Here is a 72,089-nt window from a genome sequence, read left to right as displayed (position 1 = left end):
ATTTAATTTATGTAATATACAGCGTCAGTTTATATAAATATTTTTATTTCATTTTTATTTCATTGGATAGTGGGAACGCAGGGGGAGATTAATTATGGTTGTGAAATAAAAGAGTGAAGATTGGGTGCAGCAACGGGATGAATTTAAAAACAAAACAAAAAACAAACTACCACTGAAAATGGGGCGGGAAGTCAGTAGAACAAAAGAAAGAATTATGTATTGGAAATTTATGTGAAATTTTTTGAAATTTAATAAAATATATATTTTTTAAAAAGAAAGCGTTGGTGTTCGGAAGGCATGGGGCGAACTGTAGAGCAGCATTCAGAAAATGCTTATCAATTTCTGTAACTAATAGATAAGAGAATTCAGGAGAGGTATGTCTCTACATGCAAACAGTTTCTGTTTGCTTAAAGTCTCTGTACAGTCTCTTTTTGCATGCCCCCCCCCCCATAAAAAAACATCAACTGACTGACTTCTCCCCTGAGCAAACAAAAATGTGACTTGACCTGAATCCAGACTCTGGAAGAGTAATGTTCCCAAGAAAAAAAGAGGATTCTCCTTTAACTTTTGCAACCACAACACTAGTGCTCCCTGTGTCTGGCAACACTATAGTGAGGGTAGCCATCTGATGGGTCCCAAACCCTCGGTGAGTTAGGGACGTCGCCTGCATGCGAAGACATGCGCTGGTGGATTGAGCAGATGAGACCAATAGTGGGTCCAATGGTCAAGAAGGCAGTTTCCACATGTGCTGTGTAGAGGGGAAAATGGAACTTGTCTACCTGGGAAGGAGCCCATCTAGGAGAAGGAAAACTCTGATCCTAAATCTCCACTGTCTTGGTGGAGTATCTTCAGGAGAAGAAAAGGCTAGGGAGTGTCTTCTTCTTTGGCGATCACCCAGAGCCGAGTAAGATTGTCTTCCATAAACATGGTTTTAACAATGAGTCTGTAAGTGACTGTGGAGGCCAATTCTGGATCCACATGTCCTTCCACAGTGGGGACATTGGTTTCCGGGTGGGAGTTGATCACGGTGTGGATTTGCCAAGCATGCCTTCCTCTTAGTATGTTTCTTCCTTGCGTCCTGAGTTTGAGTGTCTTTAAAGGCCATATATCTTTGGTAAAGGCTGGTCTCCAGTCAGAGCGCTTGCAGGCAAGTGTTTCCCAATTGTTGGTGTTCATACTACATTTTTTTAGACTTGCCTTGAGACAGGCTTTAAACCTCTTTTGTTGACCAGCAGCATTACGCTTTCCATTACACTAGGGAGTGTAAACCCTACACAGATCCAGAGTGGGGTCTCTAAGATGGTTGGAATGCACCTTGTGTGCCTCCTCTTGGCAACTCCGGCAGCCATTCTGGTGCCAAACGTCTTACTCTGCTTCCCTTTGGACTACATCAGCGAGGCTCAGAGGGGTGGGTGGGTGTGGGTCTTCTCATCTGGGCAGCCCAGGACCTCCATACATAACTGCCCAGGTTTGCACCCCGGAGAGGTCACTTTGGTGCTGCTAACACAGTGGTTTGACTTCACCCCCAGAGACACACTCCATTGTCTCTCAAGGCAGACGGTTGTCGACAACTATGGCCTCACCTCTTACATTTCCAAAATGTTTTTAAAGCAACTTAACGTGCTCCTTTTCTGCTTCTTCCCCCACCAGGATATGTTGTGCCTTCGGGTCCACCGGCGCATAACTACCCCAACACCACGTACACGATAATCCAGCAACCTCCCACCACGTCCGTCGTTGTCGTTGGCGGCTGCCCAGCTTGCAGGTATAATGACTGTTCTCATTTCTGTTACACCTCTTCTCTCTTTTTAAGTCTGGCCTCTTAAAAATCCATGTGAAGCTGGAGTGGGGGGTGGGGAGGCTTGCAGCAAGAGAGATTAGAGTCTCTTCCCCCTTCATTTTTTTAAAAATGAAAAAGTGGCATTCTTCTTGTCAGGAAATGGCTGCTGTGCGGGTGGGGCAGAACACAAAATGGCTGCTCCCAGGGTTCCTTGGACAGATCCTTCTATTGGACAACAGATTTGTGTATGCTGTGTGGCTTGTCCTGTTTTCCAGTAACTAGCATCCTGCCCTCAGGTGGCAGTGGAAGATTTTTGCCTTTCACCAGTGTTGATATAAGATGCAACAGCCCACACAATCTGCTTCTATACATGTTGTAGGCCCCAGGTTTCTGAAAGACCTCCTCCTGCAGAGGCCCTTTTGGGAGTTAAGATCAGCAAAGCAGACCCTCTTGGTAGTTCTTACCTCCCTCAGAAGTTTGGAAGGTGGTGATCTGAGAGAAGGCATTCTCTGTGGCAGCCCATAGTCCTTGAATTTCTCTTTCTCACCCCGAGGTGTGCCTGGCACTCTCACTATACAGCTGAAGATGTGCCTCTTTATGCTGGCCTTTGGCACCTGAGCTGTATATTTTTTTGGACCCACTCCAGTTGTGATCGTAACGAACTGTTTTAATAAATACAGGTGGTAAATGCAATAGTGATGTTGTATTATTGTAACAGTAGTTCGTTTTGCTCCAGACAGCAAATAATCCTTTCTCTCAGGGGAGCGAAATGTCTCAGACCAGGCAAGTACGTAACTGGACTTTGATGGTTCCCCAGCCATTGGTCAAATTGACTGGGGCTGGTGGGAGTTTTATCCCAGCACTCACAAGTGCCTGGGCCAAGATGTCGAAGCTGCTGAGCAAGGCGCAGCTTGCACCCATCAAGTCCTTAGCCAGCGGATTCCACGTTGCAAAGATCATGACTTTAATTGGCTTATTCGTTAGCAGCGTTGAAAAGCAAGGTCAGGGTGTTTTTCGAGACCAGAGGCAAAAGGCCAAGCACGCCTGGAGTATCCAGCCTAGTGATAAACTGACCACTTTGTTTATTGTATTATTACTTTTTTTCAAACCTACCTTCTGACTTATGTTGTCCACTGAAGGATGTGTTATTAGTTTCCAGGGGGGGGGGAATCTTTTGCATCCCCCTTAACCCAGAAAATGGCAGGAGTGATATGACGAAATTCAAGGCAGCATCCTGGACTGAAGTTCTTCCGTGCCATTTTTGTGGGGGAGCAGAAGCAGGCATGTGTGGAAATGGATGCTCAACGTTGCCCAATGAAGTTTGTTGTTCTGTTACACCATGACCAGTGGCGTGAATGAAATGCCAGTGTCTTGGCCAGAAAGCCCCAGTCCCATAACACAACAGGTAGTGCGGTGTGAAAAGAACATTAGAAACAGGACAGAGGTGCTAGCATTATAATCAGGAAAACAAACACAGTATATCCCTATGTCTGAATGTGCCATAGGTGCAAAATGCCTGACCGGCCGTGAAATATTCTGGGGGGGACAGACTCGCAGCTGACATTGTTTTATAATTATTCAGATCAAAGTAAAAGGGAATTCGGAGAGGAACATGAAATGTTGAATGATCTGTGTCGGGAAGTATCAAGGGGGTGTTTTTTGTTTGCAAAGGATAGGAGGGAATCACAAGTGTCATGAGATGATCTTTGTGGAGCCAGAGGGTGGGGAACTTGTTTACCCCTCAGATATTGCTGGACTCAGACTCCCATCAGCTGGGGCTTTTGGACATGCTGGCTGGGCCCCATGATGGGAGTTGGCTTCCAACAGCACAGGCTGGGAAACAGATTTCTCACCCCTGTTGTAGAGAGAAGGCATCTCTTTTTCCCTTGTGGCTGTATGGAGTAAAGAGGCGAAGAGGAGAGGGCTGTTGGTGACCACTAGCCATGACGGCTATGCTCTGCCTCCGCAGTTGAGTCAGAAATGCTTATGAATACCAGTTTCTGGAAGCCGCAGGAGGCGAGAGGGCTCTTGTCCTCAAATCCTGCTTGCAGGTTTCCCACAGGCATCTTGATGTCCACTGTGAGAACAGGGTGCTAGACTGACCAGATAGGCCATTGGAAGTTGCTTTATACAGAGTCAGACCATTGGTCCATCTAGTTCAGTACAGTCAACATGAACAGGTGGTGCGGATCTGCAGGATTTCAGACAAGGTTCTCTCCCAGGTGCTCTCTGGAGATGCTCGGAACTGAACCTAGGACTTTCTAAATGCAAAGCCGATGTTCTGCCTCAGAGCCACAGCTGCTCCCCAGCCCACAGGGACAGCAGGAGGAGGGAAACCTGAAACAGATGGAGTGATTGAAGAAAGAGGGGAAAGGGAGTAGCCCCCGCCCCACTGCCAGCCAGAGGAAGCTGGCCCATTGGGGCAAGTGGGGTGCTGCCAACCCCCACCCTCACCTGTCTGCTGCCTTATCTACTTCCTGTCGAAGAAGTGGCATTCCTCCTTAGTGTTGCTTTTGTGGAATTCAGCAAGGGAGGGGGACAGAACTAGAATTAGTTGCCTCTGCCTCCTATTGGCTTTGCTTGGGCTCCTTGCCTTCTGTCCTGCCAGCCTCTATGGGCATCATCCTCCCTGGCCGCCAGCATGTGGCCCCTGACGGATCTCCCCCCCCCCCCCATCCTCCCTGGAATGCAGTCCTTGATAGAAAAGATTCCCCTCTTTTCGGTGTGGGAGATGCTAACTCTGAGAACTTTGTCACTGGCTTGGCAAAGGGGCAATGACATTTGACCAAAGGTGTTGCGGACAACTATTTAATAAATCCTAATAGTTCACCAAGCAGCAGCAGCAGCCAGGCAGCTTAAGTGAGGGCCCCTGCTTGTGGTATAAATAAACACTGCCTATTTTTAGAGCCTCTGGGAGTGGCGTGGCTTTAAGCCACAGGAAAGCTGCTTAAGTTCTCCAGGCAAACTCTTACTTTATAGCTAAGATTAGCCTGTCTTTAAATGAAGCCTGTTACTGTCCCCTTCCTGGCTTCCCCTTCCTTCATGATCTGATCTTAAGAGGCAACTCCCATGTAGGAAACAGTGTCTTATTTGTGTTTCCAAAACTATATGGGTAGCAGTGAGCTAAGGCAGTATCCTGACTCCTGCCCTGCCCATGGAGACAGGCACTAACTTGGAGGATAAGGCTATCAAGGGCTACTAGCCAGGTTGGCTATAGGCTCTGCCTCCACAGTCAGAGGAGGGAGGGTTCTTGTGCTCAGATCCTGCTTGAGGGATGTCTTGTTGGCCAATGAGAACAGGATGCTGGACTAGATCCAGCAGGGCTCTTCTTGTGCAAGACAGAAATCTCCATTGAGGCAGTGAAAAGATGCACGCTCAGCAAGAGGTAATGAGTCACGGCAGCTGCTGTGTTCAGGCTAGATGGCAGGAAACGTGAGGCTAGCTGGACTGGAAGCAGTGGTCTTGAGTTGAAAGAGTCCAAGATCAGGGCAAGGAGGTCAGAACTGCATGGAAGGAGCAGAGCAGTCCCAATGGGTTGGCACACCCACACACCCAGCTTTTGTAGATGAGAAAAGTGTGCTTGCTCCTGCAGTGTGCAGATGCTCATTGCATTGGGGAGAATGCAGCTGTTCCCAGCAGCAGAAGCTTCTCCAGGTCCTGGGTGAGTTGGCAGTGTCCTCCTCTTCGGACTGTGGTCCCTCCACCTCAAATGATGGGCCGATGCCTTTCCTGGATCCTGTTGCTGTGCAACAGGGAGATGGGAGTTCTGTTTCCCCAGCTGGCAGAGCCACATCCTGGAAGGGGGAGGTACCCACCTCCTCCAGCCTCTGTTCTTGGGACTTAGCCCCTTCCTTTATGCTTCCTCCTGTATCCTCTCCTTGCCCGTCTCAGTCCGCTTCTCTACTGGTGGCACCTTGAGACTCAAGACAGGCAGGACAAGGAGTGGGGAGGAAATGTTCAGCCTACAATTAAGCAGTAGGAAAGCTGCAAACAACTGCCAAACACCATGTTCATTGGGCAGCACCCTTAGGCTTCATGTCTAGCCCTTGGCAGCCTGATGAGTTCCAGGTATTTGGTCTGCAAATCCAGTGAGCCCTGGGCTAGCCTGGTTGTGGGATGCTGGAGCTGTTGGGTTGGGGCTGGTGGGAATTGCAAGAATAATTCAATTGGTTTCACAAAGTATAAAATACCCATACTTGAAACTCTGAAAAACCACAAAATGACTGGGTTACACCGCTATAAAAGCTTTCCAAAACAATTATGTATCCAGTAGGCACCGAAACATAATCACACTAGGCTTCTGTCTGATTTTGGCTTGCAGTTGATTCCAGAGAGCTGGAGCTCCAACACTAAATGCCTGGTTTCCAGTACATACTTTAAGTCAGTGAGGGGAAGGGGACCTCATGGGCACCAGGGAAGGCCTCTCTGGGCACATCTGCACCCATGGGCAGATTTTATATGAATCTGGGTCCCCCTTTTTTGGTGTGATGCATAAATGGCTGCCCTACTTTAGCAGCAAAGGAGCAATGCAGCCTGTTAGGGTCTAGGACAAGGGCAGGGATCCCTTTTCAGCCCGAGGGCCGCATTCCCTTCTAGGTAGTCTTCTGGGGGGCCACATCCCTATGGTAGGCAGAGCTTGAGACAAAAGTGGGTAGAGCAGATAAACTTTCCCTTTACCGAAACCTAACCTGGGATTAAAATCCTTAAAAAGGCTCACAACTTTAATCCTAAAAAAAGATAACAACTTTGGTCAGCCCTTCACTTCATCAAATCTGGCCCTCTTTGAAAAAGGTTTGGACACCATAGACCTTCCACCTGCCGCTCGTTCTCCCAGCTCTCTCTCTCCCCCCCCCCCCGTCTCTTTTGTCAACTGTGTGCCATTGTTCTGTGTAGCTTTCTCTTTTCATCACTGGAGAGATGGCAAGAGTCCATTGCTGGCAACTGGCCCCTGCTGAAACACATTTGCATCTGCATTTCAAGGTCACTCCAGTTCCCTTTCTTTTTCTTTTTGGCTTTTCTTGCACATGTGATTGCCAAAGGACGCCCACTGTTTTCATGAAATCAACACTGCTCCACTTCTGCTCTTGAGAAAACTTGGCAGAAAACTTGTGACTTTTACCCAGAGTAAAAATGCTGAGGCTATCTCTTTCCCCATCTGAGCGGATTCTGAGTGCCTAGAACTCTCCCTTGCCCCCCACTATGAAAATCCAGCAACACCCCCACCCCCCCAGGGATCTGTTTCTCCTGAGACATCAGTGAAGGGTGAGCTTTCTGTGTGACTGAAGGAATCTCACACGCCTCTTAAGAACGGCTTTGGAAAAACTCTCTCTAGGAGAGGTGACCTCCGTTGGACTGGGAAGCAAACGAAGAAGTTGCCAAAGGAAATAAGCTCATTTGTTGGTGCAGATGAGAAGCCTCGCTCCACGTTTGTCGCACATATTACGTAATGGGCTATTTGGGGACAATTGCCACATCTCTTTTCTTCTCCGTCTCCCATCCTAACTTTAAACATGCAGAGTAAGCCTTGGTAATGTCTGACTGTCCATGAATTGCTTCTAGTCATGTCTGGAAGGACGTTTCTTCAAAACATCTGGTCTGGCAGCAGAAGCGCCCGCCTCTGGACCAAAACAAGGGAGACCTTTTATCTCAGTTTCGAAAGCTATTGAATGCTAAGTCATCACAGGGCCTCTTGGCTAAAATACAGCGTTGTTTCGTAAGGGGAGGGAGAATGGGAATTCAAAAGCAATTTTTAAAAAGTGCTGCATTACTGTAGTCCATTAACGTTTCTGACTTCAAGAAATAAAATTTTAAACCAAAGGGTTTAAACACATATTTTTAAAAACTTGATTCTTTAGGTTTTATTTTGATTTGTATTGAAGGTTTTATCTGTTTTAAAATGTGCTGTAAGTCAGTGCTTTTCAAAGCTAGCCAATGTGGTGGACTGGCAAATTCCCCACCCTGCAGTGTCCCATGGACTGGTACCATATTTGGTCTCTGAAGCATCCCAGCCAACCTGGGCTGCGGTGGAGTGGTCAGGGACTAGCATAGCTAGTGGTTGTTTGGGGACCACCACTTTGAGTAGCTCTGTTTTAAGTTAGAATTGTACCTTGGTTCTCGAATGCCTTGGTACTTGTATCTTTTGGCTCCCGGACAGCGCAAAACCGGAAGTGTTCCGGTTTGCGAACACTTTTTGGAAGTCAAATGTTCGAAGCTGCTTCCGATTGAGTGCAGGAAGCTCCTGCAGCCAATTGGAAGCCGCGCTTTGGTTTTTGAAAGTCGAATGGACCTCCAGAACGGATTACATTCGAGAACCAAGTTACGATAGTACAGTGGTACCTCGCAAGACGAATGCTTCGCAAGACGGAAAGCTCGCTAGATGAAAGGGTTTTTGGTTTTTTGAGTTGCTTCGCAAGACGATTTTCCCTATGGGCTTGCTTCGCAAGATGGAAACGTCTTGCAAGTTTGTTTCCTTTTTCTTAAAACTGTTAATACAGTTGCGACTTGACTTCGAGGAGCAACTCATAGCACGCGGTGTGGTAGCCTTTTTTGAGGTTTTTGAAGACTTTGGTGATTTTTGAAGATTTTCCAAAACTTTTCCGACACCGTGCTTCGCAAGACGAAAAAAATCGCAAGACGACAAAACTCATGGAACGAATTAATTTCGTCTTGCGAGGCACCACTGTATTTGTTAAGCAAAGGTCTTCGTGTAGCTAAAAATTCAAAAATACGTTGTGAGCTAGCTTTGAAGATGCGTGTGTGGAAAGCAACTTGTTAGGGGTAGTTTATTCGAAAACATATTTCTATCATCTAAGAGACATTAAAAAAGTGCATAGAAGCTTTATAGACTGTATTGCTGCAAGAGACCAATCTTCAGAAAGTTTGTCATTCTGTCAAGCTTGGTGCTCATTTTATATATTTTCTTTTTAAAGAGCAATTATAGTAACTTACTTTTTCTCTCTCTTGCAGAGTTGGTGTATTGGAAGACACATTCACCTGTCTCGGTGTCTTTTGTGCCATCGTATTCTTTCCTATTGGAATTCTCTTCTGTCTTGCATTGAGGCAACGAAGATGTCCTAACTGCGGTGCAACGTTTGGTTAAGGGATCAACACAAATAGGCTTTTTGGAAGCTGTAACTATTGTAGTACCTTTTTTCTAATGTAAATGTCATGTACAATCAAGTTTACGCTTCAGAGATGATTTTGTAAAAGTGTGATGAAATTAGTCTGTCTCTTTCTCTTCTCTTGCATGCGAAACTGATCTATGAGCATGTGTGTGTGTGTGTAAGAAAGACACAAATCCACCCCCACCCCCCGCTTTCTGTTTAAAATGCACCTTTTGGAAATTTAAATAAAAGTGGGTTTTTGCAACTTCACTGGGGCCCAGCTCTTTCTTCTAAAGAGAATTAAAATTTAGTAATGCCAGTGCAAATGTTAACCACCACAAGCTAAGGTAGGCTTGTTCCATTAGGCATCTTTGCCTAATAAATGCAGTCTGAACTCACCACCAAGCCACCAATTTCATCTCCACCTTTATTTAATTTGAAATTTATAGTTGGCTCTTCAGTTGTTCCCAAAGCAGGTTACAATTAAAACACAAATTTGTTTCCTGCAACTTGTTTTTTTTATGAAAAATATAGCATGAATACAACACAGTTTATGCATTACACACATACATTTGTGTCTCAGCATCATCATACCTAAAAAGCTACTTCTGGGAATACAGGGGTGCAAGTACCCTGTCTGCACCTTGATTAGGCTCTGCCCCTCTATGAACCAACAGCCTCCAAATCCCACAAACTGGTTTAACATGTGAAGTGTGTCAGGAATGCTGTGAGCTAGGAGTCAGCTGGTTTGCCCTTAATTCACATGTGAAATGCACACATCTCATGGGTAGTACTACAAGTTCTAACACAATGCTTGACATGTGCCACATCTTTCGATATACTTGACAGAACTTGTCACAAGGTACCACTAGACACATTTATTTGACCAGCGCATTATCTTCAGCAACTGCCTTGCTCCAAACACTGCTTCTTAGATGTCCAGCCTTATATGTATCCCATGTTTGTGATGTTATCAGTGCTACATATATTCCAGAGGACACACATCCCCTTTCTAAATCTAGCTTAAGATCTTCCGGCTCAGAGCTTGGCTTCTGGAAAGGGGACCGGGTGTGCTTTGCACTCTTAATATTTAATAAAAACCCTAATGTCTATGCCAATGAAGGTTGTAGACTTAAGCATGGAAGCTCAGGGCAGTGAAAAATACATGCACGCACATTAATGCTTGTGGACTGCTGGTTCTGATCTAAAACTGAGAGATTTAGTTAGTCCTTGCAGATATAAAAGCTGCTTGCCCTCAATCAAGCAGCCAATGTGATGCTTTCCAGAGCCTATCGGCCTCAGCCAGCATAAACTACAACTCTTACAAACCCTGATGGTTGGCTAACAACTTCTGGAAAGCACCTTGTTGGCTAGCCCTGCTCTGAATGGCTACCCCCGTACCAGGAGCAAAACTGGACATGAACTACAGCTGGAAGTTATGCCACAACTATGAACAGAAGGCTTCCAGTACCTGCTGGGATGCTTCTGCTAGTATTTAAGATCAAATACATGATTGCTCCCAAGCAACCTTAATCATCTGCATTTGGTTTAGCAAAAAAGACCATTCGCTTAGGTAACTACTTGTGCACCAAAGTAATTTTTAAATGTTTTCACAAGACACGAGTACAAACAACTACTTGCTTACACACAAAGGGACTGCACATACCTAGTCTTATTGAACACTGAAATCAGAGTTCACCTGCCCCATCTAAAATTCCTTCTGAAAGATACAAAAGCTATTTGTGTGTTGCTGCTGTTTTAAGAAATAGTTATTAACCCCCCCCCCCCCTTCGGGTAACCAAAAACCAAACTCACTATATTTTATGGATAAAAATCTGGAGGCCACAAGTTCCCCAATCTTTGGTGTGACAGGGTATATTTTCATAGTACTTTTTCTCTATGTAGTTGTCATTGGTAGTTACATTTACATCCTGTCTTCCAAAGTTCACAGCAGCATATGATTCTACCCCACTCCCATTTCTCTTTACAACAGTTCTGTGAGGTAGGTTACACCAAGAGATAGTTACTGTTTCAGAGTCACACGGTGAGCTTTATGGCTATAGGGAGAGTTGATTCTACATCAGGGTCCTATTTTAACTGTTTTCCCAACCTAGTGCCGCTCAGATGTTTTTACATCACTCACCCACCCCCACTTAGCCTCCAGCTGGTCTGATTTAAATTGTCAGCCACACTTTTTAGAGCCCTGCCCTGTCCAAAATAGTTAAAGCTGAAACCCTGAGAACAGCTGACTACCAAAGTTGCCTATAAAACTCTGTGTATGTGATACAAATGACAACGCCAAAAATTGATTGATCACATAACTTCTGACTTTAGGAAGCAAAATAGCTGGCATGTAACATTTATGTTGAGATAAGATTGTTTTCCACCCTCCTTTTACCAGTCACCCCAATACAGTCATAAACTGAATCTTGCAGAGCTGAAGAGTGGAATAGACCAGTTTGAAATCTCAAGTCATGTTTTGTTATAGCCATTAACTCTCTTTCCCTTTACTGTTCAGGTCAGTTGTTTTGGCACATTCCCTGTCTGTTGTGGTTGCTAAAAGCTTGTAGAAGAGGCCAGTAAGTAACCAAATACCTCCACAAATAGAGAAGCAAAGAAATGGTATCTTAGAGTAGCAGACTTTGCAGATTGATGGAAAGTTAAGCATGTTGCATCTAAAGTCCCACACGTTATGTGCATACACTTAGAGGTGCTCAGCACCGCATTCCACTTCTTATAGGTGTGCTAATTTCAAAGATGAAACTTAATAAAAAACAATGACTTCTAGTGTGTGTCCCCTCCCAGCTTGTAAACAAATGGTCAGAGATTTTGATTTAAGTTTTGATTAAAAATTAAACATAGGTTTGAGCTAAAAAAAAGAGCCCCCTTCTTAAAAACTGCATTTGTTCCATAGTTTGTATATGTAACAGGCAAGGTATTTAACTGAGCAACTTTTATAGGCAAAACAACATGCAATCTTCAGAACTGTTCATCAGAATCATGGCATGAAGAGTTCTGTGTAAAGCTCAGAAGCACCTATAATGCTGAATGTGCAAGAACGGATCCAATTATATACAAATGCATTTTCTACCTTGCACTTTTGAAAATAGTGGTTTGCCCTGCATTATCAACAATCTGGGATGAAATGTAAATACAAGATGACCTAGAAGCAGAGAGAGGGTAGACGTATCTGCTAAGTACTTAAGATCACCTTGTGGCTTGATAACACTTATTTTTTTACCATGCCAAACACTTGCCAAAATTGTTGACTGAATCTCTTGGGCCCTGTGTGTTCAACTCCCTGACCCACAACAGCCTCTCAGGCCATGCTCCCAACCTCACTTAAATACTTGTATGTACACACAAGAATGTCTCTATGTTCATCTGAAAATGGTGGAGGAATGTCAATCTACATTCGTTTTCTGTAAAATTCCCTTAGCCACTTTTTAAGACATTGGCTTGAAGCTACCTGGTTATTCTGTAATAATCAAAAAGGTAAAATGTAAATATATCCATGGTGCTTTTTATATGTAGTGTTGGAAGTATTATTCTTTATACAGCTCCTGAAAAAGGGACAACACAGCAAAGGAATAGCCAGGATTTCTAATTGTAGTTATTTATCACTGAAAGAATTTGTATCAATCAGTCCTATTCAATAGAATCTTGCTAAAAGAAGACAGTATAATATTGTGCTTTGGCATATTGCAAACCATGTTAAGGATATTACACTTCTCTGAACATTCAGAAGATCAATATTTATTCTTACTTTAATCTAAGACATTTATCTTACCCAGCAGAAACAAAGACTATTGCTTTACATAGTATTCTATCGTATGTTAAGGCAATCCTTAAAATGGCTTGTCTATTTAAAAATCGGCTAAGCATATTCATGTATCTAAGTAAACAGTACAAGCAAACTTAAATAATAATTGGAACTTACCCATAGGACTATCAATACAACTTGCACAGAGCAATAAATGATCAATTATGCTGGTAATTACATTTTACTCAAACCTCTTCCCTATTTTGACAATTCTGTCTTCCTAAACAAGGCACACTGTAATATGGAGAGATTTTTCAAGCATCTTAACCCATCAATAATTAGCTGATACAGGAAGCAAAAATATTTTTTAAAAGTCAGCATTCCAGTGCTACTGTACACATTAATTACATTTAAATAATGTTTAAAAACAACAACTTCAGATAGCATTTGAAAATCATATTGCTGAAGACAGTGTTTAACAAGGAAGGGTAAAAAAGGGTTACTGTTCATCGAAGTATTGGCGCGGATCGGTCATTTGTTACTGTTGGTCGGAGTTTCACGGTAGCAAACGGATTTTCTCCACTGTAATAAAAAAAAACCCAAAAGAATTTTAACTACAATATTTGGAACCATACAAAATATGTAGTTAGGAAGCTTATAATTTTGACAAAATTAGGGGGTGAGGGGGCAGGCATTTAGAAAAGACCTGTTGCAGCTTTTAAAAACTTAACAGCAGAAGTCAAAACTCCTGGGTTTGACTGAGGATTATTGCCGTCTAATGCCCAATCCCCCTGCCCTTTCCACTTGGACCTGCTGCTGGGAAGAAGAGATGGCAGCTGGGGACCACACATTCAGTTGTGACCCAGCAAAGGAGAAGCCCTGTCTCTCTCCACTTTTCATCAGGGAGAAAGGAGAGCTCAGCCAGTGTAGCATGAGACACTTAATCTCGGGATTGTGGGTTCCAGCTCCACGCTGGACAAAAGGTTCCTGCTTTGCAGGCGTTTGGACTAAATGACCCTTGTGGCCCCTTCCAGCTCTGCAATGATATGATTCTAAGGTTCTCCAGGTGACCATTGCAAGGTGGTGGTGGTTATTGAGGGTAGTGGAGTAGAATGCCAGAGGCGACGTGATCATTTTATTTAGAGAAGCCTGGGAAGGAAGCGAACAACACAGTTCACTGATGCCTTAATAATTTTATGTAAACCACTTTATGAGGCTTGCCTGAAAGGCAGTATAAACATGCTGAAAGTATATTGTAACACTTTATTGTGGAACTCAACAAGGTACTTATCGAGGAGGAATGATCTAAGGGCCAACTTTCATTCTCCTCCCATAAATGTATACTCCAGTCTAGCCTCACAGGAGGTGATAAAACCACTTGAGTATTTGTGTTTATTATACTAAATGCCCCCTCCTCCAAGGAGCTAGGGGAGCATAAGGCAATGGGCTTGGTTCTTTCCTTCTCTCCCGCTTACTACAAGTAAGCTCTGTGGGGTAGGTTAGGTTGAGAAGAAGAAGAAGAAGAAGAAGAAGAGGAGGAGGAGGAGGAGGAGGAGGAGGAGGAGGAGGAGGAGGAGGAGGAGGAGGAGTTTGAATTTGATATCCCGCTTTATCATTACCCTAAGGAGTCTCAAAGCGTCTAACAATCTCCTTTCCCTTCCTCCCCCACAACAAACACTCTGTGAGGTGAGTGGGGCTTAGAGACTTCAAAGAAGTGTGACTGGCCCAAGGTCACCCAGCAGCTGCATGTGGAGGAGTGGAGACGCGAACCCAGTTCACCAGATTACGAGTCTACCGCTCTTAACCACTACACTACACTGGCTCTCCAGTGCGTTGAGAGGGAATGACTCCCAAGATAATGCAGGAAGCTTCATGAGCCAACAGGGATTAGAACATGGGGCTCCTTGACCACAGTTTAACATGCTAACTACACTACCACACTGGCTCCATGGTACCAGCATCATTGCATGTATGGTTGGGGAATCTGGTTAGCCACACTGGCACTGCTGACCTTGAGCCACAGCCTGGTGCTTTGTTCTCAAAGCAACTTTCTAGCTGGCTTTACAGAGTTTCTTAAATACATAAAGTAAAAATAAAATAGGATGACCCAGTTAAACTTTTAAAAATCATTACTGGCCACGCACTTCTCTTTCATAACTGCTTGTCTGAAGTATAAATTGAGATTGTAGAATCTCAATTATAATTTGTTTTAGCTTAAAATGGAACTGATAACAGGTCAACAGGGAGGGCTCATTTACATAGAACAAGAAAGCAAGTTCCCCATACTGTTCTGCATAACAGCTCTCACTGCTGCTTATTTAATCTTACCCTGTTTTCAGCCCCCACTCTACTTTCAGCATAAAATACTACGCAGGAAAAATCTGAGCAGACAACATGAGAGTCAGATCTAGCACTGCATTTGCCTGCACTATAGGACTGAGGTTTGCTGCTGAATCAATTCACCAGTCATTGTTTGCTCTTCCAGAAGCAATACGGCAACTTAGATAATTTCAACTCATTTCCTGAAAAGCCAATAGGGTAATCTGAATCATTTGCAAGAGTCTATGGCGGGGGTGGGGGTGAGCCATCCCCAAGCCATCCAATTCCCCCCTTTCAAGACTTATACATTGGTTCATGCTCTTAATTATGTTAAAAAAATAAATAAAACTCCTACCTTAGGAAAGGTGGTTTTATAATGCCATTCATGTCAGGTTTCTGAAAATGGAAAGAAAGTCATAATATGAAGCACTTAATACCAGGAATTATATGCTATTCAGGTAAGAAGATAGGTTTGTGGGTATTATTTACTACTTCCTCCTGTTGCCGCCATTTCAATGTGACTCTTAGCAGTAGATCAAGGCTTTCAAGAAAGCTGCATTGACATTGGTGCCAAAGCGGATGGCAGAAACACATTCACAGTAAAAATTTCACCAGGCTTTCATCTGGATCTTTCAACCATAGCCATTGTGGTTAAAACCACAGTTTCACTGGGGAAGATTTGCTTATTAAGGTAAAGGTACCCCTGCCCGTACGGGCCAGTCTTGACAGACTCTAGGGTTGTGCGCCCATCTCACTTAAGAGGCCAGGGGCCAGCGCTGTCCGGAGACACTTCTGGGTCACGTGGCCAGCGTGACAAAGCTGCATCTGGCAAGCCAGCGCAGCACACAGAAACGCCGTTTACCTTCCCGCCAGTAAGCAGTCCCTATTTATCTACTTGCACCCGGGGGTGCTTTCGAACTGCTAGGTTGGCAGGCGCTGGGACCGAGCAATGGGAGCGCACCCTGCTGCGGGGATTCGAACCGCCGACCTTTCGATCGGCAAGCCCTAGGCGCTGAGGCTTTTACCCACAGCGCCACCCGCTGCTGTGTTTAGCTGCTGCCAAACAACATAAAATAGGACCAGCACCTTAACAAGCAACACAGTTGTCAGAAGCCAAGTGTTCTGTGGATTCCCTGGGGCAGAGCTGTATGACCTGCAACTTCCCCAGTTGAAAGCAGCCCACAAGCAGGGCCATCTTTACCCGAGGGTGCAGGGCACCCAGACGCCAAATTCTGGGGGCGTGCCAAATGTATACCTACTGTATACCGGTCCCTCTCAATCGGCGGCAGTGAAAAGCAATGGAGCGAAAGTCCCCACCCCCACCCTTGTTGCTTTGTTACTCCCTAGCGTCAAATATTCCCGACAAGTCAGGAAAGAAAAGCATTTTTTTTCGCTGGGTTGTCGTTATAGGTGAGCGATTCCCCTATAAATAAAAGGTCAACAACTTTGGCCTCCCCCCTCCCAAATAAAAGTTAATTTGGGGTTGACTAAACTTAATTTGGGGGTGCTGGGCGGATCTTTGCACCCCGGCGGCGCATATGCTCAAAACGGCCCTGCCCACAAGACATGCATTGTGTCCTGCCAACTGCTTGACAACCGCCATCCTAGTTTCTAAAAACTCAGGCAAGCAGCAAAAGAATTTATCAAATTTACCAAGTCCTCTGGGAGGATGTGTGGCCACACACTGTTGTGCAGGCCTGCCTTAGGGTGCCTGGAATGACATATTGGACGAGGTGTGTTTGTTTTCCTCTTTGTTACCTTTCAGGAAGAGTTTTAAAACACTCCTGTTTACCGAGGCGTTAGGCGGCTGACAGCTGTTGTTCCTGGCAACCTTGGCATTATTGCTGTGAAAGCAGGTGATAGTTTTCAGGTGTTTAAAATACGTTGTTAATTTGTTTTTAATGGTATTGTTTTTAACACTGATATGTTTGCGGCCCCGGGCTCCCTTGGGAGGAAGGGCAGGGTATAAATTTAATAAATAAATATTTGCACAAAAGCTCCTTAACAGTTGGTGGAGCATGAGCCTCTTAATCTTAGGATCGTGGGTTTGAGCCCCACATTGGGCGAAAGATTCCTGCATTGCAAGGGGTTGGACTAGATGACCCATGTGGCCCCTTCCAACTGTACGATTCCTTGAAATACAGTGGTACCTTGTCGAGTGTCCGGGATCCATTCCGGAGCCCTGGATGCTCAACGAAAGAGATGCTGAACAGAGCATCGTTCTGTGCGTGCGCGTGGAGCGGTTTTGTGCTTCTGCGCATAGCGGCAAACCCAGAAGTAACCTGTTCCGGTACTGCTGGGTTTGTTGCGGATGTCCGCCAAAGTGGACGATCGAAGGGGTGGACGTTCACGGAGGTATGACTATACATGAAACGTGTTGAGGGGGAGCTTGTGTGTCAATATTTTTGACATTGTTTTAGGTGCCAAATTGCATCAGCCCTTCTTTTCCCACGATGGCATGTGTAAGGCCTATGGTGCTTTGATCTGCCCAGGGCATTGCATAAGCAACCACTTAAGCAAGCAAGATTTCAGACTCGTGTATTTGTTAATATCTTTTTATGCTTTATTTCTCTTCAGAGTTAAGGCTGGATGCCTTTTGCCACTTTTTCTCCAGGACAAAAGATGCAGCATAACAGTACTGCACACAGAGAGGGAAGGGATCATTGTGAGCTTATACTCTGAGTAATCACAAGTGACAACCATTCCCTTGTACAAGCAGAAAGTGCGTTCCTTTTTGCCCCTGGGAAGAAGATTCCTCCCAAAAGTAGCCCCTTCTATGTTATGGAGTGCTGCTCTGGAGAGGCTCCCAAACTTAGGGCACACACCTTAAAAGGGTGGGTTAGAAGAAATCCATTAAATAAATTGTTTAAATTGGAGAGGGGAGTTTAAAGGCCTTTATTTATAAACAGGCTAGTTATAATTTATATAAAGACCAGGGTTCGAATCCCTGCGACGGAGTGAGCTCCCGTTGATACCCAGTCCCTGCTCCTGCCAACCGAGCTGTTCGAAAGCACGTCAAAGTGGAAGTAGATAAATAGGTTCCGCTCCGGCAGGAAGGTAAAAGGCGTTTCCGTGCGCTGCTCTGGTTTGCCAGAAGCAGCTTAGTCATGCTGTCTGCGGACAAACGCCGGCTCCCTCGGCCAGTAAAGCGAGATGAGCGCTGCAACCCCAGAGTCATCCACAACTGGACTTAATGGTCAGGGGTTCCTTTACCTTTTAAGGTGCAACAACCCTCTGTACCCAGAAGGTGGCACTGCAGTTCTCTCACAAGGCTACAAATGTAGTCACAGCAAGGACAATGGAAGAGTAATCCTGCCATTTCAACAGAATGTATCATCCTCTCACACAAACATATGCTAATATAGGTTTCATTTTATTATAACCTATGGTACACAAAGAGAGAGAATAAATTAACTCTATAAATCAATGCAAAAAAAGAGAAGATGTTGATATGTTTCTCTGCAAGCAATCCCATTATTTCTGAGTGTTAAAATACCTGAGAGAAATGAGCAGTCTAAAAACGACATATTTCATGAAACATGAATTACTGCCAGCACTCACTTGACTATGTTGATATACATCACATAGCTTATCTGTAACTCACCTTGAGTCCCCAGAGGGGGGAGAGGTGGGGAAGCAGCTGAACAGAGTGGCAAGGCATGATCCCATCTGCAGCCCTTTCATAAAAGGCAGCTTACAAACTGAAGGTGTGGCATGCGGATCAGGCCCAAACTAGGCCCACTGATGTCACATGACAGTAGTAGGGCCAGCTCCTACAGGCTCATTTTAATTGAACTCTTGTGTTGCTTGACTGTAGTTTTAATGAATGCTGTTCTATTGTTTTACTTCAGTGTTCCTTTAATTTAATGGATGTTGTTTTATTAATCAGTGGATATAATTTTAAAAATGAAAGGGACCGCCTGACCACCTCTCCCCCCACCAGTACTCTAATTTGCACAATAGCATTTGGTTCCATATTCAAGTTACACAGCTTAGAATGGCCTGTTAATTTTTCTATGTCCTCATAAAATGCCTTTCCAAAGATGAGTCCCTCCAGAATATACTGGGGTAAATTAATGGCAAGAAATACAGTCCAATGATGCTCAATTCATACAGTAATTTAGCTGGGCTCTAGTCACCTCTTTGCTTGTCAAACAAATCACAAAGAACTCCCTGTACTGCTTGCTTAGCAACTTTCTGCAGTCTAATAAATCTGTAAAACTCTTGCTCTCATAATTGCTGTTAAAGGACTATTTGTTGATCAAATTAGTCTCACTAGCTGACCGCAGACCTAAGTGAGTCAGTATAGAATTCTGACACTGCACGATGGTTAAGACTTTTTCTTTTATCCAAAAGAAGCTAAGACTGCAAAGCATGACAAAATATGGGCCAGCTTAGATTTAACAGTATCCCATAGTTTAGTGTTAGGAGAATGAGCTGCAGTGAGCCTCAGACAGTCCCCACCCCTTCCAACATGGCCACAAGGAGGAGTTTGGAAGTGTTTGCTTCTGTTTTACATTAACTGAATCTTGCTGTATCATCCAAGTCTGGAAAAAAGTGTGATTAATCTTAATGGTGGCTAATTGAAATAAACAAGCTTCATGAACTTTGGTTCAAAAATGTATTGTTTCAACTAAGCAGAATTAAGAATGGTGATGGTTTAGGGTTCATGCCAAACTGTGGTTTAACTAAGACAGAAGCTTTGATTTTGCTGCTGCGCCAGAGAGGAAAGACTGTGTATGAAACATACATGCCATAGATGCAGTGAAGCTTATTCTTGTAATACTAAAGCATAGTATAAGTGGACATTTAACTGTTCTTCTGCCATGTGAAAACTCTTGCTGACTGGGTAAGAGTACGAATCACGTCATTGTCTCACTGCTGCCAAAGGTTTTTTTGTGACCCTTCAAACACCTTATAATTCAAATTTATCTTTTTAAAATTAAAAAAAAAAAGTTTATTGATACTCCTATAGGCACCCCAGTTAGATACCGTGTTGCCAAAAGGTCTTTTTGTGGCCACCCAAGCCCCTCACTCACCCATATGTCATTAAAAAATATATTCTTATTACTGACCATTCCTGTGGGTTCCCTGCTGTAATTCTGTAATGTGAAAGGGTTAATATGACCCTTCCAAGAACCCCCCAAATAAAATAAAACAATCTTTTTTTTAAATTAGTAACACCCACATTTACAGTTTGCCCCCTGGAGGGTTGACCACGGGAGAATGTGATCCAAAAAAAGGTGAACAACCACCATTTTATACTGTATCAGAGACTAAGCCAATGTTAAATACTTTAGCCGCACTGATTAGGATGAAAAAAGTCAGCCTCTTTTTCCTCCCTGGGTTAAACAAAACAGTAGGCACAATCCACAAGGATGTTCTCTTGAACAAGCTTTCTGGAGTAAATGGGGTATCAGTAAGAGCACTGCTCCGGATCTGCACGGCTCTCATTGCTCCCAATGGGATGTGCTCTGGAGAATGTGCTTTCACATAACGCCCAACAACTGGAATGAAACAACTCAAGCTGTTTGTATTTCTCCCCGCAAGTGTGACTCTCTGTATACAAAAAGTGATCACCCAGTTTTGAGAACTATGAAAGTCTGGAATTTGATGACCCAGAATAACTTTCTTCAGCCTGCAAGGTCTCCCTCTTTTAAGAAAGCCTTTAGAGATTTGCTGATGTTTTTGGGGTACTTATTTGAACTGTTTCTAGTCACAAGTCATTATGCTTGTAACTGGAATGCAGATACCAGTACATTTGATGTCTTCTGCATTTTCTGTGTATTTATGATTTGGTATTTATGATTTGGTATTTATGATTTGGTAGCAACCTAGGGACGCGGGTGGCGCTGTGGGTAAAACCTCAGCACCTAGGACTTGCCGATCGCATGGTCAGCGGTTTGAATCCCTGTGGCGGGGTGCACTCCCGTCTTTCGGTCCCAGCGCCTGCCAACCTAGCAGTTCGAAAGCACCTCCGGGTGCAAGTAGATAAATAGGGACCGCTTACCAGCGGGAAGGTAAACGGCGTTCCGTGTGCTGCGCTGGCTCGCCAGATGCAGCTTGTCACGCTGGCCACGTGACCCGGAAGTGTCTGTGGACAGCGCTGGCTCCCGGCCTATAGAGTGAGGTGAGCGCACAACCCTAGAGTCTGGCAAGACTGGCCCGTACGGGCAGGGGTACCTTTACCTAGCAACCTAGCACTTTGGGGGGGGGGTTGCAGGGAAAGCAGCATATAAGACTGAGAGAAAAGCATTATATAATTATCAGGTTTTTGGATGCTGTAAGCCAGAAGGAATGGTGAAGAAGGGCCTGCTCAGTGGCAGTACCCCATTTGTGGAACTCTCCTTGGCGGAGATTCAGTACTCCCTCACATTGCCATCTTTCAGATGACAACTGAAAACATATTGGTTCCCTCATGCCTTTGGTGCATAGCTGGAGCGCAGTTTAAAAAAAAAATGCTGCCTGCTACATTTTGCTTTAGTTGGTGATTTTGGTTTTAATCATTGTTTGTATTGATTTACTCTGTATGGTTATTCTTAGCTTTCTTGGGCTCCTTCAGGAGAAAAGGAGGGATACAAAAATGAAATTAATAATAGGTTGCATCTAACCAGTGGCGTAGCGTGGGTTGTCAGCACCCGGGGCAAGGCAAGTAATTTGCGCCCTCTAACCCGTGGATTTGCCCTAACCCCAGATGTTGTGCCCGGTGCGGCTGGCCCCCCCTGCACCCCCCACGCTACGCCACTGCATCTAACTAAGCTTTACTCAGAGTAAACCCATTTAAATTAACAGATCTAAGTCAGCCATTTACATTAATTTTAGTGGGTCTTCTCTGCATAGGACTAATATGAAATATAATCTAATAATGTTTTATAGATGATTAATCTATTTTGAAAAGTGACTTGAAAATGCCTATCTATGCATTTGCCTTTAAATACCTTCCACATTTTTGATTGCACACTTTTGTCACTAATTTTAAAGAGCTACATATTGACAAGAGTACTCAGACTATGTTGCAGATTCCAATTTTATACCAGGATTTTAGTGGCATGCGATTTGATCAACAAGAAGGTAGGATGCATTCCACTTGATCTCTTATCCAGTTCAAACACCTGACACCTGAAATGCTAATTAAAGTTACTGTAGCTATTAAATATTTAATTCTGTCCTACTGGTTCTCCATTTAATTCAGGTACAGTAACTAGCTGAGAACCCTGTCTAGCAATTAATTTGATGGAAAGATGTACATCTGGAATCAAGAGAAAATTTGCTATGGAATTACATACATTTAGGACTTGTAAGTAATCTGTCCCATTGTGTGTGCTTTAGCTCTAAACAAACCTGTTATAGGAAAGCACATGAAACCTTTCAAGGAAGATTAAAAATAAATATGCAATATGCATTTCCCTCAAATATTTTTGAAGACTATGTTCCACAGAAATGCTACTGGTTGCTATTATGAAGTCAAATATATGAAAGAGAGGTGGATATAATCTCATATTTCATGAGGATATTTCCATGTTCATTGAGATTTGCACAAAAGTAAACAATGCTTCAGAAGGCAGCATGCAAATTCACAGGTATACTCACAAGAGAGGTGCTTTCTGGTTTGGCTACTGGTGCTTTAAGAGTAGAACTTTTAGAAGATTCCAGCCTTGCTTCTGAAGTTGCTCTTGTTTGTCCAGGTACCAAGTAATCTGGTGGGGGAAGGATAACCGTACCTCTCTCTGCTAAGTTTACTGAGCTGATGCTTCGGATATGTGCAGGGCTAAAGGGAAGAAAACCAACCATTAAAATGAATAGAAACAATGAGCAGGGCAGTTCCAGCTCACTGTGAATTTCCTTTTTGCTCCTTGAGGTTAGAGCAGTTGATTTTTATAGATAGAGCCTCAGATATTATATTTTTCTGAGGGGCAGAAACCCTGTCTTGCTGTTTGGAACTAGGAATGTGAAGTATAGCTAATCTAGCAACACATATAGCCAACTCAAGAAGAATGATAGGCAGAAGAATGTGTTGAAGGGTTAAAACTACTGCGCATCTGTGCTCCTTAAAACTTTGTTTATGCTCAGAAAATTGCAATGGATAAAGATATAATAACTAATGTAGCATGGGGTAGTTCCATTAATTTCAATGGGGCTACTTATTTAGGGTTGGTTAGAGTGGTCTAAATATGACAAGATGGGACATAAATAAAGGTATAAAAGTAAGCAATAACGTTTAAGCAAGATCATAGATGGAATCTACTCACATATAAAAAACACTGTGAAAATGCGTTTTTAAAAAACGTTTTGAAAAATACATTGCATTTGGCATAGCTCACTGTCACCACCTAGTGTCACATTTGTATATTGTACCTTACAATACATTTAAAACGTTTTATTTGCAGCTGTACAGCTGAGTCTATAGCTATATTTAGGGAGACTGCTCTTATCTTTTGTTTTAAAAGCACATCCCTTGAAAGTGTTAAAATGTGTTATATAAATCCTAGGGGAAATAGTATTACCTTGGCACTGGCACACGAATCGCCTCCTCCACTGGTTCTTCCAGAGGCTTTGTGTATGATGATGGGAACCATCCTTTTCTAGAATGGAACATAATAATAAATTACCACCTTATGGAAGCTCCAATTCGTATCCTTTAAAGCAACTGCACTGTATGGAATAGCAGTAGATGCGCCAGGATTGCTCCATGCTCCCTCTAGGATCAGAGGCAGGATACAGTTGAGTTCCAGTTGCTGGAGAACAGCAGGGGAAGGGAGCTCATGTCCTGATTGTGGGCTTTCTGGGAGCATCTACTGTGCCACTGTGAGACACAGGATGCTTCCATCATATTCCCAGGATGGTTTATTTAAAAAAGGCAATGACATTAAAACGTAAATGCAAAAACTTAAATGAAAAGGGCATAAAAAGCAGCATAATGCAGTCAATGGGATTGAAGCTGTAGCTAAAAAGCTCTGGAAAATAAAAATGCACCTTGCCTGGTGCCAAAAGGGCAATACTGTAAGTGGCAGGCAAACCTGCATGGGGACAGAAATATGTAACTGGGCTCCCACCACCAATTAGGCCTCTCTCTGGTATCTCTTACTGTCTTCATTTCAGATACTCTGAAGACCTAAAGTACACCTTCTATTGAAGATATTAAAATCAGGGCAGGTATGTATAGAGACAGGTGATCCTTCAAATATGCTTGGGGTTCTTAATTCTGATTTTAAAATTACAAAACTGCTCCTGCATCAAAATTTCTCTGTAGGTCCGTCTGGCATTCCTACAGCTGACAGCATCCAGAACATTTAAGCATCATTAACAATATAACGAGGGTGGGGGATGGGGAGCTCCACTGCTTTAAAACTCTCTTCTCATCTTGGAATCAGGAGACATGTGGATTAACTTACGCTTTAGTCACATCATGTTCTCCGTACAGCCAGCCATCCCTTTCTTCAGATATAAGTAGTGTGATGATATCTCCCTGTGCAAAACTAAGTAGAGTCTTGTTACTCTCAGCGGTGTGAGGAAATATTGTTTTAACTTTTGGCCGTTTCATTATATTTAGTCCTGTGGCAACAGAGGTTGATCGTGATAAACTGGAATCATCTGCGTGATCTGATTAACAAAAAACAGCAACATAGAACTGGATCAAACAAAAACAAGTTAAAATGGAATTGAATAACAACAATGAACACTTTTCCTATCCTCACTCAAACTTCCAATTAACTATGGGGTTAAGTGCAAGAATTAAGTTAAGTTTTTGTATTTTAACCTTTGTATGTTTTTAAGTATGGTTGTATTTATTTTAATTATTTTATTGATTTACCTTTCGTAAACTGCTTTGCGGGGGTTTTTTTACAATCAAGTGGTGTATACATTTTGTGAAACAAACACATTAAAATAGTCATTTTCACAAGAATATGCCTTTTCTACACACACACACACACAAAATGCTTACCTGTTGAATTATTTAATCTCTCTGAAGGTGCCTTTGGGGCCATTGACGGGTTGTTGAACATGTCAACTAAAGGACTAGTATAGGCTCTCCCTGTGGGTGCAGGGGGTACTCTGGGGGAACTTCTATGAAGCGAATCATAATTGTTTCCAAGCTAGTGACACAAAATTAACATTAAGCATCAGTACAATGATATAATGTCATATATCAACAATTTTGTCCACACATGCAAACAGGAGTAGAAGGTTGATAAACACTGGGTATCAACTCAGTGCAGATCCACTGAAATTAATTGGCACAACTAATATAGATCTATTCTGAAAAGAACTCAGTTGGAGACAACCTGTCATTTTTCTTTGAATATTTCAGCAGCTGGGTTCAAAAACTTTATAGCATCCAGTATAAGGCATGATAAAAAGCATGTGCAGGAGATCTCTACCCTTCCATATGGCCACCAGTTGAAGACCAGAGCTCTAATACCATTTGCCCCCATCAGCAGGAACATAAAGCTCTGAGAATGTGACTTAGTTGCTGCTTTAGAAGTCATAGGTTGTATACAACACAGCTTTCAACTAACTGATTGTTTTGTTGTGCAAGGAGAAATCTCTCTTGCTTCTCCCTTTGCATCCAGTAGGGTGGAATCTACACACATATAAAAACCATTCTGAAAATGCTTTGTTTTTAAGCGTTTTTAAAAAATACATTGAATTTTCCATAAGGCTCACCGCCGCCATCTAGTGTCACACTGTATATTGCACTTAAAACACACTTAAAACATTTGCTGTATAGCTGAGTCCTAAATCTGTTCTGTGGTTCTCGCAACTATTTAGTTGAAAACTGCCCCATGTCTAGAACCTGGAATCATTTTAACACATTTCTCCTTTTCCCTACCCAGCTGTTGCTCTCAGGAAGGAGCTTGTAATCAACAGAGAATTCCTCACCATACTGCTTCTTTCTATCATTGGCGAAGGCAAAGGAGTTCCTGATATTGGAGTGGAGCCAGGGGTCTTTATCTCTTCTATCATGGTCATGATTTTCTCCGGCACTTTGGTAGCATCACTGCAAGTTTCTAACCAATTAGGCAACTTGGCGTTAAGTAACTCTGAGCACTACAAAAAATATGAGTGAGTTAAAAATAAGATTATATGCTTTTCAGATTAAAATCTTATCTGTGTTTACAGATATCTTTAGTTCAAGGTTCTTGCCAAATTCTATTGGCAATGTGAACTTTAACATACTGTAGCACCTGCATATAGCTTGTTTGGAAAAAATATACTTCCCCATCACAGAAATGCAGCGCTTTATGTATGATCTCCTATAGAAAATAAAAATAAAATTCTGTAGGAAACATGCTTACTTTATAGGGATGTAGTCACAAACAATAAACCACCACGGGCTCTGTGTTGTGGCTTGAATTTTCATTTACGGGTCTAGTTTTTCCAATAATTTAAATGTCTTGTGTCACAATCAAAGAAACGAATGCCTTTAGAGTGTACTCTGTGTTGTGGGAAACCTCAGCATCCCCACGAAACCAAGTTTTTCTGACAACTTAGCATCTCCTCTCATACTAACCTCTACATGGTAATACTGCATGTGTTGAGCAAAACTGCAGTGCTTGTCAACCAGAAAACAGAATCTTTTTTTCTCTTCAAGTAGAGCTTCTCTGCAACCTTCAGCAATAAATCTTTGAATATCACTCTGTCGAGAAGTCACTGTTTCCAAATACTAAATAAAATAATAAATAATAGATCACAACAGAGAAAACTTGACACATTCTTCTTACACAACTCGGATCCAAAAGCAACCTTAATCCAATCTCGAACAGAAATAAACAACGTGGTTGCCATTCTCTGATCTCGCAATAAATTTATCACCTATAAATGCATTTATCTAAATGCTACATCTGCGAATCAACACAACACTTCCAAGATATACATGGAACATCACACCCTTTGAACTTAATCAAGTCTAAGATACAGTTGTACCTTGGTTTTCGAACGGCTTAGTTCTCGAATGTTTTGGCTCCCGAATGCCGCAAACCCGGAAGTGAATGTTCCAAATTTGCGAACTATTTTTGGAAGCCTAACATTTGACAGGGCTTCCACAGCTTCCGATTGGCTGCAGGAGCTTCCTGCAGCCAATCCGAAGCTGCACTTTGGTTTCTGAATGTTTTGGAAGTGAAACAGACTTCTGGAACGGATTCCGTTCGACTTCTGAGGTATGACTGTTTTTGAATTGGAGATGGAATGGCTTGGATCTAGAATTTCATGAGCTGAAGCCACTCACTCGGCGGGTTTTCCCATTCTCCTCCTTCTCATCACAGTTAGATGTGGTACAAGGGGTTGAAATGGGAAGGCACCAGGGGAGTGCACTAACCTCGGTTTCTTTATGCTCATATTTTGTTGCATTCCTTCCTCCTTGACTTTTCCTTCGGATTTTCTTCAGTTCAGCCTGAGATTTTTCCAAAGAATCCAATTTGCTTCTGTGTTCATTCTGGTATCTCTTCAAAGTAGCCTGCAATCAAAGCATTCAGAAATCTTATAATAGAATATAATAATTAGCTGATGACGTTGGAAGCTCAGCTCCCTGTTACAGGAAGCAAATTCTTTAGGATATACTAATAATAATAATAATAATTTATTATTTGTACCCCGCCCATCTGGCTGGGTTTCCCCAGCCACTCTGGGCGGCTTCCATAGAAACCAAAAACCCCACTAAAATATCATACATTAAAAACTTCCCTGAACAGGGCTGCCTTAAGATGTCTTCTGAATGTCAGGTAGTTGTTTATCGTTTTGACATCTGATGGGAGGGCATTCCACAGGGCAGGCGCCACTACCGAAAAGGCCCTCTGCCTGGTTCCCTGTAGCTTTGCTTCTCGCAATGAGGGAACCGCCAGAAGGCCCTCGGCGCTGGACCTCAGCGTCCGGGCAGAACGATGGGGGTGGAGACGCTCCTTCAGGTATACTGGGCCGAGGCCATTTAGGGCTTTAAAGGTCAACACCAACACTTTGAATTGTGCTCGGAAACGTACTGGGAGCCAATGTAGGTCTTTCAAGACCGGTGTTATGTGGTCTCGGCGGCTGCCCCCAGTCACCAGTCTAGCTGCCGCATTCTGGATTAGCTGTAGTTTCCGAGTCACCTTCAAAGGTAGCCCCACGTAGAGCGCATTGCAGTAGTCCAAGCGGGAGATAACTAGAGCATGCACCACTCTGGCGAGACAGTCCGCATATGCAACCAATACATATGCAACCAATGCCAGCATAATAATATAAAACAAGTATCATTCTGCTACAGTAGCAAAAAAAATGTCAGTACAGTGGTACCTCGGGTTAAGTATTTAATTCGTTCCGGAGGTCCGTACTTAACCTGAAACTGTTCTTCACCTGAAGCACCACTTTAGCTAATGGGGCCTCCTGCTGCTGCCGTGCCGCCAGAGCACGATCTGTTCTCATCCTGAAGCAAAGTTCTTAACCCGAGGTACTATTTCTGGGTTAGCGGAGTCTGTAACCTGAAGAGTATGTAACCTGAAGTGTATGTAACCTGAGGTACCACTGTACAATGACTGTGTGCCTCCCTCACAAGAGGTCTGGAGGGTGGCAACATGAGAATGGGCCTTTTCTGCAGTTGCTCCCTGTTTGTGAAATGTTCTTCCCAGGGAAGTTCAGCTGGTGCCTTAATTATATAACTTTAGGTACCAGGCAAAAACGTTCCTCTTCAACCAGACCTTTGGCTGATTAGCATCTTTTAAGTGTGTTTGTGGGAGGGGGAAGGGAGGTTTATTGGTTCGTTTGCTTTTTGTTCTTATCATGGATTTTGTGTTTTTATATTGTATTTTATGCTGTGAACCGCCCTGAGATCTACGGATGAAGGGTGGTATGCAAATTAAATAAATAAGAATAAGAATGTGCTGCAGTTTGTTTCCTTCATCTAGTATCAGCAACTTTCACGTGGAAAACATTAGAGCAGCCAAACATAAATAAATAGTTTTTCAAAAGAAACTTGAGAATGAAAACAATTTGAGCTGTATTTGTTCAAGATTTCATATGTATTGCTGTCATCTTCTTGTAGACAACACGCGGAACAGTTGCTAAACCTGCCAGGGATCTTAGAAATAAAAAGAGGAAGATTGATGTTGCTTGATTTGGAGCAAAATGTATATAATCCTGGTCTTTTAAAAATGCCTCTTGCTTATGTATGCAAATATCTCCCTGTGCTCTTAGGAACTCTGGTGACCTTGGGTTGATGCAATGGAATATCTGACTGACTGGCATGGAACGTCTTCCTCAAAATGACATTTAAAGCAGGTATCTAATCATTTCACAAGTTACACATGATACATGCCTGTTGACATGGTTCATTAAAAAATGTTTATATTCCAAATACAAATGCATGAAATTCTTCCCAACAGGTTTTCCTAATAGAAACTTCTCTCTACCTAATTTCCTGTGTCATTCAGCTATGGCATAAAAGTTGACTATTATCCTAGAATATTCTGTTTAAGTCAGAGACTCATATCCAGCCCTGAAGCCAATTCACAAGAGTTCTGTAACAGGCCACCATTTGCCACAAAAAATACCTTATCGGCCATACTCAGTATGGGTTTCTTGGGGAAATTCATCAAGATATCACACAGTTTATACATTCAGTCCTCAGTTTGTGGCAGATTTATATTTTTCTAGCAATATGCTAAGGTAATCCAGCTATGAGAATGTTTCATACTTGTAATTCTATCTTTGTTTGATAAGTACAAGCAAAACTATTAAGAAGATGCAAATTAAGTTGATAGCCAGTGATTTAGTTTTGTTCTACCCAGTATCTGTGCCTACACCTGTTGAACTTTCAGACAAGACAAATGTAGTTAAGTTCCTGATTTATGAAACCCTTTCTAACATAGGCCGACACCACTGTTTTTATCCCAGCAGATGTCCAAATGCTACTATTTTAATTAGTTATTTTAAAAAAACCACATAGGAACTGGCTGGTGTATGTATTCAGATAATTGAGAGACTATATTCCCATACTGAGAAGCCTGGGCTTTGAGATCTGCAGGGGGAACCTTGCTTGTGGTCCTCATGCCTAATGAGATTTGCAGGGTGGAGACCCATGGGTCGGTCCCCCCCCCCCCTGCAGTGGCCCCATGCCTTTGGAACAACCTCCCCTTTGTGGTGTGTCTCACTATGACATTGCTGCCTTTTCACTGTCAGGTGAAGAAGCACTTCTTTGCCAAGATTTGGGATAGGGATATACACGCTAATTGAATTTTTGTTGCTGTTTCTGCTTTAACTTGTAACTGGATATTTGCATTTGGTTTTATGTGCTTTAATGCTTTTGTTTCATCTTTTGGTTTTAAGTGTATGTAATTCCATCCTGGGACCTTCAAGTGAAGGACAGGTTACAAATATGTTTAATAAAATAAATAAAATTGGCCGATCAAGGATTTGCTCTCATGTATTTTTGCACCTTAAATGTATCTAAGGAGACATTTGAAATGCCTTCCATCGGATATTGCAGGATATCCAAGACTATTTCTGTGAAGGTGGGCTTCATTTCACTTTGATCAAGTTGGTTTTGGTAAGACAATTACCAATGTGAAAGTATTCATAAGATGAAAGCTTAACGTCAGGATTCTGAATATTGCATCACTTTCATATAGGTACACAAATCTGCTGCTTGAGATGCATGATCAGGTCCTTGTCTGTTTGACTTTAACTCACAGTGTCTGACTGTCAGTTATTCTCCACTACAAAAATTTAATAACTGAGCCACTGCATAATATAACAATAAATATGCCATTATCAGCCTTCCTTTGACTAGTTAATATCTTAGCTTTAATACCTGCTTTAATTTTTAAGACATTTTTGCCAATGATTAATATCTCCATCAGATATAAAAATAGGTAAAATCTGAACATATAACATCTAGGAACCCAAAACACCTTAGTTATAGCTATATGTACAAATCAGGATAAATGTAATTTAGTATTTTTGGAATTCTTAACGTTTCAGCCTTGAAGACAACACATGTAGATTGGCAAAGTTGATATTAAGGACTGAACTTAGTGCCCTAAATCATAAAAATTGCTCTAAGCACAGGGGCTCTGCTCCACGTGTAAAACCTTCCCAACCTGCTTCGGGAAAGTCATTTCTTGTGCTATTTGCCAACACTAAGTAGCACGTACGATAAGATAATCATATAAATGATTAATCTTCTCTGGCACTGAAAAACAATATACTTACATTCATGTATTTTACATCTAGTTCAGTCTTCTTCTCCAGCTCAGATATAATCTCTTTATGGAATTTCTTGAACTGCAAGAGTAAATGGATAACCGTGTAGTCAAAGGGTTAATTTACACACAAAGGTCCCCCCCCATAGGTTTTTAATTTTTTTTTTAAAAAAAGTTAAAATATTGCATGGGTATTTACTTACACTTTCTTCTAAGCTGTCATTCAGTTTCTTCTGTGCAATAGAAATTTCTATAAGAACATGCCCTGTTGACAAACACAATTAATTATTTTTTATACTGTTCTTCATCATTTGTGATCCCTATGTTACCAACATGGCTACTTATAAATTAAAGCATGGCATGACAAATTAAACCAGATAAAACTGAATCAAATCACATCAAAACATACAACAGATGGTGATTCCTCAGTTACAGTTGGCCAAAACAAACCAGCCACCCCCAAAATACCAGGTGAAGAGATAGGTGTTCAGCTGAAGTGGACTCAGTGGAGTATTGGCAACCAGTGCTTGTAAATTAACTGCTCTGCTCAACATTGGTGGCTGTGTTCTGTAGTTGTTGCAGCTTCTGTTACATCTTCAAAATCAGGCCCATGTAGAATGCATTATAATAATCTAATCAGGAGGTTACTAATGCATGGATAACTTTGGCAAGGCTATCTTGATCCAGATATGGTGACAGCTGGAGCAGCAGCCATAGCTGGAAAAAGGTACCTTCTGAGCATCCACTTAGCTGGATCAAGAACTAGCCCAGACTACACACTGCTCCTTCAAGGGGAGTGCAGTTAACAATTTTTTTCTGTTCTGGTAACTTTTATGATGAAAGACAGTAAATAGAAGCATTCAACAGTACATAGTATATCTGGATATTCTTTTTCGAGCCCTTGGCACAAAAAGCAAAACAAATTTTAGAGTAAAATTATCAGGGACGCGGACTTATAAAAAATATTGGGGGGGCCCGGGAAAGCTCATGAATAATAAATAAGCTCATGAATATGCAAATAAAGTGGCGCCGCCTCCTCGTGAGCGAATAGGGGAGAGCGTGCTGCGCCTATTAATCAGCTCCAAAGGAAATTGGGTGGAGCTTTTGCTCGGGAGGGAGGGCAGGAGGCATGCAGCCCGCCCCTCCCTGTGCATTTTGGGCTGGGGGAGGGGCGGCGATGGCGCTCTGCTGGAGGGGCGCCGGAGATTATTGGGGGGGCGGAGCCCCCCCAAACGAATTTTTGAGGGGGCTCGGGCCCCCTCAAGCCCCATGGAGTCGGCGCCTATGAAAATTATACATGACCACAGTTACTCACAATTGCTACTTGACATCAATATATTTTACAATACTACCTTATAAACATTACATTGCATTTCTTTCTTTTATAGAGCTATAAGCTTGGTGGATCAGGGTAATGTTATGGATGCAGTGTATCTTGATTTTAGTAAGGCTTTTGATAAAGTCCCCTATGATATTCTTACAGAGAAGCTGGTAAAATGTGGATTGAACAAGGTAACTTAGGTGGATTTGTAGCTGGTTTTCTGGCCGAACCCAAAGAGTGCTCACTAATGGTTGCTCATCATCCTGGAAAAAAAGGACAAGTGGGGTGCTGAAGGGTTCTGTTCTGTGCTCATTGTTGTTCATCTTTATAAACAACTTGGATGAAGGAATTGAGGGGATGCTCATCAAATTTGCAGATGACATGAAACTGGGAGGGCTAGCTAATGCTGCAGAAGACAGAATCGGGATTCAATATTACCTTAATAGATTGGCGAATTGGTCCAAAACTAACAAAATAAATTTCAACAGGGACAAATGTAAGCTTCTACACTTAGGCAGGAATAACCAGCTGCACAAGTATAAAATGGGTTGCATCTGGTTTGCCAGTAGTACATGTGAAAAAGATCTAGGAGTCTTAGTAGACCACAAGCTTAAAATGAGTCAACAGTGTGACACAGCAGCAAAGAAGAAGAAGAAAATCTGTACAGAAGTATAGTGCACAGATCAAGGGATGTAATAGTACTGCACTAGTCTGCCTTGGTCAGACCACACTTGGAGTACTTTATCCAGTTCTGGGTGCCACAATTTATGAAGGATATTGACAAGATGAAATGTGTGGAGGAGGGCAACCAAGATGATCAGGGGTCTGGAAATCAAGCCTTAAGAGGAACGTTTGAGGGATGGAGCAAGCTTGTTTTCTCCTGCTCAGGAGGCTAGGACCTAAACCAATGGCTTCAAGTTACAAGAAAGGAGATTTTGACTAAACAACAGAAACAACTTTTTGACGGCAAGAGCTGTTTGAGAGTGGAACAGACTCCCTTGGAAGGTGGTGGACTCTCCTTCCTTGCAGGTTTTTAATTAGAGGCTGGATGGCTATCTTTAGTTGAGATACCTGCATTGCAGGGGGTTAGACTAGATAGCCCTTGGGATCCATTACAACTCTACAATTCTATGATTTTATATGCTCTATCTGAACACACTCAGAGGCAAGTGGGACCATGCGTGCTGTCCCTGTCCACAACTTCAGTGCACTGTTTGACTTAGAACAAACATAGTCTACACTTCTGTGGGAGTTGGTCAGGAGTGCGTCTCATGTGGCCCTCAGCCTAATTTCATGCAAGTGGCAGGAAGGGGGAAAACGGGGATAAGGGAATAACGGAAAAAGAGAAAGAAAGGAATTGCAGAGGTGGAAAGAGAAAATGTGGTGACAGAGAAAAGAGGTGGCCCGCCCACCTTTGACTCTGATCCCATCAACCACTGGTACGTGGCTCTTGATGGATTACAAGAAAGAAAATTCCACCTAAACATTAGGAAGAACTTCCTGACAGTAAGAGCTGTTCGACAGTGGAATTTGCTGCCAAGGAGTGTGGTGGAGTCTCCTTCTTTGGAGGTCTTTAAGCAGAGGCTTGACAACCATATGTCAGGAGTGCTCTGATGGTGTTTCCTGCTTGGCAGGGGGTTGGACTCGATGGCCCTTGTGGTCTATTCCAACTCTATGATTCTATGGATTACTATTAACCTGTCCCCCTGCTAGCATTCTGCTGCCCAACCTCTACTTGCGATCTTTGTCGTTTTCTTACAACGTGCCACAGAGATTCTGAATGGACCACAGCTGGTTGGCAGTGCAACTATGGCTAAAGAGCAACACAGTCTGTCAAAACCACTTCCTTCTGCTTATGACAACAGGAATAAGGGTTCAGCAGGTTATTGAACCCTCATCCTTATGTGTCCTCCTTCCACATTAACTATTACAACAGCAAAGGGTTGGGAGGTCTAATTTATACATGCCCTTCCTCTTCTGCCATATTAGTAGCACTCTGTCTCTGCCTCAGCTCCTCCACCTGAAAAAACAAGAATACTTATAACCTGTTTTGCAAATGACATTAGGGATAAGGCTGAGCATAATCCTGTCCTTAGCTATGCATGGGCAAGTCCCACCTACTTAAATGGGACTTAAGTGCTATAGGCAGGACTGCAGAGGAGGACATTAGACTACTTGGCCTTAAGAATGCATATTTGTAGACATAATGAAATAATAAAGGAATCTAATTTAGAATGTAAAACAGACTGGTTAATTTCAACTACATTTAATGAATAAAATTCAGGGCCTGCTTTTTTCAGCTTCGCTCATACAGTACATGCTTTTGAGAATTTGCTGCCACAGCAACACAGCTGACCAAAGGCTGGCACTTTTGCAAAGATTAATGCAGTAGAACCTGGAACTCAAAGTACTGACAGTAATCCAACAAGGTTGTGTGCTGGCTCAACCTTCCCCACCCCTGTACACTCCCTTACTTTGGCTTTTCCTGCCACCACCGTGTAAATGTTCAATAAAACAACTCATTTACCTGGCAGGTCAAGACTGGAAAACCTGACTTTCAGATGTTGTTATTCTAGTCTCAGTAGCACTCAGCCTGACTGAACATCTCAGAGAAACAGTGTGTTATGGTGCTATTCCTGAAAACTTTGTTTTTTTTTGTTTTTTTTTTACACTTCAAAACAATTTGAAGGACTAATATAATTGGGAATATAATATAATTGGGAAATTAAAGCAAGTGTTTAAGACTGTCATTTTAGACACCTGTCTCATTTCTTCTTCTAATCTACAACATCCTTCTAAGAGCCTCATTGTCACCATGCAGACGTATGCACTGGCTAACCTATTTCCTCTTGTGTCATGAGTCAATATTTTTACAGTGAAACCATAGTAATGTCAGAGAGCTTAGTAAAGCGCAAATGGTAGGACAAGTTGTGCTCCTTTATGTAAATGCCCACAGTTAGCAGCTTCAGAGAATTTTAAAGTCATATTATTAAGCCTCAGCTGTGCTTTATAATGTGACACAACAAAGCATTGTGAAGCATGTTAAGTCTGTTTATAACAGGTGTGCAGAACTGCAGGCAGGAAATCTGTCTCAAGTATGGCAGACGGGAAAATATAAAAGTACTGGTTAAGTTAGGTTGTGTCTTCTGAATGTGGTGCATCTGGTGGAAAGCTTTCTTTCTTAATATCCTTTCCACATTTCATTAGCATGACCGAAAATTCATTCCAGATTCAGACTTCCCTTCATACTAGGGTAAGGAGAATTAATGTTTTTTTAAAAAAAAATCCACACCACAATAGACAACAGAAAACATACCCCCTTTCTTTATGTGTGTCAGAATATACTTTTTTAAACAACAACACAGTCCTCTCTGAAAATCGGACTTTAATATCAGTCATATGTGCATGCCAGATATGCAGCTTATAAAGCCCATTATCATTTGCACATCTATCAGCAAAAAAAATTCAGATAATTTCATATAAACCTATTCACTTAATATTTCCCCCAGGATTTAACATATTTTTATATATTTTAATCCATGGATAGTAAAAGCTTATGATTGGTGCAAAATACAAGTAAATATAAATAACATATCCCTCTTGCCTCATTTAAAATTGATAGGCACATTACTGTGAGTAATTTTGGTATTAAAAAACAATAAAAACCAAGCAGGTGCATTGTTAATAATGTATGAATAAAACACAGCATTTGTTTTTCTACTTGGCAAGGTAGTTGCAATATCTGTTCTCTGGGCCTTTTTTGTTCAAGGCATGGTTTTATACTAATTGATGCATATTTCTAATTAAAGAACTCTGATATATAAGCTATGATCCAAAGAACTGCATATACACTGCAACTCTTTGAGCCTTCCCACAGCAAATCCTGAGATCATCCTATGAAACAACATGGCATGTTACACAGGGGACTGCAGCTGGGTGGGGGGGTGAGGGGCGAAGGGGGGAGAAATTGATGATAACTCCCATCTTAATGAGAAAGTGTCTTTTGCTCACTCTTGTGACATTTCACCAAACCACTACATAGAATAGCATCTACTACCCAACTACAGAGGGCAGTCTTATCTTTTCAAAGCCAGAATGAATAGACTGCTTGTGTGAACTTCAAAACTGCAAGGACTGCAAGTACAAAAGAAAATCTAATACTGCTCAATCACAGGTCTGAACATGCCCAAGAGTCTGACATTGTTTAAGCAAGTAGGTAAGAGAGGATCTCCAGAGCAGACAGGTCTCTGTTTGTGCAATAATAGTACAGGCAAAACACACCTGACCCCTTTACATTAAATTCAACCACTATTCAGATGGTGGTTCGGCACATTCAAATATAAAAACCCATAGAAAGACAACGTTTTCAGAAACCTTTAAGAATATATAAACCCTCCCCTGAGGAAAAAGAAAAAGAAAGAAATGCCAGGTAAAAATAAAGAGCTGAAATAGTTGTCAAACTACGTATTTTACTCAACAGGGCCACACTAGCACTCAACAGAAATGTCAACGAGAGGAAACACCTACGAGGTGAAGAGATACATCGCATGTAAATATTAAGTTAGAACACACCTATGGCAGATAATGTCAACTCTTTGTCCCCAGAGGGTGCATCATTGCACATATGACTGCAAATGCATTCTACAGTGGTGTGTGTGTTTTGTGTTTATAAGCAGCTGCCAGTGCCGGGTGTGTGGGTGTGGCTGCAGAAAGCAAACCAGAAGGGTCAGAGTGTATTTGCCAGTAATGCTTGAATTTGCGTATTGCCAACATTGCTTTGCACAATGCCTCCGCCCTTCTGCCAAACATGTGCAATTTTTAATGTCAATACACAGCTATGCTATAACCATTTCTCATGTTGCTTGAGACATTTCAGCTCTGTTGTCTTCCTTATATAGCTTCATGGATATCATATTTAGGCTTGCATTCAGCAAGGACTCCACCCCATATTAATGTGGTGCCTTTGACGTCTACATATTACAAGACGGGGTGTGTGGGTTGGTGGAAAAAAGCTAGTGCAGGGACATTGTTCACAATGTCTGCTATTTTTTTTCTTCCAAAAAAGAGGTCAGTTTCAAGCGCGGGATACAAAGGAGAGTTTAATGTCATGTGCACCCACTTTGACCCTAGATTAAGCGCTAATTCGAGGTTGGACTGGAATACAGATCCCCAAGCAAAGATATACAGCATTAATGTGCATTATTCACTGCATTATCTAAAAGATCAATTAATACAGGAAACTTCCTCTTTATTCACGAAGACATCACTCTAGTTTATATATATGTTTAAGAAGTGAATATGATTTTGGAGTGAGTTGAAAGAACCAGTGCACCACTTTTCCGGAAGTGTTGGTTGTTTCTTAAGAAACAAGATAGAAGATACAAGGATGGTTGTTAGTAGAATTCTAAATCCTAAAAAGACAGTGACGTTTCAATGATCAAAGATAATCAGCAACAGGATGTGGTTGGAAACTTGGAATTCCTTGTTCGTGAACATCATGATAAGGAACTTAAGATAAGCTCTGAATCTTGGTGGTGAAATTGAGCCCCATGAAAGTGAGCCTATAGAATAATTCCCACAGGTAGTGGTGAGAGGGGATGAACATGTCTCCTGGGTCTCGAGTAGGTTGTTCTGCCACATTCCTTCTTTCACTAGGGCCCCCAATGCCAAAGCTCTAAAATGCAGGGTCTAAAAATATTATTTTGTTCCTGTCACACACAATGGACTTGTCAAGAGAAGGTAATGATCAGAATAGGAGCATAGGTAATAAATCAGAGGTGCATCCTTTCCAAGTATAAAAGAAACAGAACAGCATTCTCATCCTCTGCCACCAAGGCATCCAACACAATGTCAGGGAATGAACTCCGCAGAGCCCATCGCAACTGCAGTTCTAAGGATGGGTTGCAAATTTGAACATTCAGTGCTGAGCACAGTTGCTCGCTTTAAGACATTTATATTCTGCTTTGAGGAAATCCTCCATAAAATGGCTTACTATATTTTAAAATACAAATTTCATGAAGTCTGAAAACACAGGCAGCAACAAAATAATATTGCCGTCACAAGCATAGCACAATTATAACTTAGTCACATCCCAGTTAGCTACATTCACTCACATCTCTGGCATCAAAAACTTTTGAAGGGGAAAAGGGTTTTTCGAAGCATCTTGAAGAGCTCAAGAAATTTGGCCTTCTTAATCTCTGCAGGAATTGTATTCCATAATTGCAGAGCTACCTTTGATAAGGCCCTATTACACACATTCGTCAATCTAAGTAGTGAAGCAGGGCTGAGCCAGTTCTTAAGATACTGGGCGTAGGCTGTCCATTAAGTAACTTGGCCCCAAGCTGTTCAGGGCTTTAAAAGTATTAACCAGCACTTTGCATTGGACCCAGAAATACACCCATAGTCAGTACAACCAATACAAAATGAGGACATTTTCTTTATTGCCCCCCACCCAATAACTGAGTGGTCACATTTTGTACCAGCTGCAGCTCCCAAACTGCCTTCATGGTAGCCCTATGTAAAGTGGCCATTGCAAAATATTGTATGATCTACAAATAGGATTCCCTTGTAATGCTGGTGTGTGTATTATCCAAAAACATCAATACTGTGGATTGATTAAAAAGTGATAAAAAGCAATATTTTTAAAAATTAACCTTAATTCTGGCTTAATGGAAAACTGATAAACTCACACTGCTTATTCTTTTTGACAGATGTTAAATGTCTTCTTTCAGCTGCAGATTATTCTCAAAGCTCATAAACAGCCCTGGGGGGAAACTATTTTAGATTTAAAGTCCTAATCTGTTTTAGAAGGGTGATGGAAGAAATCAGATATAATGCTCAATTGGACCAGAGGCTCACAGGTATCAGGTCCTTGAAATTGTTCCAAGCCTCAGAATGTGAATTCTATGGCGAGACTGTTCTTCCTGTGCTTGGAAAGTCAAGAGGACAGTGCACCCAAGTGTTAGGTGGAACACCGCCTCTCTCAACTGTTTCTCAAAGCTTGCCTGCACATTTTGAAGGGCTTCAGGCAGGGTAGTCCCAATACATTTTGCTGTTTGAAGCAAACCCCGCCACCCTGACCCTCCCTCCTCCAGCTGTCTGGCAGTAGCCCGGAGAAGCCCTAGCATGGTGCTGGCAGTGGAAGAGGTGGTGGAGGCATGCTCCCCAGGCCCGAATTTGCTGCCTGGAGTGACTTCCTCAGTGCCGCACTGTGTCTCATGTGAGGCTGGCCCTGGTTTGAGGATAACACAGGTTCCCCATCCTTGTTACAGAGGAAAGGGAGATGTCTGAATAATTTAAATAGTTCTGCAATATTTGCCCCATGGTTATTTATCTCCATGATTATTTGTCTTTGATCACACATGCATGCCAATATGCCTTGTATATATGTGTACTTGACCATCACACACAGTAAGATCTTTAAGCTCAGTGTTATAGTGTGTTATGGGGAGATTACATTTCACACTATATATGGGGGAATTAACAGAGAAATATGGAGAAAGCCTTTTCCAAAGTTATTTTGAAAAACAAATGGCCATGTTTTCCAATATAATTTCAAATATTTCTCTGTCCTGTACTGCTGACCCTTGATAAAGATACAGATTGTTTGTATGTGTAAATAAATCCTTGCTGCAAAATTAATTCATATGAAGAATATCAGCTGTTCCGATCATGCAAAATCTTTGGACAGAGTGGCATGGGTGGCCTGCATAAGTTCCATCAAAAGTATACAAACAAAGGAAAACAAAGCAAAACAACTCTGTAGACAAGTCCTGAGCAGAAAAGCTTCATGTCTTGGCAATCGTGTTTTATAGTCCTCAGATTTTTACTGACTAGTATAACCAGCATAATGTTGTGGCCAAAAGCATAATCTACCATCTCAAAAGACTATGAGGAACTTTATTTAAAATGCAAATGCAAACAATTATGCAACTTGGTATTAATGTACTAGAAGTGTTAGCTTTCTCACAGTACTCAGAGGACAAGCAACCAGGAAGTTTTTATCATATTTCATACCTGGAAGGGAAACAGCTCATGTTGTTTAGAAATATTTATTCAGAGTAGGCATTCAGTGCAAATGTACTGGGACAGCAAGTTTAAGGTTCTGCATTCTTACTGGATGTTGCCAACCACTTACACACAATTTTAGTTTTTCAAGAGCAGTATCACACAAACCGAGTACATATGCTCAGGGCTATACATATTATTTTTCAAAATGCTACAGGATTGGAACTGAAATCTTAAATCTGTCAACTGGTTGAACAAGAAATACTGTATAAGCCACTGGGAGAATGGAGACTGGATCATTACTTTAGGAATAGGAAGCTTGAAATACTAATCTGTTTTGTTACATTAAAATACATCTTGTGCTATTGTTGGCTACCATATTCACCACTGCTTAATGGTTTTTGAAATATTAAGTGGTTTATAAATGCTTTTAAATAAATAAATATTAAGTGGTGAATATAGTAAGATAAGGAAGATAACCAAACTCCACCCCTGAGGTAAGCTTCATTGTATGCATGCAATGGACTAAAGCAGGGTGTTGCTTGCTCAAATAAACTGGTCATGCCCTCAGTTATTTTCTCTATTTGAAAAAATGCTAATATTCAGTTCAGAAACCGTAGTTCTATACAAAATACATTCCATTCTCCCTTTTCACTAGTACTTTGTCTTAGGTTTAGCTTCCTATTTTGTAACTGAGTTTATTTAATGCTTCCCTTTCTGGGACACCCATTTTCTTTTCAGGCCTATCCTACACATCAGCATTCTATGAATGCTTGACTAAATCCAGTACAAACTAGTAGTATGCTTTTTGTTTGAAGGTAAGTAATTATGTGCTGTCATCTTATAATTCAGTAATTCTCAACCTTTACTAAATTGCTCTCCACTTCTAAAAAAATTAGGTACTTCACTTGTCCACTGGGTATACCAGCCTGGCATCTTATGTCTTCTCCATTTTTTTTATATCCCCTGCCTCCACGAAGCAACTCCTACATCCAACTTCCCATACCTCACATTTTCTTCCATCTTTGCAGCTTTACTGAGATAACCTCGGGATGCAGAGACTTTAATTCTATTCTTCTCAGAAAAACTTAGGCCTTGTCTATTCATAGGCTTATTACCAAAAACATCATCAAAAACTGATTTTGCCTCCTCACTCATGTCCCATACTCATTTGAGTGTGGAAAATGCTGCCACACCTGTTTGGTAGTACAGTATACAATTCCTATTTAACTGCGGCATGTCCCTCCTGGCACAAGTCCCCAGGACTCCAAGTCTAAGCTGAACCATTAGTTGATTCAGCCTTTAATGCTCCACTGGTAGACTAAGCACTGGCTATGGTCAGATGCGTAGACAAGTCATAGGACACAAATGGCAGACTAGAGATTTGCTCTATGACTGCAAGTAAATTGCAGTGCAGTTTCAGCTCTGAATCACCCAGTACCAAGCAGCACTCCATAGCAAATGTAACATTCACTTCAATCTTTTGACCTTTCATTTCAAGCTACCACCATGTACTGAGCTAATCACATAAAAGAAGTTTCCATTTGGATCAGCGTTTAAATTACAAACAATCAATTTAGTTTCCCATACGGTCAGGTCCAAGTTTTTCCTTAGTTTTAAAGGTTTTCAGTACACGGCAATTGACCTTTGATCCCATTTGTAACAAATTCTGAGATTCCTAAGCAGACAGTGTGCACATGACACAGCTTCCATATAATTAGCAGAGAATGTTTTTTTCCATTTCTAGGGATCTCAAGGGAGGAGGTTCAGCCTGGTCAGAAAGAAAAAATGTACTATGAATCAAGTAGAAATTTATCCTGACTCGTCAAGTCAGGGTTTAAATCAGGGGTGTGGAACTTTTTCAGTCCAAGGGCCGCTATGCCTCATAGAAAATCTTCCAGGGGCCGCATGCCAGAAGTGGTACGGGCAAGAGGTGAAAGCAGGTACAGCGTCAGGTGTGACTCAACTTCGTAGAGTAGGCTACATTCCATCCCTGCAAAAGTCAGAAGATTCTACCCACCCATACTCCTCCCTATCCAGACAAAAGCACCCAGGGAGCAGGGCCAGTAAGAGATACCTGCAGGGCCACATTCAGCCCCCAGGCCTGAGGTTCCTCATACCTGGTTTAAATAAGTCCTTTAATTCAGCAAGAAAAAGAGCAGGTTTCGATCACTGATTTAAATCAAACCTCTTATGTTCGTTTACAACGAAACTTTGCTTCATTCTTGCAATTAAGCCTTGCATTTCTTAGTTGCACTGTACACATTTTGCGTCTTTTCCTTTTTTACATATATAGGGAATATCTTAAAAATATTCCAACACAGGGCCTTTAATTAGACCAGAACCCATAGCAGCTTGCAAGGTGAACAGAACAACATTATCAACTCAGAAGTAAACCTTTTTGGATTTAATGTGGCGTTCTACCAAGGAAGTGGGTATAAGATTGCTGCCTAAGTAGGAGAATATAGAAAACTATGCACTGCACAATTTTGTCTTCCAATCCCGTGCTGCTCCTTTTTGCTTCCCTTGATTAACCTTTACAAAAAAGAGAGGGGAAAACAAAAACGAGGGGCTTGTGACTGTTAGGGCAAAGCAGGGTTGATTGCTACTGGGTTGACTAGGACAGTTTATTTTTGGTAGATGGAAGTGCAAATATTCATTTCTGAGAAATTATCATATCCGTCATTTACATAGAAAAGTCTCCCTTATTGCAGCATATCTGGCAGTGACTTAGTTTAGAGATAAAAAATAAGGCTAATACAGCCCCCAAAATTAGTAGCCTGCAAAAGAAAAGAAATTACATGCTGGGTGCTGGCAGAGAAACAACTGAGAACCAAATTTCTATGCTGTGTGCAGAGGAACAGAGCACTCCATCCCTTTCAAGACTGCTTTAAAATAGAGATGGAAGAACCTTTCTATTTCTGGTTTGTGTCGCTGTCATGTTTTACCCATAATTCCATTGTTTCCACATTAAGCAGTGATTAAAAAACAACAACCTCAAAACATATATCACAATATGTATTTTTACACTTTTAAATTGCAGCACAACACTCAGAAAAGTGGAAAATCTGTTGGACAGCTATGGTCATTTGAGAGGTTTGGATCAGGTCATTTTCTACAGGAATTTGCAGAGGGCAAATTTTTCAAGCATCTCTACTTTAAATATTGAATCTATTCCTTGCTTTGGAAGTGCTGAATTTTGATTACTGCATCACTGGTGTTTCAAGGGCTTACTTACACATGCCTAAAAATATTACAGTGCTTTGTCCAGAGTTCTCTGACCTTTTGTATTTCTACAGTAAGCACTTTATTTGAGATGAAACTGGAGGTAGTCCAAAACCATATTTTCAACTAACATAAAAATGGTGCGCAGGATCTCCTATGGGATAGTTTAAGTTCTCAGTTAGAAAATCATACATGAGCATCCAAAATATAAGTTGTACATTTTTAGGAAAGTAGTGGAGACTGATGTGGATGAGAGCCAAACTTAGATGCAGCATAATTCATAGTGTTGTGAGCTTTTTTTGGGGGGGGGTGTTAGGCTGTATGCCTGAGTCCCTTCTAATTCCTCAATCCAGCAAGGGTTAAAATCTAATGTAGGATTCAGTTGTTGGAATAGCCAACAGCTTCTTGGTAACAGCCCTGAGAATAAGAAAAGCACCTGCTCTGTATGCCAGAGGGCAATGATGTGGACCCTCCTCCTTCACCTGGCTGGTAGTGAGAATGAAAAAACCAGAGTTGGGTGAGAGAGCTGGCCTAGGAATAGGCAGAAGAGGGAGACACATGCTAGATTTTTGTTTGAATCCAAGGCTGTGGCTGTGAGAGAATCAAGATCTTCTTGAGTGCTAATGCTGTGAGCCCCAGCCCCATCGTATTCTCAGGTGGTGTATATGTGCAAATAAACAATATATCCTAAAGACACCAGTCATCTCCACTGTTCCTCATTCCAAGGAAATTAAACTCTGGGTAAGCACCTGAAACCCTTGGAATATTGCACCACTTGGGAGACTGGGGTGGCATGCAAATATATATATAGCCCTTGTGTAGCCGATTCAACCCTCTTCCTTTATAAATAGTTGGGGTGGAAACTGGATCAGGAATATGGTATGAGTGAGGGGGGTGGGCTTTAATTCTTTAGCCCTGTGACAGTCCTATTCTAAATAGAGAGTCACATATCTGCTATTTTTAATGGGAGAAAAATTCCCGTTGACATCAATGAGAGCTTTCCTTCCATTGCTGATGTGTGTGTCTCCCCCAATACCCTGCAACTCAGGTAGAGAACAGAGGGGACGAAGAATTACAGCCCTTCCCTCCTGCCAAGGTCTCATTCCACCTTGCTCCCCCAACCACTTATAGAAATAAATAAATTATCAGCCATGCAAGGGCAGAAGGCATGAACAATACTCAGCCATGCTAGTATTATTCACTGCTCTTCAAGTGGCACATTAAAATTGTAAATGACTTGTGCTTAACATGCTATAGTTTACAGGACTTCATATGCATGGTTTCCCTCCTTTTCCAAAATACAAGTGCATAAGCAAAATAACCTTTTCACAACATGCACAGATATACCACACCATTATCCCACCCACCCCCACAACTATGTTACTCAAAAATGCGGAAATTTCTTCTGTTCACATTCATCTGTACTGGGGACAGTATGCATTTTTAAAGTGGCAGGACCTTAGCATGTTGAAGGCATGTGCAAATTTAATGTAAGGTTACAGTCCTCTGCACACTTACTTAGGAGCATATCCCACTGAACACAGTGCCATTTGTTTCACAGTACACATGCCCAGCGATGGGCCTCATGAGATTCAGTTAAAAGCTGTTCAATATTCATACTGAAGACCTTTATTTTTTTCGTACTTATTACCTACAAAAGAAGTACAATCACCAACAAAAATATAGGTAGCTAGCTAGACATTACAGATCTCACATAATCATTTGTCTGAATCTTCTGGTCCCAGAGTATGCCATGGAAGCAAGATTTCTATGCCCACAAACAAAGTCTTTGTGGAAAGAACAGAAGAGAAATAGTTATTCTCTTCCTTCCCTTGTCAACCCTTCATCTACTTTTGTTGCTTTGCCAGTTGTCAAATTTAGACTGCAGGTTCCTTTTCCTGCTAATGTGGTTATGCAAAACCCCATGTATATTGATAATAAATAGTTGTCATTCATTGCATTGTTATTCTTGTAACTTAGAAGGCTTGATACATCTCAGACACATAAGTGTATTCAAGTACCTGGGTTTTTTCCTATAGTCATATTTATCCAGGTCTTGCTAAATTAACTTGTAAAGCAAATAAGGTGACTACATTATGAATTATTTGCCTTTTACTGTTTGCTGTTCTGCCACTCCCTTTGACTGAATTCAGAATGTCAAATCACACAATGATGGCTTTTAGAAGGAAACCAAAAAAGATAAGCAATTGCAAAGGAGTCAGCATTATTCAGGAGCAAACTTTAATCTAGCCAGTTGAAGATGATATCAATATATTCTTGAACTCACCTTTGATAATCAAAGGATGGGAAGAGAATATGAGGAGTCCCTAAGCCCTGGTTTCTTTTGTAAAATAGAAAAAATCCATAGACTGTACAGCTGCAATCCCCTTTTCAAGAGCTCTCTGTATTCTACATGAGCTGTTGTTTTTCTCTTTTACATTAGGCAAATGTCTCCTCCTCAAATTTATTTTGTGCAAGGAATTTTGAACAGATTAGTTGGTAGACCAGGGGAAGAAAGAATAAGGAGAACACGATCTTGAATTATCCCATTTAAAGTACAATCAATAGAAAAGGTGGCAGGAAAGGCATGATGAAAAGCAAAAGTTGTTTTTCTGCTAATTTTTCTGCCAACAAGTTGCATGCTTCATTTCAAACTTCACAAGAAAGAAAATACAGGATGTACCCAATGCTGCAGCACTATTTGGTCTAACTGACAAGAAGCACACATTTCAGTCTTAAAGTACATTAGGGAATTCATTGTTTGAATTACTTAGCTGAGGGAGGGATTAGACAGTTTCCGAGATCTGGACCATCACATGGAGAGGATGACTGCTCTTCTCACCCACTCAACTCAACTTGTCTTCCCCAACTCTTAGACACCCCCTGCACGTCTAAGCAGGACACTTAAAAATGTGTGCAAAAATCAATGCACATATGCCAAAACAGTGTGGCCGGTTCACAAGAAAAAAATGTGGAAGTCTTAGGCAGGGCAGATGCACTAGGCAGCCAGGGCAGATAGGTGTGCTCCCATTCCCTTCCACCTAATGGGGCTGGATGGCCCAGGGTGGTGGGAAGGGAACACCATTCAATCCAGCCCTCACAGAATGTAGGAGAACTATATATGGAATGTAAAGGCATTCACAAATATTCTCATAGGCTCAATAATCAACTGAGAACCTAGGTTTGCCCCCCAAAAAAACTTATAAGCGATCACATTAGTTCTATGTATCAAGAAGAATGTGCATCTGAATAATCTAGTATACTTACCCAATTCTTTAGAAACAGGTGATGCAACTGCAATGTCTCCTATCTTAGCAACACCATCATAGTAGGCTCTTCCAGCAAGAATCATACCTAAAGAGACAAAAGGAGTAAAGCAAATATATTATGAGATGTAATCTAAATGAGCAGATTTATTGATCAGCTATATATGTTGGACCAGATGACCCTCAGGATGCCTTCCAACTTTTTAATTCTATGATTCTGTGTCTTACAGTCTCATTCTCTGCCGCCCCAAGGAGGGGAAAGAGTGTGTTAATAACAGTGGTACAAAGTGTATACAGTCAACTCACAACTTGCACACATTTAACTTGCACAATTACAGCTTTATATTCTGGGTGGCTGGTCAGCTGCACTCATACAAATCAATGCATGCAAGGCAAAAAACTTAAAAACTCTTTCCCTTACCCCAAGCATGGGGAATCTGTGTTCAAGTTGCAGCTATACTATAATAATTACAAATAAATCAATTATGAGGCTAAAGAGTCTTTCACTTTTTATACACTAGGAAGCTTGTTGTCAATTAACTCACATATCTGCTTCAGAGAAGCCTTTGAATAGTAAAAGATCTTCAGTTATGTGTAAGAACTGAAGAGGGGTGAGCAAAGAGGGCGGCCTGCACCTGGGTGCCACCTTAAATATGCCAGGAGTAGGCAGGGCAGAGCCCCCCTGCCACTGCCCCCGATTAGCCAGACAGGCAAGGCCCACACCAAATGGAGGGTGCAGCGCGGCCAGAGGCTACACTGTCTAGAGTTCAATGGCAGAAGGAAAGTGGGACATAAATGTAAGAAAATAACTAAATAAATAATTTCACTTATGAATCACCTCCCATCCCAAAGTGATTTACAAAAACATATATGAAGCAGCTAAATACATAAAAACAATAAAAAACACAAGTATGTATTACTTTTTCAAAGGCAGAGTTCATACATCTTCAAATGCATGTGCCTTAGATCACCCTTATCTTAAAAAGGTAATGTGAGGCAACTACCTATTTTGTTCCTTGCAAAGTAACTTGCTACATCTTGCAGTTGCTCTTCATGCTCATGATACAAGTATCTGTTCCAAGTGCCCTGAAGATCTGGGAAACCAGATTTTCATATATATATAGCGCTACTTTAACATGTGTAGTCGCCTTCTGACTGCTGGCTGCTCTCTAGCATGAATGTTGCTTCTGTGACCCATCCGGCAGAACAGGCCTTGTTATTCAAATTATAGATATATAAATAACATGAAAATCATTAGCAGAGAATAATCAAGCCCATGATACCTGTTGTATGTTATTGTTTCATTTAGGAAAGATGAACTAATTTGGTGGACCACATTGTTATGGAAGTAAAAAATGAATTTGCCTTCCTCTCCCTGCCTGGTTCTATGAGAACAGGAAGTTTCTGAGCTAGGAGAGTTTCTCCTTTTAAATCATGAAAGTACTGGTTGCATAACAAATACTATTATATAAACTGGTGCTTGTTCTACACCAGTGATCTTTGTAATGAAGGGAATGCAATGAAGGAAATGTTACAAATGTTAACTGGTTCATTAAGATGATTATATATATTTTGTTAATGAGCTTGGATAAGTTATTTCAGACAATTTTAAGAGGGAATCACTTTAAGGTGCTGCACAGTATAAGTTCAAGCAAAGTGGCATTGGGGGAGGAGAAAAAGAACAAATCAGAGACAAGCAATGTAGCAAGCTTTAGAAGGAAGAACATTATAAAAGGCAACAAGATTAAGCCTACAAACCTGTAATTACTACAGCTCTTAAGTGCCATTGGTAATGTCACTCCTTGTTTTATTAACAACCACCTTAGAATATAAGTAGCTTTGTACCAAGTCAAGAAAAGCCACCACTGTCATTTTCATGTCTCTTATTTCATGGTAATATGTTTCTGAACAATGTTTGTCATCATGAAGTCACTGATATGCACTGAAACAATCCAGACGAGATCCAGCCTATACCAACACAATAGCTTTGAACTCTGTTTACAGGTTCAGCAAACCAGCTTCAGTGAGAGGATCAAATGCTTGCCACTACTATTGAGTCAGAAAATCTAAATTCAATTTTGCTTTAGGGAAACCAGTATAGAAAATAGCCTATGACCAAGGCAAAATGGGAAAAAAGCAGTATGTTCTAAAAAGCTTAAGGCTGTACGTATGATTACCTATAAGTTCCTCTGATCACAGTGGAACTTACTTCTGAGTCATCATATCTAGGAACATACTGCATATCTTAGATGCCTTCTAATTAGCTTGCTTGGGGGCATGTAGATTTTGCAGTGCTTTGAGGGGATACACCTTCAAAGTCTGAACAAGTAAGCAAGAAGCTAGTGTCTGGTTCATGTGACCAAATATCGGCCCTCAGATTGTAGTAATGTCATGGAAATACAAGGCATGCTGTCACTGGTCTCATGGTGAAATGTTGGGTTTTCCTTTATGCTGAAAGAAAGCACAAGGAAAGGTGGCACATGGAAAAATATTACTCATCTCAAATGATGAACAGTGGGTGGGTAGCAGAGCAAACAGTGGTTTCACTTAGTCAGCTGTAATGTGTACTGAGAAAATTGTACACAGTGGGTTGTATCCAATGCTAGTCCTACTCACAAGTAAACCCATTGAAATGAATGGGCATGACTAAGTTTCATTCATTTCAATGGGTCATCTCTGAGTAAAACTTAGCTGGATGCAATGCATTGGATCTATTCTGAGTAAAGTTTAGTTAGATACAATCCTGAGGTTTAGACCACAGCGCCACCCATGTCCCCTCACTCCATGAACCCACGTTTGCTCATGCACATGAAGCCATTATTTGGCTTAGAGCTATGCAGACTTAGTGCTACACACATACCAGTTAAAGTACTGATGACTATGCTAAACTTACAGTGGACATCTCATACTAAACAACCCATTAAAGGACAGCACAAAAATGGTCCATACCATGTTTGCTGAAAAGATTTTAAAGATGTCTCTCGGTATAGTTTTGTCATTTTTAAAGAGCATAGCTTTCATTTAAAAAACAAACACAACAATTTGAAACTAATGGAATATAAATGGACATTTCTCAGACAAACAGGGTTCTCTCCTCTGTTTCCATCATGTTTTAATTTATTAGTTTCCAAAAAGCAGTTTTAGCAGAAAAATATGTTCCACAGGCTTACTGGAAGAAAGCCACATGTATTACTTCTGACAAGTCTTCTCAACACTCTGGATTGTAACCATGGGAAAAGAAATGTGATCCAAAGTCACAGATACACCAAACAAGGAAATCATCTCTAAGGAGGAACATCCCCTTGAGATGGTGCCAAATTGATTTGCATAAATGAAGTGGAAATATGGTACTGAGGCAAGTCAAAGGGAAGTGAATGGCTTAATCAAAGTTATCACTCTAGCACCTGAAGTGCCGTTTGTGGTAGTAAATTGTGTGATATGAGTGTAAGACCTTCTGATAAAATCTCCAATGCACCATTTCATCTTCCAAAAATATTTCATATTTAGTTTCACTAAAATCAGCACTGATACATCCCAACACTTGCTGCACCAGCAAACCACTCTTGAGAATGGGTTTATCCAGGCTTGTAAATAAGGGCATACTTTAATAATCCATCAAGTATTTAAGTAGCTGCCTGCACATACTTATATTATTTATTTTAAATAAAAAAATACTAAGGAACCAGGTTTTGCAAAGCTTTCAGGCCTGGTCACCTAGAGAAAGTTATCACAGGTGAGTCATTGAGCGTTTACTTACAAACCTGATTTAGCTTCTACAGCATCCTAAAGTTGTTTATCAGCATGGCAGGATGCTATTGTGGCACTATAGGCTAATATGTCAGGGCAAAGGTTATGGTAAAAAAAGGTAGTGCAGATGAAGAAGTACCTGCAAGGACTGCAAAGCTTAATCCCCAAAGCTCAATCGGACTCAATTTAAAACAAAAACAATTCACATGAAGATAAATATTGTGCAATACTTAGTCAGAAAAAGTACTCAGAAGATTATTATCTTTAAGAGCTCTTTAAAATATGTACAAGATCGCCATTCTAGATAAGTCACAGAAACAAGGTCCTTCTGACCTAAACTCCTATGGAATGCAAGGTTATTAGGATCAATGTTATAATATTTTTCATACAATAAAACAAAATGGGAAATTGTAGAAGATTTAGACTTTCTTTCTTTGATTGTTCTTGCCTAATCTGACCTTCACTTTACATGTGTTATCACCACCATTACATCCTTTGGGGGGAAAACTGGGAAGGAGAAATCCTTGGGTGAAATAATGTCAATTCCCAGTCACCATCAGTCAAAGGCTCACTTCAGCCTGGTTTTCTGTCAGGCCCATGGGTTAGAAATTCCTGGGTTAGAAATTCATCAGCCAGGGAACTGTTCCAACTTAAGCTATGACCTGAGATACTGTTATGATGAAAGCGCTGATCTTAGCAGAGGCAAGGCCTTGTGGATGGCTCAGAATAAATGCTATAAGAAAACAGTTCTCTGAAGTTGTTTCAGTAAAAGTCAGCCTTAGACTGAGCCTCCTATATGAGCACCATTCTGTCCCAATTGCAAGTTCCACCTTTCCTGAAAGATGCCTTCACTCAGCCTGTTCCAGCAAGTCTTCTACTCTGACAAAGTGGAGGAAAATGCTGATTGTATCAGGGCTTCTGTGACGAGGTCCTCTGAGTCAGAGGATAGCAATATGGCATCCTGAGGCTAAAGGGCCACTAGCACCATGTGCTCATCTTGCGGATGCGCTTCTGGTCATGTGTGCAAGTCCCCTTCAGGCTCCCATCTGCTTGATCCAATCCCAGGTTCATGACAGATACTTAGGGAAATGAGATGAAGGGTCAGGACAGACAGTGAAAAACAAAATCAGAATGTTTTTCTCTTACCTAAATAATTGGGATAAACTAGGCAGGTAGTTTTGATTTACAACAACCCAAAAACAGTATAAATGGTGTGCTTAGCCCCTTTGAAATTAGTGGGTTTGAGCTCTTTTAAGACTACGCAGGATTATAGCCTTGATCTTGCTTTCTTGCAAGTAATCTGTGTGAGGGCTAATAACTTTTGGAGAGGACTTTGTTGCGATTCATTCATTAGACTTTAATACTGTAGAATTAAAACACAGGATATTATGTTAAATTAGTGCATTGATTTAAAAGTCAGGAGGCTTACCATTAACAGCTTTTTCATAGTTTTTCCCCAGGTTTATTAAATTCCGCAGCCCTGGATTGAACTGTTCCATAACATTCTGGTGAACAACAACAAAATCAGAGATATCATTAAACTGGCATAAAAATGTAGTTTAAAGATTCTAGAACATTTTTTAGCAATGCATGTCACTTAAATTGAGTCACATTTCAAGCTCAACTGCATGGAAATCATTTTAAAATATACACTGCTTTTCCACCTACAGGCCTTTGAAGTGGCCTGACATTTTTATTTATTTAACAAAATGTATATCCTGCTTGGTTACAATAAAACTTCTAAGCAATTTACAATAATGACTTCAGATTCGGGGGGGGGGGGGATTGCTTCACACCTTGAACATGTGTTTCAGAATGTCTGAGTGAAGGTCTGACCTAAGATCAGAGAAGTGCAATGTTCACTGATTCTGTAAGGCTTCACATATTTATAAGCCAAAATGAAACCAACATTTCCTCAAATATCTTCTTACAAGAAAAACAATGACAGAAGTAACAAACACCCATAACCAAATAGGGGACATATATCTTAAACCCACATTCCCGATTATTTGTGTTGATATTTGTGCCTCATTTCTTCTGGCCTCTGCAAGTTTGATGCTAGAACTCTGGTGCCAGTACCTAGAGTAAAAACCTATTTCACGTTTTTATGGTTTTTGAAACCAATGTTGCAAGACAGAAAATGGGACTGACCACAAACGGAATTAAACTGTGGTCTACCATGATATGTTTGATCACAAAAATCCCACCATCCAGGCAACAGCAAATGAAACCAAAGCCAGTTTCTGCAAACCACACTTTTCAGAAGTGACCAGTGACCTGCAATGAGCAAATCAAGAAAAATAAAGGAATCCAGTGCTGTTTCTTATCTGAAACAAACATCTAACAACAGACCTTGTCTCAAGCATGTTGTAGGGTGTTGTGGCTCAGGTAGGTACTGATGGGGGCTGCCAGGGAAGGGGATGCTGGCCAGGTCTGTGCAGTGTACTGTAACTCAATAGCACCATCATCTTAATGATGAATTTTCTCATGAAAACTATATAACACCAGGTATTTCATACTTCCCACCCTCTCTGGAGCTCTGAGATGTTGACCTTAACCTTGATCACCTGAGTAAAAGCCAAATTGATTTCCAATGCTGAGTTTTGGCTTATGTAGTGAAAATACACTGCAGCTGTTAAGTGTCACCCAATGTCATTTATTTTATTTTAATAAGATAATAAGTACTGTACATGTTTCATTGGTGCAAAAAGCATTCTGTTCCTAATAAGGAAAATCTATCCTATTTTGACCATACAATTTCCTAATACACTATGCACGGAAAAGATTTCTATTCCTGAACTCAAAAGCATACACAGAGAAGTTGAAACCCTCAATAACACCAAAATAAGATTTATAAAACAGCATCTGAAAGCCAGCTCAATCTTATGCAAGGGGTATGCAGTGGTAGAATGTAACTTGGCTTTCCCCCTCTAATGGCCAATCTCCCAATATCTTTCCTCAGACTGAAAAGCAGTTTGCCTTGCAGCATAGGGGCAGGACTGCTCTGAGAAAAGTACATCTTACAGAAATAGTTTCACAGTTCTTTGGATCCTGACCAGAATTTTGAAGTATTCTTTTTATCTACTCACTCTTTGACCGAAACAATTCACTTCTTCCAAATATGAAATATTTGTGTTCTGAAAAACTAACCATTGTATCAGACTGGAACACTGGGATGAAGTCTAAAGCACTCACTTTAGAAAGAATGAATGAAGGCAACAGTAGATTTCAAATACTATTTTTGTGTGTGTGTGATTTTATGGCCCTAATGAAATATTAATAACATTAACTGGACCCAACTTACTTGAACCCAACTTTTAAATTCAAATATTAAACTTGCCAAAGTTATGGAAAAGACTGTTATTAAAAGTTCATGTTCTAAACATAGCTTTTCTTCACCTATGTCAAAGGCCAAAAATGTGAAACTAATTAGGCAGGAGAAACATTAACAATGGCAATATACTATAGGTTGTTCCTATTATCTGAACAATTGATAAAAACATTAAAAATGAGACCATCAAGGCTGTGAATCCTGGAAGACCTGCTCCTTTTCCATCTAGCCTGGGAGGACAGGACCTTGATGACTTCAGCTGAAGCTGCTGGACAGACTTTGGGGCTGGGGTATTGTTTAGGGGGTCTTGGCGTCAGGGGCATAGAAAGGGGTGGCGGTGGGTGCAGTCCACCCTGGGTGTCATCTCTGAGGGGGGTGACAAAATCCCCCTGGGTGGGGATCGCTGCCCCGCCTGCCTCCGTGGGCGGCTCACCCCACCCCTGGGTACACGGCATGTGTGCCACTCCGGGTGCCCAAGTGGCTAGCTATGCCGCTGCTTGGGGCGGTGGGACAAAGTTGTTGTTGTTATTGATATTATTTTTCTGTATATTTTAGATCTTATTATGATTTATGTGGAAATTGTTTCAATTTGGTCATGTACTATTTGATAGTTTATTTATTGTTTATGACTGCTTTTGTTGTTTATAATTATGTATTTTTTTCCTGTAGTAAGCCGCCTTGAGCATGGTTTTAACTATGGGAAAACAGCATACAAATAAAATTATGTATGCATGTTTAAAAATACCCAATGACAATACACATAGAACGATATAAAATAAATGTGTTTAGTTAGATTACTTGAGCAGTTCACATCACAATAGGTATAACCTATTTACAGTAAGTGCGGCTTGTAAACTCACCTTTTGTCTACATTTGAAATAGTTAACTATTCCAGGAATACTGCTTCATACCACACACGCCTTGTTGATACAAGATAATAATGTCCAGACAATGCCTTTGCCCTGTCATAGCTCTCCCTCACTACATAATAGTTTACAGCCTTAAGTCTGTCAGAGGGAAAGAACAGCTGAGGTTTTCCAGTATCTCACAGTTATCTTGCAGTGCACTTGATCTTTCCCTTCAACTTTTCTTCATGGTCACACAAACATTTGGATGTATTATTTTAGGAACCAGGACTTTGATCATCACATTAAAAACAAAATGACTCAAAATTGCTTTCTTCTATATACCTTCTCCATAGAATACAGTAAGAACCTCAGAACCAGTACAGTACATACTGTACATTTACTGTCATATGGGCTCAGATCTTTATGTAAGGTAAACAATATTTGGGAAATAATGAATATGTACTTGAACTGGAATAATTTTTTAAAAATTATTTTCTTATGGTCCCTCCCACATAACTCTATGAGATGGAATAGTATTTGTGTTATAGCATATTGTTATTATTTATATTTGTAAGGTGCTCTGGGAGCCTCTTTCTTACTAAAGAGCAGGGCACTAACTATTTAAATGATCATTATACAGATGTGAACTGAGATCAAATGCATCTCACTCCTATAGGAGGCAGTGGTGACCACCAACCTGGATAGCTTCCAATGGTTGTAGGCATTAATATTTCAGAATACCAGTTGCCGGAAACCATGGGAGGAGAGGAGAGCTCTTGTGCTGGGGTGCTGCTGGCAGATTTCCCACAGGCATCTGGCTGACCACTGTGAGAACAGGATATTTGTCTAGATGAGCATTTGGAGTGATCTAGCAGGTCCTTCTTATGTTCTTAAACGATTGGCTGGAACATCAACTGACCAACTAACACAAATGGCACACGAATTAATCCAAGAACTCCGAATGCTAAAATCCATGTGTGATATTCTACTAAGTTTTACTCAAAGTACATCTATTGAAATTAATAGACTTAACTTAATCGTGTTCATTCATTTCAGTGGGCCTACTCTGAGTAAACTCGGCTGACTCCATGTATTAAATGTTGCAGTAGAACTTCTAATAAAAATACCCACAATCTGTAATTTAATTCCATACAACACAGCCAACCTCATTTGTACCTGGGAGACCTGACTATGTGATGGTGAGGACTAAATTTGACTGGGACTAACATTAAACTAGGATTGATGAATAGGATGCTGTGAAAATTGCCCACCTCAATAGGTTTTATCTTTCGCAGGTACCTACTTTTGAATGCATCCAGTTCTGAGGCCAGCAGAATAATAATCAGTCAATTTATGCCATGTCTGATGCATCATGACACTGATCTTATCTGAGTAACTATGCAGTGGTGGCAGCAGTAGCAGTTCTAGGTGGTGAATGATCTGCCCTGTTAGGAAGGCTTACACTGCCTAAAACAAAGTAACTTTTTCATTGAAAATAGCTTGAAATTGTTTTACACTACTTTCTACTTATGAAGATGTGCTTTTCCTTTGCTTGAATAATTTTGTGTTTTCTTTTGCTTGGACAATTTCTATAAATTTAGGTTATATTGTTGCATAAATTGAAATGAGTTGCATCTCCTTTAAATTGTTTTAGTTGGCTAGATGCTTCGAAGGTGCAGGTTATAGAAATACAATACATAAAGCTCATCACACATACTTTCCAACAGATTGTTTATCATAGCTCACATTAGAAAAGAGTATCCCCCCTTATGACTCACTGGGTTTTTAGAATGTATGCGGTTGGAAGACTCTGGTTGTATTATCCTTGACTGGGATATATCTTCTGATACCTATTTTTATACATTATCAGTATGCTTAACTCTTACCTACAGCAATTGATTTTCTGATAATTTAAATAAATTTACCATACTGCTGTCAACTACTGTTCTAAGCTTCTTGTCCCAATCTACTTCTTCAACAACAGATCCCAAACATCTTTCAGATATACACCCATGGCAATCTTCAACTAATCTAATTTGCTGCAATTTGTTCTGCTGTGTTATTTAAAGATTTCCTGTGGGGAAAGGCAAAATAAGTAGAGACAATATTTGTCTCTAGAAAGTTCCATATTTACTTATCTTCACTATGTAGTGATTTTGAATGGTCACATACTTCTGACCTTCCTCCTTTCATGTTGATTCTTTAGCCAGCATTGGTTTTCCGTGATTACAGTGCTTTAATAGCATCTCAGTCATTTATAACAAGCACAGACAAGTTAGGATGGCGAAATGCTATGGTGCTCAGTTTGAAAAGCAACAGAAGTATAATCCAATCCTCCTCTTCTGGAGGAATGTTTAGATATAAGTTTTATCTCTGCGACTAAGGTGAATCAAAGGTGTCAAATCACTTTGTGCAATTTCTTTTATTACCAGATCAGTGCTTCATCCCAGATAGCTCTAAGAACTCACTAGGCCACTGTTTGTTACAGTGCTAGAATGCATGGCATGAAAGAAATATTATTTTTAGACTGTTTTCTTTAAAAATAATTCTTATGTGACTCACACCATGAAGTTTGAACAACAATCCAATGCAGATATTTACCATCATTTATTTATATAGCACCCACTCATATAAAATATCAAGGTGGTGTACATTTTTTTTTGTTGGCATCTGTCTGTCTCAAGAGACAATGGAGTGCACCTTCTGGGGTGAAGCCAAATTGCTGAGGAATTACAGCATGCACAGAGACTGGTAACATGCAACTGCTGCCTCCCGCACTGTTTTTGCTGTGTTAGCTGCACCGAAGTGGCCTCACTAGTGCAAGCCTGGGCAGTGTGTATGGAGGTCCTGGGCTGCCCAGATGACAAGACTCCCCTCTTGGCCTCACTGATGTGGTCCAAAGGAAAGCAGAGCAATACCTTTGGCATCAGATTGGCTGCAGACATGGCCAGAAGGAGATGTACAAGATACCATCCAACCACATCAGGGACTCCAGATTTGTGTACGGCTTACTACTTAGTCTTTTCTTCTCCTGAAGATGTCCTGCAAGGCAGTGGATATGGATTTTTCCTTGGGGTTTACTCCCAAAGCCTTTCTCACAAATGAGCATAGCCACAAGGCAGCAAAGGTTTAATATATTCTTTCTCCTAGATGGGCTACCTTCCCAGGTTGACGAGCCCCATCTACCCCTCACTTCCCTCTACAGCACATGTAGTAACCCCCTTCATTACCTTCAGATCCACTATTGGTCTCATCTGCTCAACCCACCAGAGCTTGTCTTCATATGCAGGGGAGGTCCCTAACTCACAAAGAGTTTGAGACCCATCAGCTACACCTCACCTGGTTTAACCAGCCAGTTGAAGCCATTTCCCGGGCTGTGGCCACTGTCACATGCTGACACAGGGGAGAGTTGAGTGCAGGATGGAAAGAGAAGGAAGTGTCCCTCACCAGAAGTACTACCTCTCCCTTAACACCCCTAACAACAATATAGCCAAACACAGTAAAACATAAGATACCATAAAGCAATACAAAATAATCATAAGAATGAATGATTTATCTTATATAACATTATGCTGCTTTTCCGCAACCCTTCTTCCTGAAACAGATCCCCCACCCATATATATAATTTCATGTTAAGCAATTTGTCTGTATTAACTTTAGCTGAGGCTTACCCTAGCAAGTGTACACCACAGTTAACACTGGTGCTGACAAACTGGTTAACAGCAATTGGGAATATTTACATTAGGCAAAAGAAAGACCACAAAGAGGGAGGGAGGAGTCAGCTGGTGAGCGAGTGTTCCCCAGCCTTGCTCCCAACTTGCTAACCACAGTTAGCAGGAAGTCAACATTATGCCTGCACCAGCCCAATACGAATATTATTAGAATATTTTCCATCAGTTGGAAGTTGCATTGCCAAGATTTCAGATTAATAACTGCTTTTTATAGCCTTCTGCAGAATAAATACTCCCAGACAGCACCAAAAGAAAAACACTCAGTGCATTCCTTTTTAAAACAATCACATCATTTCAGATTTCCTTCCTTAAATTGAAAGAACTGAAACAACAGCAAACAAACATTTGTGATCGCTCACTGATCTGTTTAAAAAGGTAACTGATATCTTACACAATAGCAACACAATCAATAAGGAAGCTTAATACAGTAGATGTTTTTAAGAAACTAGAGACATAAATAAGTAGAGACATGGTCATATAGATTTAATGGCTCAAGCCATACTGTATGTTGGGCCAAGCCATGGTTTTTGACATTGTGAGAATAGTCCTGGGGTTGTGTGCATTCTGTTCCACCTATGTCCTCCCTCATGCACCATGAGCGCCTCTCTCCCTAATTTGTAGCAAACCACAGGACAGTTTGACTCAAACAAGCAAACTACAGTTTTTGCTTGCCTTATAAGCCACGATTGAAAGCTGGAGTTTGATGCGGTGTAATTACAGTATTAGAATGTTTGGCTATGGGAAGATGTAGATTCAAATCCCCACTTAAGCATAATGCTTAAATGGTGCTTGGGATAGTTATCCCCTCTCAGCCAAATATATTTCACAGGGCTGTTGTCAGGGTACACTGGGGTGAAGAAATGACAATGGATGCTGCATTCGTAAAGAGTGAAATAAAAGTGACAATGGATGCTGCATTCGTAAAGAGTGAAATAAAAATGTAATAAATAGACTAAAGCACTTTGGAAACCATGAGGGTCATCTAGTCCAACCCCCTGCACTGCGCAAAGCAACAGAGTCAAACTTGGTACAAGGTTTCCTGAAGCGAAGATCTTAATATTTGGGTGTCAGCTGCCACTTTGAACCAAGAAGACAGACCAAAACATGACTTTGAAATGACTGCACCTATTATTTGGCATAGGTTTGGCCACCGCTTGAGATATGGTCACCAACCTTGCTAGGAGGCGTCCTGAAGTGTGACTGACAGTCTTGGTTGACATTTGGAAATGTGAAGCTAGCATGACTTCACACTTTTTGGGCATAGGCTTGGCCACCTCTAAAGATATTGCTTCAAAACTCAGCATGAGGCCTCTCGAGGTGAGAATGACAGACTTGGTCATTGTTTGGTTGCTGGGTGCCATTTTGTTGGCAGACCAAAATGAAACTTTGGTGTGACTTCACCTGATTTTGGGAGTGATGGGCCCAAACTCACAAATTACATTATGCATTTTAAAAATCACAGTATTTTTTAGTTTCTAAAAATTCCTGGGCAGCACTGGACATTCTCCACTAGTCTTTTTAAGACTAAGACTCATGGCAGACACAAGAGAACCACTTGAAAAGATTTATCTTATCAAGCACCTTGTACTCCTAATCAGAAGCACAAGTAGCAAGTACTGTGCAAAAACCAGGCTGATAGAAACCGACCTTGTGCTTTCACTCCTGCTGTGGATTTTATATACACACATGTGAAAAGAATGTCAAAGTGTAGTTATATGCTAGATACACTGTCCTCTATAAGTACTACAAAAACGTTTTCACTTTCCAATCAAATGAAAGCTTTTGTAATTTCCTATACATGTTCAGCTTTGCTCTTAGGCAGGACACACCTTCCAAGAACACAATAGCTCAGCATGTATTGACACAGATCAACAATGCATAAAGACCCAGCAGTTTACAAAGTTGAGGCTTATATCCTGCCGATATAGTCAGATCCTCAAGCTAACAATGACACCTTAAACAAACTTGCCAATCATTGGTCTGCAAAGAAATTCACAGCAATGTCATTAGGTATTTTTTTATATAAAAGGTATTTAATCATATGAAATCTCCATCTTGGTAATATAATTAAATATCGTAATATCCAACTAGCAGTCAAACCATAAACATATGTGGTGGAGTATCTGCCTGAAGAAGCTGCATACAATTATGCTTTATCATTCCTTTATGCTGATGTACTTCAATGTACACCATTTAAACACTTATTTGCTGACATGGCTAACCATATGCTTACCAGAAAGCAGCATTCATAGATCACTTGCATTACTATAGCCCTAAATGGGGGTGTGGAATGACAATGGCCCATAACTGTTCCAGAAGAGAAACTAGTTGTATGTGGTACATCATCCATGGGGAAAAATATACATTCTACAACACATGCAAGCTGTAATGCCATGTATGTTAACTGTATGTGGTTTACCTAGTACATTAATATAAGCCTATGTACCAAATTATGTTAATAGCTAACTTATAAAGCTAGCTTTGAAAACTAGCTTTAAATATCATTTCCAAGTTGTTGTTTTTCCTGCATAAATTTGTGTCTTATTCTTATAATAATGGAATCACTTGAAAATACCTGGGGTGTTCATTTCATAATATTTTAAAAACGTGCCCATGACACCTCAAGAAACTCTGCTGGTAGGATTTAAACTCTTCCATCGGGTGTTCTGAGCTTTGTGTAAAGTATATTTAAGGGTGTTATGCAATTTGTATAAATATATTTTGATGGGAATCCAATAAATGGATACCACGTTAGCCAAACAGTCCGTGTGCTGTATGTGAAAAAGGAATCATGAGGTCTAGAACAAACATAGCTTACTTTCTTTTAGAGTTATTCCAAATCCATTTTATACCTGGGATTTAAGGGGCTTATTTATTGATTTTGCAAGCCACATGATTGGCGCCCCGAACAAATGCAAGAGTGTATAGCTCCATCTTTGCTCTGACTTATGCCTCACCCACAACAGCTGCTTCCATCCGGCACCCCCCATGCTAATGGAAAATAACTTGTCCAAGGTAAGATAGTAAGTCTTCTGCAGAAAATCATTCAATGCTGTTTGTCCATGACTTATTATCAGGTCCAGCTCAAGGACTGGAGTGCAGATTGCCCTTAGTGGGCCCCTCTTAACCCCAACTGCCCCTCAGTGCACACTGCCAGCATACACAGCACCAGAACACTGTACCCATTACAGCACAGTCTCCAGGGATGCCTGCCTGCAAGTGTAAGGCTGGCACTGCGGGCACAGGAAAGGCATCAGTTCTAGCAGGTGCTGTTGACAAGACAAGGCTCATGAACCTTGGCAAGTTTCACCAGTATGCTAATTTCCTTATACAATCTGGGAGCTAAAGTGGAGACAAGGGCTATGTCTTTCTAGTAATGAGAATATTAAATGCCAATTCCACTGGAAATGTCAATACCAAAATGGCCTCTTGGTATGACGATACCAAAACAGGCATTTCTAGAAATAGTTGGGTAATAGTAATTTGAGGGGGGAAACCTAGGTTATCATGTTCTGTCATGTCCTCCCTTATGAACCTTTTTTTTTTTTTTTGAAAAAGAACATTTCCTCCTTGGAAAAGTGATTCAAATGTTTGATAATGGCATACACAGTAGGTAGACTACATGTATATGTATTTGAGATACATAATTTACTTTACATGTCACATGGCATATACATTTTTGCCAAATCAATTGCTCTATTAACCCACTGTTAACTTTAACTTCTTAGTTGCCTCTTACAACTCTTTGCCTTCCCATTTAGCCACACTATATTTAGTTTTTAGAGAGCTGGTTTTATGCTGATGCTAGAGAAGTAGACGTGCATAGTAGCTAATGTAACAAACACTGAATCAACAGAAGTTGGTCCAATAGACGGTATCATCTTGCATGCTTTATTGCCATGAAATCAACACTGTGCCAAATAATTCTGTCCTCTAAAACTTCTTTTTTGTAGGAGCTTTTTCTGTAGGAGTTTTGGGTGCCCTGCCCCCATCACAAGACTAAAAGATCCATGGATATATGGTGAGAAGCTCTACGTGCAAAGAAACTGAAAAGCTACATTTTATTTAATATTACAGAAGGCATTTATTATTCCACTCTTTTATCCCAGGATATTTTATCCCAGTTTGAAAACCTCACTGACATGTGGCCAATGAATGCACACAACGTACAGAGTGGGCTGTTGCGCTGTTCTTATTCTCCTCAGTGGATAGACTTGGAACTACAGTGGTACCTCGGGTTAAGTACTTAATTCGTTCCGGAGGTCCGTACTTAACCTGAAACTGTTCTTAACCTGAAGCACCACTTTAGCTAATGGGGCCTCCTGCTGCTGCCGCGCCGCCGGAGCACGATTTCTGTTCTCATCCTGAAGCAAAGTTCTTAACCTGAAGCACTATTTCTGGGTTAGCGGAGTCTGCAACCTGAAGCGTATGTAACCTGAGGTACCACTGTACAGTAATTTCCCCATTCTTTCAGTAGGCAGCTTTAGTTTCATGCTACTTGACTTTTCTAGATTTGTACAGTCCTATTATTATAACAACTAGAAAGGCCTGGGTTACTGCATCTCATCTTTCCACTCAGCTCGTATTTGCATTCGGATCTAACTTTGTGGAAAAACGGGAATTTGCATAACCTATAGTGGAAGATATGGGGGGGCGGGGCGGAAATGATCTGGGTGTGGAATTTTGACTTCAGCGCAAATAGATGGCCTTGATGATAAGTTTTACTTCTCTGCACATTTGCAAAGGGCTTAATACATTGGATATATTGCCACTCAGATATTTTGGGCAAAGTATAGTCTGTGTCAGATATTTGTGGTGTTCTATGAGCCTCAAAATCCATCTAAAACTATTTATCTTCTCAGAATTTTAGCATGTTGTCCAAGGGAAGTTGTAATCTTATGTAAATATATCACAGGAGGTCTGAAGCCTGGATTAGTTAAGTAAAATGCATAGTCCAAGATGTGCTTGCTTCAGAAACAACACAATTTCTGACTACTGCAATATCTAGGATTGTTATGTGTACTCAAGAAATGTGAGTCTTATTAAGCAACTTGGGGGTTGCTTAATAGCTTAGGCTAAATTTACATAAGGACCATTTGCTAGATCAGACCAATGGCTTATTTAGTCCAGTATATGGTCTCACAGTGGATAACCAAATGCACAAGTGAAGTCTTGCAACAGCATTGTGGTGTAGTGGTTAAGAGTGGTAGTCTCGTAATCTGGTGAACCGGGTTCGCGTCTCCGCTCCTCCACCTGCAGCTGCTGGGTGACCTTGGGCCAGTCACACTTCTCTGAAGTCTCCCAGCCCCACTCACCTCACAGAGTGTTTGTTGTGGGGGAGGAAGGGAAAGGAGAATGTTAGCCGCTTTGAGACTCCTTCAGGTAGTGATAAAGCGGGATATCAAATCCAAACTCTTCTTCATTCTCTAGCTCATGGTCAGGCTTGTTAACCTGGATCTACACTAAGAAACAGCCAAAATGGGGATTGCCAGTCTGATGCCTGTAGGCACCATGGAAGGCCCTCCTAGAAAGAAATGTATGAAGCAAAATGTGTGGGTCCCCTCCTAAGTGATTTCTGTTAAATGAATAGGTCTAGCTTCTCCTACTTATCAGTGTTTTTAGTCAATGAATGGAATCAGAGCTGTGCTTGATAAAGTGAGTTGTTTGGATACCAGGCAATAGAAATCCCTGGAAAGTGTACTTTTCCTGCTTCTGTCTTATTTTCCAGTAGTCACTGGAATCTCTATAGTTTTCTTTTCACTTTCCCCTAGCAACCAGGACAATCCTGTGGTTGGTTAGTCTGAGATTAGGTCCTTCCTAGAAGTTATTTTCTGCAAATACTACTATACAATAAGTGTGGGTGGATATTAAAGAATCTTCTTCTCAAATAGCAGATGCAAGATATGAAAACTTTGCAAAAAGGATTAGGTATGGTAGCTGATTTTTGTTGCCGTTTAGTCGACTCTTCGTGACCCCATGGACCAGAGCACATCTGGCACTCCTGTCTTCCACTCCCTCCCGCAGTTTGGTCAAACTCATGTTAGTAGCTTCGAGAACATTGTCCAACTATCTCATCCTCTGTAGTCCACTTCTCCTTCTGCCCTCCATCTTTCCCAACATCAGGGTCTTTTCCAGGGAGTCTTCTCTTCTCATGAGGCGGCCAAAGTATTGGAGCCTCAGCTTCAAGATCTGTCCTTCCAGTGAGCACTCAGGGCTGATTTCCTTCAGAATGGATAGGTCTGATCTTCTTGCAGTCCATGGGACTCTCAAGAGTCTCCTCCAGCACCATAATTCAAAAGCACCAATTCTTTGGCGATCAGCCTTCTTTATGGTCCAGCTCTCACTTCCATACATCACTACTGGGAAAACCATAGCTTTAACTATACGGACCTTTGTCGGCAAGGTGATGTCTCTGCTTTTTAAGATGCTATCTAGGTTTGTCATTGCTTTTCTCCCAAGAAGCAGGCGTCTTTTAATTTCGTGACTGCTGTCAACATCTGCAGTGATCATGGAGCCTAAGAAGGCATCTATAAAAAAATTCTTATATACAGAGCCAGCCCATCCACTTGGTGAGGAGAAGCAGGCAGGCAGGATGGATGGAGGAGTTAGGAGTTCTAACTGTGATTATGACAGTGAGGAGGTGATGAAGTTATTTAGAACAGTAAGAAGGAATAACTGGGGTGCACAAAACACAAGGAAAGGAAGTTGCTGGGACTAGAGTAGCCACAAGATTCACACTGAAATGTATGCTGCAACTCAAAACCTTAAAAATAATATTTAGCAGAATCAGTCAATCAAGTTTATTTTGGGAACAAGCTAGAAGGTGCAGCATAGACTTTAAAAGAATGCTGAAGTTTATTAAAACCAGCGATGAAATAATCCAGTGTTGGAACAAGGTGCATGAAATCTGGTTATATAAAACAATTGCATCTGCTGAAATAAAATTAAAAGATTTCTTTTTACATTACCTACTTGTGGATTACCCTACAATTTTTTGATGTGGCCATATGCTCACATAAGCATGCATTCCATAGTAGGTTAACAATTCAGACATACCTCAGCATTATTAAAAGCTTTTATCATGGAAAAAGAAATGACTTTACAATGGCAGATATGCAAAAACCCCAACTATAGGTTTAAAATAGCACATACCAAAATATTTTGGATTTTTTCTAAACCAGGACAGAATTAGAAATCATTGGGTGGTTAAAGTATTTTACAAACGTATGAGGTATACAACTAATGCATGCAACTAACTTTCCAAATTGATCAGACACTTTAAAATCATACAGAAAATTTATATAATAAATAGATTACTCATGCTACGCATCATTTCAAGAGCTCTCAAACAGCATTTTTCAGGGCTGTTTCAATGTTCTTTATATTGAGGGAATGCAGAGGTGAGTGATCCCTGCCTAATGTATTTCTGAGAAAAGAAAAGAAATGTTCTGAAAAGTTGGATACAACATCAATAGAAAAGGCTGTATTTATTATCCTGCATATACTATCCAATCAGGATATCTGTTTCACACAATGTTGGAATTATTATTATTATTATTATTATTATTATTATTATTATTATTATTATTAATTCAAGAGGCAGTTCTGCATGTGAAGCGTCAGCACCTTTCATTTAAAAACTGGATTAACCTTCCAAGTCCAAAAAGGGGTCCATACTAAATGGCAGGGTTATCACTCTAATATACAGTGGTACCTCAGTTTACAAACTTAATCCGTTCCAGAAGTCCGTTCTTAAACCAAAACCATTCTTAAACCAAGGCGCACTTTCCCTAATGAGGCCTCCCGCCGCCGGTGCCCTTCCACCATTCGGATTCCATTCTTAGACCAAGGTAAAGTTCTCAAACCAAGACACTATTTCTGGTTTTGTGGAGTTTGTAAACCAAATCGTTCTTAAACTGGTACCACTGTACTTGCATTCATGTTTTCCTCATTTACGGGTTATTCAGTCTGCTGGACAGCTTGGATTCCCAAACAAATATACCCGAGGCAGGGTCCTCCACAGAATTACATCGAGCATCTACCTACAACACTGCAATTTGAACTTGAAGGTACAATATTCACACAACCTTGTACTAGGATCCTCCTTAGATTGGCCCAAGCACTCCTACCATTATCGACCCTGGAATCCTCTCTGTAAAACCCCAAAAAGCCCAGCTTCTTTTTTGGGCAATACTCTCACCGGGCCTTGGATTGTAAGCACCAGCAATGCCTTACACCAAACAGGTACCTGACAGAATAGCACCCATTTTATTGGAAGGTACTCTAATGTGGAAAGTTACCTACAGATGGTCAACCACATTCTAAGAGCTGCAGGCCCATACTGATACATCTAACAGGAACATCTGTCAGAATTCCCCCCTTTACCTCTGCTATATTGAGGTGAACTTGTCAGTGAGGGCACATTAGCCTCAATATCTTTGCCCTCTCAAATACATTACTCCAGAAAGTACCTCAACTTTGTTACCTATTCTGAACAGATTGGGAGTATGGATGCTTTGAAACCCACAAGGGAAATTCTTTGTATCCTTCTTTAAACAATCCAGTAAAACTGCCAAACCTTATTGGGCACCCAGCAATCAAAAAATGGATTGGAAGCCACCTTCACCCCAAAGGCAGCATTAACACCAAGCATTTAATCCTTACTATACACAAGGGCTAGCCAATATGGTGCCAGATGTTGTTGGACTACAACTATTATCATCAGTAACAAATGGCTATGCTACTAGCTAGTGTTGATGGGAGCTGCTGTGCTGTTCAACAATATCTGGGGGCAACTGGGCTACTCCTGGATTACATTAATGAGTACCTAACTTGCATTATGTGATCTTGAGTATATGCCTTTCTACTCAGCCTGAATCTCCAATAATTTCCACTCTCGAAGGTCTACATATAATCACTACCATGGATTAGAAAAACCCCAACCCTATCTACAAACATACATCAAATCCACCTTTTTACAAGCTTGTTACAGGGTTTCGAGATCATAACAGATTTTTGCTTCAGTAGCCACAGGGAAAGCACTTCCACAGCCCACACAAGCCCTGTTACATATAAGCACACCTGCCATCCCTTGCCAGCCCTTTCTACATGAAAACATGTTAAGCAATGTATTTGAAAGGAATCAACTTGCATAGCACAGGAGGGGCTGAAGTTCAATCCTTGGCGTAACTACCTGAAAAGATCCTAGGGCTAGAGTCACTGTCTGAGACCTCAGACAGCCAAGGTCAGTCAGACTAGACAGAAAGGAATAGTTCATATAAGGCTTGCTCTTCACTCTGAATGAGTGGTTTCAATTCTCAAGCAAGCTGCTATCATGGAAAAAGAAGGGCAATGCCTTTGGGAGTGGAACCGTAGTGTTTATATTACTATTACTATTATTATTTATTAAAGATTTTATTGGTTTACAAAAGCACATGCCTTGTCTCTTTTTTCAGGTTGTAGTGTTTTGCAAGGGAATGGTCCAGGGTCCAGTCAGTGGAATCTCCATTTAAATGAATGATAGGTGTTAGGAAAAAGCATGGGGAAGGAGGGCCTTAGCTCAGTGGCATCACATCTGCTTTGCCCCTGGTTCAATCCCTGGCATCTCCCAGCAAGGATGGGGAGATGCCTGACTGAAACCCTGGAAGAGCTGCTGCCAGTCAGAATAAGACACCAAACGTCCACCTTGTACCTGAATTTGTACACATGGAAAAGCTCAGATGGGTATGGAAGTTACATGTATTCTAGCCCTGCAAGGGTGTTGCTAGGGAGCACCCCCTCCCTCTATTAAGCACTCAGGAGTATGTACCTGACCTTGGAGAACCAGAAAGGCACCATGAAAGGCTCTGTGTGCTCTCTTGTGTGTTTATAGGCAATAGGGCAGGTGTGGCACACTCATAAAGGAGTGGCCAACCTCACCTGCGTAGCTGCCAAGGCAAACCTTAACTCCTCACCTGCGTAGCAGCCAAGGCAAACCTCACATCCGCTCCCACCCTAAAACATCAACCCCCCCCCACAGCCGCCCCATTACAACAGCGCATAGCTGTGCAATGACACTCAGAAGACGACCGTGTTCGCAGGGCTTTACTCCCTGGTTAAGTTTGCAGAGGACCGAATCTGTCTCCAAATTCCCACTCCGAAAGCTACCTGAGTAACCCTGGGCCGGTCACACATACATACACACACACACACACGTTGTCAGGCTTGGTCTACCTCGCAAGGTTATTGTGAGGAGGAATAGCCCTGAACACTGAAGGAAATAATAATTCAAGAAGAGACAGTGTGGCATTCGTGGTTCAGGGTGTCAGACCAAGACCTGGGAGACCTGGGTTCAAATCCCCTCAGCTCACAGGGGCGTCCTGGGGGAGGGTGGCAGTCACAGCCTGTCAGCCTTACCTACCTAGCAGGGTTGTTGTGGGGATAACACAGGGAGAAGGGGAACCATTGCGCCCCACCTTGAGCTCCTTGGATGGGGCAGAAACATGCCATCAGTAAATACGACGAAGAAGTTCGATTCATGATCACGAGCATTTCTTTCCCCTCATGATAATGAGTATTTCTCCCCCCCCCCCTCTTCCCATGTGTCTGGGTCTGCCGCCCTCCCGCTCCCAACGCGGAGAAAGAAGCCGCTCGACTTTCCCTCGCCTCAACTTACTTTATAGGTGCTTTCCGTCAACTTATTCACCTCTTCTGGGTCCCGAGACATGGTGGAGGTGCTGCTGCTGCTGCTGCTGCTTGGAGCGGGAAGGGAGGAGAGGCAAGAAGGCGCAACTGCGGCTGAGGCGGCCGAGACAACTTTCCCTCAGGACGACGACGGCGACCGGCGCGCTTTTCCCCCCTTCCCCTGAGGCGCCTTTTTTTTCCAGCCGGGAAAGGACAAGAACTCCCTCGGAGATAGAAAGAAACAAAACTCCCCTCGGAGCCGCCTTCCCCTTCCACGCAGCTGAGGTGAACCGGCGGGGACGGCGGCGCTGGCTGCCGTGGCGCCCTCGTCCTCCTCCTCCTCTTTCTCAAACTGTCAAACTCGTGGAACCGGCCAGCTCAGCGGCTCAGCCCTTTCGGGAGGCGGCCCCGGCGGCGGCGGCGGCGGCGGGGCGGAGTCGGGCGAGGTGGGGCCCTCTGGGCCTGACGCGGCAGCCGCAAGGCGGGCCCGGCCAAGCGGCGAGGCGGAGGAAGGTCGCCGAGGTTGCCCGGCCGCCTCTAGCTCCGCCGCCTCTTTACCTGAGCTGCGGGGGGAGCAGGAGGCCTCTAAGCTGCTTGAGGCCGCCTCCGCCTCCTTCCCCTCACCGAGAAAAGCTTCGTTATTATCAATATTAAAAGTTTTGAGGTGAAGAGGGAGAAGGGCGGCCGTTTTATTCTGCCGCAACACGCGCACAGCCCAAAGAAAAAGAAAGAAGAGAAATAAAGGGAGGGCTTAGTAAGGTCTACTTAGAATTAAACCCCATTGCGTTCCGTTGCGCTTACTCTCAGGTAAAAGTCCCTGACGGGGTTGTAGCAGCAGCCCCTACAGCGCGGTTCTGTTAGTCTGTTGCAGGAAAAAAAGTGGTGGTTTGTGGATTTATTTATTTTTTACCACTGATTATATAGGATTTCAAACTTGTTTATTTGTTTATTGCTTTCTTCTCCAGTCTCCCCACCACCACTTTTTCTTGCTCCCCTCCCCTTTTATATTCTCCTTTAATATTTTTCTTGTCTCATGACACTTTTTATTTGGGGGGGGGGGGGTATAGGTATAATTGTTTGGATTTCATTATGTTATGATTTGGTTGGAATCCTACTCTACTCTCCACCCCATCCCCCCAGTATAAATCACTTTGTACAACTTTTGCTTTTAAAACATAAAAGTGGCATGGTAACTTATTACCCAAGGCACAGGAGAATAAAAGTAGCTGTGTTGGCCTGTGAAAACAAATACATCCGAAATCTTCTACAATACCTTTATTAGACCAAACAAAAATGTCGCAAAACAGTTGACTGTTTTTTGCTGAACTCTTTATCAAGTTGGGTGGGAAAGGGGAGGGAGGGAATAAGTTGGCTGAAGATGAACCAGATACAGACTGCATGATTCACCATTAGCCAGCCTTTTCCTCCCCCTGCCCTGTTTGCCATCTGCATTCTGCAATCCTGTGTACACTTACCTGGGAGTGAGCCCTATTGAACTCAGTAGGACTTACTTCTGAGTAAACACGTATGGCTTCCTCTGTAAGGCTGCAGTATACACAAGATGCATTTAAAGTACTCTTATGCCACCTTAACGGTCACATGCAATTTTGCTAAGTGTGCCAGGAATTGTAGCTTTTGTGAAATTCAGCACCCTTAACAAACTACAGTTTCCAGGATTCTTGGGGTAGGAGGAGCCACAACCATTAGAGTTCTTTAAATGTATGATGTGTGAGTCAACAAGCATCAGATTAGCTGTAACAGATTTATTTTGGCAGATGCTTTCATCGGTTAGAGCTCAGTTATGCAGGTACATAAAGTACTATTAGCACTTAATTTATAGCATGATCGATCATGGTGCAAAAGGCGATCAAGTCCGTTGACATTTCTATACAAAGCTCAAATGTTTACAGATTCCAGAGTGGTGACCACTGCAAAAGTTTATAACAGCAAACACAGAAAGCACATTAAAGGACAACAATTTTGTGGCTGCAGAAGTTTTTAGGGGCCAGAGCTTGCTTTAAAAGTTCCCTGGGAATTTATGCCACGACAGATCAGTTGCAGTGCAATTCTGTACTCATTTGCTCAGAAGTTAATCCCACTAAATTCAATGGAGCTTATTTCTGGGTAAACATATTCAGCACTGCAGTAATGCACACTTTCCTTGGGAGTAAGCCCCCTTAAACATGCTGTGTAACCTACTTCATAGTCAGTGTGCATAGGGTTGTGCTAAAAGTCTTCAAAATGCCATAATACACTTCTCGTGTTTGTTTGAGGTAATCTTATGAACTGAAAGCATCCCTCAGAAAAGGTGGTTGCAGAATCTTGGGTCCTGCTCAGACTTGCTTTATGGTGTGCTGCCAAAAGTGAGGGGGAAAGCAACTTTTACTGCTGCTGAAGGCAGATTCACGTTGTACTCTACATGGCAACTTGAATTTGCCTCCAGGTTGGAAATGGGGAAATGGGTGGTTGCCTTACTTGTATATGCTCCTTGGTTAGGAATATCACTAGTCAATGGGTGGGTCATAGGTGTGGATGAGCCATTACAGCCTGAGTGAGAATTTCAGGTCTGGGGGCTGAATATAGCCCTCCTGTCATCTCAGTCTGGCCCTCAGGACTCTGTCCAAACCCCTCCCCCTCCTCAAGCTGCACTACTAACTGGTCCTGATCCCTGCTCACCTGTAGCTCATGTGGATTATATTGCTTTCTATCAGCCTCAAGCTCAGTAAGCCCTTGATCACCAGTATCAGGTTCGGGGCCAAGAAGCTAATCGAGCCCTTCAATGCCCTTGTAACCTCTGACTTGATGTCCTAGTTCCTG

At 41.6% G+C, this 72,089-nt stretch overlaps 2 protein-coding genes across 5 annotated transcripts in view; one reads left to right on the top strand and one right to left on the bottom strand.

Annotated features, from left to right (window-relative positions):
- Nucleotides 1-9,153, top strand: part of BRI3 (brain protein I3) — a 16,041-nt gene extending 6,888 nt beyond the window's left edge. The window contains exons 2-3 of the mRNA XM_028705558.2: nt 1,651-1,765; nt 8,747-9,153. Of these exons, the coding sequence (XP_028561391.1) occupies nt 1,651-1,765; nt 8,747-8,879 (248 nt within the window). The 3' untranslated portion in view covers nt 8,880-9,153. The remainder of the gene's footprint in view (nt 1-1,650; nt 1,766-8,746) is intronic.
- A 3,330-nt stretch (nt 9,154-12,483) lies between these two features.
- On the bottom strand, nt 12,484-69,689 carry BAIAP2L1 (BAR/IMD domain containing adaptor protein 2 like 1). Of its 4 annotated transcripts, none has more exons than XM_028705557.2 (14): nt 69,265-69,689; nt 52,130-52,205; nt 46,955-47,041; nt 31,338-31,399; nt 31,145-31,216; nt 27,282-27,419; nt 26,478-26,630; nt 25,847-26,014; nt 24,909-25,059; nt 24,358-24,565; nt 23,470-23,547; nt 22,556-22,733; nt 15,321-15,361; nt 12,484-13,228 (listed from the first exon to the last, which is right to left on the bottom strand). In XM_028705557.2, exons 1-14 carry the CDS (start codon nt 69,313-69,315, stop codon nt 13,153-13,155), a joined length of 1,539 nt encoding a protein of 512 aa, XP_028561390.2. In that variant the 5' UTR covers nt 69,316-69,689; the 3' UTR covers nt 12,484-13,152. The 4 variants fall into 4 exon arrangements, with proteins under 4 accessions (XP_028561390.2, XP_077774717.1, XP_077774718.1 ...); XM_077918591.1 differs by lacking the exon at nt 69,265-69,689 and adding an exon at nt 58,219-58,260; XM_077918592.1 differs by lacking the exon at nt 69,265-69,689 and adding an exon at nt 55,577-55,635.
- Nucleotides 69,690-72,089: the final 2,400 nt, after the last annotated feature.

Source organism: Podarcis muralis, chromosome 14, assembly GCF_964188315.1.
Source record: "Podarcis muralis chromosome 14, rPodMur119.hap1.1, whole genome shotgun sequence".
In the NCBI taxonomy this organism is placed as follows: Eukaryota; Metazoa; Chordata; class Lepidosauria; order Squamata; family Lacertidae; genus Podarcis; species Podarcis muralis.
The sequence above is the reverse complement of the archived record's forward strand: the minus strand, read 5'-3'. Positions and strand labels throughout refer to the sequence as shown.

Coding starts and splice junctions, on each gene's coding strand:
- BAIAP2L1 (XM_028705557.2), bottom strand. CDS start 69,315: ATGTCTCGGGACCCAGAAGAGGTGAATAAGTTGACGGAAAGCACCTAT. Junction 25,060..25,846: donor TGATAGAAAGAAGCAGTATG/GTGAGGAATTCT, acceptor TTGTGTCACTAG/CTTGGAAACAATTATGATTC. Junction 13,229..15,320: donor ATAAAACCACCTTTCCTAAG/GTAGGAGTTTTA, acceptor TTTTTATTACAG/TGGAGAAAATCCGTTTGCTA.